Source organism: Dendrobates tinctorius, unplaced genomic scaffold, assembly GCF_039654945.1.
Source record: "Dendrobates tinctorius isolate UK_male_01 unplaced genomic scaffold, ASM3965494v1 ptg000008l, whole genome shotgun sequence".
In the NCBI taxonomy this organism is placed as follows: domain Eukaryota; kingdom Metazoa; phylum Chordata; class Amphibia; order Anura; family Dendrobatidae; genus Dendrobates; species Dendrobates tinctorius.
In genome coordinates this window covers 62,469,579-62,541,667 of record NW_027361676.1, presented here as the reverse complement: position 1 = coordinate 62,541,667, position 72,089 = coordinate 62,469,579, and positions in this window count along the sequence as shown.

Genomic DNA, 72,089 nt, shown 5'->3' with positions numbered 1-72,089 from the left:
TATTTTTGAGCTGGATACCCTGTTCTTAGCCTTTACTCTCACCAACCTCAAATCCTCCTGGAGTCCCCACAGCTGTTTTACGATGTCCTCATACTCACAGAGGTGTGTGTGTATGTGGGAGCCATAGGTGGTAACTGACTCCCCTGCTCCTTTAGTGCCCCAGTCAAGGGGCACCACTGCCACACTTCCGCTAGATGCCTTCTTACCTCCGGGAGGAGGAGGTGCCATGGCTTCAGCTTCAGGGGTCTTGCAGCCCTCCAAGGACCTTGTCTTTGGACCCTGGCTTGCTCTATCCAGGGCCCGGCATGATCTTAGAGTACCTCCTGATGGTTCCCTAACCCTCCCACCCCCCGACGGATTGCACCTGGAGGTGGGAGTCAGGGGCTCAGCCCCGGGATCCAGTCCAACAACACCTCTCTTTGGCTTGGAAGGGGCAGACAAAAGTCCAGATGATAAAAAAATCTCCCTTACCAGCAACAGCTCCACACAGCACCAGCAGCATATGAGCAGACCACACCTCCAGCCAAACTCCACCTGTGACTGATGGCAGCAGACAGAACTGGAATGCATCCTCTTGCTATATGCACTGCAGTCTGTCACATACACTGCCTGCCTGCCTAGCACTGATATCTATGCATCTGGATTAGTCCTCAGAAGGACTGTCAGTTGAGATGGACATGTGTAGAATATATTGTGGTATACCTACACTAACTAAGAAACAAGGAAATCTCTCCCTAGCTCAGCAGTATCTCTCCCTACACTGTCTGATTACGGTGTAGACTGTGACGAGCATGGCGGCGCCAGGTCTGATATAGACCTGATGGCAGTGTGCGGCCAGCCAATCATTGTAAGGCCACAATCAATATGGCTGTGGTATTACAGTGTGTGGCAGACAATCCCTGTATGTTTATTGGCTGTCTAAAGAGCACCAAACATGCAGGGGACCGGAGCTCCCGCAGAGCAACCCCAGAAATACTTGGCGAGCTCCGAGCATTTTGAGCAGTGAGATGCTCGGGCAACTACCGAGTAGTGGCGAGCATGCTCGCTCATCACTAGTAAGTATATATCTAATTAGTGCAGAGGAATGTTATTTATCAAGTTGTGCTATTTACTTTGACTTTAACTTTTTCAAAAACTTTTTCAGCATTCTATGACATTCTTTTTTAAATTAAATTTAAGTTTTAATTTAAAAGATTATAGAAAATCTTTTAATCTTTATCTTTCTCTAATTACTCTATTGGACTTCACCATGTAATCATTCCATTGCCTCTACAATACTCTACAGGTCTTGAGTTTTGCAGTATATCATGCATGTGTTTGTAAAACTAGCAGGCATCTTATTCAGCCCTGCCAATAGAAGTACAATGATTGCTTATATGGGTGATATAACTGATATTTCAGTTTATCTTTTTTAATAAATTTGCAAAGATTTCTACATTTCTGTTATTTTCAGTCAAGATGAGGTGCAGAGTGTACATTAAGGAGATAAAAAATTAACTTTTTTGAATTACCAAATGGCGCAATGAAACAAAGAGTGAAAAATGTAAAGGGGTCTGAATATTTTCCGTACCAACTGTAAAATTCTTTGCTCAATGGCCAGCTAAGTCAGCGAGTAAGTGAATTACAAAAAAAAATCTATATTTTGGAGAATGCAGATTTTTGCAAAAGCTACTGTACAAGAAAAAAGTTGTTTGTAGTAATGTAAAATCCATTAATGGTATAAAAAGGTGTCTTGGATCACTAGTGCATTACCTTAATAGCAGTTATATGAGTTGCAAAAAATGTGTTGCCTGCTTCCTCCATGAGATTAAGGTTTGAACTGTATTGTTTTATTTGTGAAAAACTCTAACATTTTATTTTATGCTAACACTGTTCTTACTTCATTGGGATATGGCACTTAACTATCAATTCATGCTAAACCCCGCTGACCTCACAAAGTCAGTGGTCAGAAAAATGTTATTATCTACTTTGTTGCCCTTTCCAATTTCTCTTTTATTTTCTATTTTTGATTCTGCAGCTTTCCTTTACTGCCACTTTATTTTACTTTTTAGTCTATTGAAACAGCTCTGACAAGATTCAGTTACCTCCAGGCTTTAAAATCAAAAGGTTACAACTGCTGGACTTTTTAGTTGACCTATATGCTGCCTTTGATATAACTGATCACTCTTGGTTTGTGAACATTAAAATTCAATGATACTTCACAGACCTAGGCAATCTCTCTTTTATATATCTAAAAACTTTTATTGGTTAAACTCTATTCCCATTTTACTGTACTTAGCGTACATTGCAAATAGTGCACATTGACTAAGTTTTATTATATTCAGTGCATCTATTTATTGCTGTACGTTATCATAAGGTCTACATCAATTCATAAAGAAATGCAATATTGCTACATACTTTGCATATAGTTAAAACTACACACTGTAGCTTTTTTTACAAACAATATAGGATTTTGTTTGGACACATAATTCAAGGAATAATGATGCAATTTACTGTGTAACCTTGAGAAATTTCTCTTTGAGAACTTCTGTAGACTCCCTGTGCTCAGTGCTGCACCGTGAGACTTTTTCTGCGGTAACTTCGATGACATCACGACTAGTCACTGAAGCTGCACTCGCAGCAGCTCATTTTCCCATCGATTTCTGCCTGGACAGTTGCATCTTGGCACCGTTCAGATTGAAAATGAATTATCACAGACACAGATTACAGTGTGAGACAAAATGTTGGACAGGTGAAGGATATTGTTGTTTTATATTTTAATTTTTTTACAGGAGACCAGGACTTCAATAGAATTGGAACTACGTGAGTATTTTTGTTTATTATTTTCTGTTTTTACAGGGACCAGGGCTTCAATTAATGTGCTTAAGGTGAATATATCTGTCGGAGAAGATGTAGGGCACCAATTTTTAGCTTTTTTGTGTCAGTTTACCTGGATATCTTAATTAGCCTCTTGTTAGGTTCTCTCAAGGGTGGTGCAATGCTCTAAGTGCATCTAATGTCCGAATAATATCCATGTATGTCTTTTGTCTCCCCTTGCTGAAACTTCCTTTGTAACTTTCATATGGTGGCTTCCACCTTTCTCACATCCCCCACCCCAGCAGCAAACATGGCGGAGGAGTTGGTTTTCTCCTGTCAGATACCTGCTCCTTCACCCCAATCCCACTGCCACCCTCTGTTACCCTCCATTCCTTTGAGGTGCACTATGTGCGCATCTATTCCCCCTCCAGCCTCCAACTGGCTGTCATCTACCGCCCCCCAGGGCCAGCCACCAGCTTCTTTGACCACTTCACCACCTGGTTACTTCATTTCCTTTCCGCGGACATCCCTACTATCATCATGGGCGACTTCAACATCCCCATTGACACTTCCCTCTCAGCTGCCACTAAACTCCTATCTCTCACTTCCTCCTTCGGCCTCACTCAATGGTCTTCTACAGCCACCCACAAAGATGGCCACACACTGGACCTCATCTTCACCCGCCTCTGCTCCCTATCTAACCTCTCTAACTCACCTCTTCCTCTCTCTGACCACAACCTTCTCACATTCTCTTCCCTCTTCACTCCATGTCTACAATCCCCACCCCACAAACGCTCACACCCTCGCAGAAATCTTAAACACCTTGACCTACACTCATTCTCTGAATCCCTTCTCCCTCTCACAGATATAAGTTCCTTACACAATGCGGATGACGCTGCCGCTCTATATAACATAACAATAGCTGTAGCTTTGGAATCCGCTGCCCCACTTACACATACCAAAGCTCGCAAAATCAACAGACAGCCCTGGCACACCAGCCTGACCAAAGAGCTGAGGCGAGCTTCCAGGGCTGCTGAGCGCAGATGGAAAAGATCCCACTCCAACGAGCACTTCATCGCATTCAAACAGTCCCTCACTACTTTCAAGACCACACTCGCCACAGCTAAACAAACCTACTTCTCATCTCTCATATCCTCCCTGTCTCACAACCCTAAACAGTTATTCAACACCTTCAATTCTCTCCTCCGCCCCCCTGCACCTCCTCCCTCCCCACTCATCTCAGCTGAAGACTTTGCCTCATTTTTCAAGCAGAAGATTGATAACATCAGAGAAAGTTTTGGTCAACAACCCCCAGAACCCTTCCTCCCGACTTCCCAGCCCTCCACCTTCAAAACCAACTTCTCCACCATTACAGAAGATCGACTCTCCACTCTACTCTCAAGATCACATCTCACCACCTGTGCACTTGACCCGATCCCATCCCACTTCATACCAAACCTCACCACAGTCTTCATCCCAACCCTAACCCATCTCTTCAACCTATCACTAACAACTGGTGTTTTCCCCTCAAGCTTTAAACATACCTCCATCACACCTATCCTCAAAAAGCCCTCTCTTGACCCATCCTCTGTATCTAGCTATCGCCCTATATCACTTCTCCCCTACGCCTCCAAGCTACTGGAACAACACGTCTACCTTGAACTGTCCTCCCATCTCTCTTCTTGCTCCCTCTTCGACCGCTTACAATCTGGCTTCCGGTCACACCACTCCACTGAAACTGCCCTTACTAAGGTCACCAATGACCTCTTAACCGCCAAGAGCAAGTGACACTACTCTGTCCTCCTCCTCCTGGACCTGTCGGCTGCCTTTGACACAGTGGACCATTCCCTATTATTACAGACCCTCTCATCCCTCAGCATCACAGACTTGGCCCTATCCTGGATCTCATCATACCTAACAGACCGGACATTCAGCATCTCCCACTCACACACCACCTCCTCACCTCGCCCCCTATCTGTCGGAGTCCCACAAGGTTCAGTCCTTGGGCCCCTGCTATTCTCTATTTACACCTTTGGCCTGGGACAGCTCATAGAATCTCATGGCTTTCATAGAATCATAGAATCGTAGAGTTGGAAGGGACCTCCTGGGCCATCTGGTCCAACCCCCTGCTCAAAGCAGGATTCGCTAAATCATCCCAGTCAGATGTCTGTCCAGCCTCTGTTTGAAGACTTCCATTGAAGGAGAACTCACCACTTCTCGTGGCAGCCTGTTCCACTCATTGATCACTCTAACTGTCAAAAAGTTTTTTCTAATATCTAATCTGTGTCTCCTCCCATTCAGTTTCATCCCATTGCTTCTAGTCTTTCCTTGTGCAAATGAGAATAAAGTTGAGCCTTCTACAATGTGACAGCCCTTTAGATATTTGTAGACAGCAATTAAGTCTCCTCTCAGTCTTCTCTTTTGCAAACTAAACATTCCCAAATCCTGCAACCTTTCCTCATAAGACAGGGTTTGCAGACCGGTCACCATTCTGGTCGCTCTTTTCTGAACTTGCTCCAGTTTGTTGATGTCTTTTTTAAAATGTGGTGCCCAAAACTGGACACAATATTCCAGATGAGGTCTGACCAAAGAGGAGTAGAGGGAAATAATGACTTCACGTGATCTAGACTGTATGCTTCTGTTAATACATCCTAGAACTGCATTTGCCTTTTTTGCTGCTGCATCACACTGTTGACTCATATTCAGTCTGTGATCTATTTGTATACCCAAGTCTTTTTCACATGTGCTGTCACTTAGCCCTATTCCTCCCATTCTATATATGCTTTTTTCATTTTTATTGCCCAGATGTAGTACTTTGCATTTCTCCCTGTTAAAAACCATTCTGTTAGTTACTGCCCACTTCTCCAGTTTATTTAAATCTTTTTGAATCCTCTCTCTCTCTTCTCTAGTATTAGCTATCCCTCCTAGCTTTGTGTCATCAGCAAATTTAATCAGTTTACCCTCAATTCCTTCATCTAAATCGTTGATAAAGATGTTGAACAATACAGGGCCCAGGACAGAGCCCTGTGGTACCCCACTTGAGACATTCTTCCAACTGGATGTGCAGCCATTTACGACCACTCTTTGGGTCCGATCACTAAGCCAGCTATGAATCCACCTAACAGTTGCCTTGTCCATTCCATACTTAGTCATTTTTTCAATAAGGATTGTATGAGAGACTTTGTCAAATGCTTTGCTGAAGTCAAGATATACTATATCTACAGCATTTCCTTGATCCACCCAATCAGTGATACCGTCATAGAAGGAAATTAAGTTAGTCTGACATGACTTATTAGTTACAAACCCATGCTGACTCTGTTTGATCACTTCATTCTTATCCAGGTATTGACTTACATGTTGTTTAATAATTTGTTCAAAGATCTTTCCTGGTATAGAAGTCAGACTCACCGGCCTATAGTTGCCTGGGTCCACCTTCTTCCCCTTTTTGAAGATAGGAACAACATTTGCTCTTCTCCAGTCTTCTGGCACTTCTCCTGTTCTCCAAGAATTTTCAAAGATTATGGAGAGTGGTTCAGAAATTTCTTCTGCTATCTCCTTCAGTACTCTGGGGTGTAATTCATCTGGACCTGGAGACTTGAATTCATTTAGGTTAGCTAAGTGTTTCCTCACTATCTTTCTGTTTATAGATATCCTGGATTCTTCTATTCCCTTAATAGGACAGTGAATAACAGTTGGTGTTACATTTCCTTTCTGAGAGAAAACAGATGCAAAATAGGAATTTAAAAGTTCAGCCTTCTCAACATCCTGTCTTACCATTTCATCATTTTCATCCTGTAAAAATCCTATAGCATCTTTGACTTTTCTTTTACTTTTGACATATCCCCAAAATCCTTTATTATTGCTTTTGACATCTCTTGCAGTATCATCTCTATGCTGATGACACACAGATCTACATCTCTGGACCAGATATCACCTCCCTACTAACCAGAATCCCTCAATGTCTGTCCACTATTTCATCCTTCTTCTCCGCTAGATTTCTGAAACTCAACATGGACAAAACAGAATTCATCATCTTTCCCCCATCTCACGTGACCCCCCTACGAACCTATCAATTACAGTAAATGACTGCCCACTCTCCCCAGTCCCACAAGCTCGCTGCCTCGGAGTAATCCTTGATGCTAATCTCTCCTTCAAACCACATATCCAAGCCCTTTCCACTTCCTGCCGACTTCAACTCAAAAATATTTCACGAATCCGTTCATTCCTCACCCAAGAATCTGCAAAAACCCTAGTCCATGCCCTCATCATCTCTCGCCTTGACTACTGCAACCTCCTGCTCTGTGGCCTCCCCTCAAACACTCTCGCACCTCTCCAATCTATTCTAAACTCTGCTGCCCGACTAATCCACCTGTCCCCCAGCTATTCCCCAGCATCTCCCCTCTGTCAATCCCTTCACTGGCTTCCAATTGCCCAGAGACTCCATTACAAAACCCTAACCATGACATACAAAGCCATCCACAACCTGTCTCCTCCATACATCTGTGACCTCGTCTCCCGGTACTTTCCTGCACGCAACCTCCGATCCTCACAAGATCTCCTTCTCTACTTCCCTCTTATCTCCTCTTCCCACAATCGCATACAAGATTTCTCTTGCGCATCACCCCTACTCTGGAACTCTCTACCACAACATATCAGACTCTCACCTACCATCGAAACCTTCAAAAAGAGCCTGAAGACCCACCTCTTCCGACAAGCCTACAACCTGTAGTAACCACTGATCGACCAAACCGCTGCATGACCAGCTCTACCCTCACCTACTGTATTATCACCCATCCCTTGTAGATTGTGAGCCCTCACAGGCAGGGTCCTCTCTCCTCCTGTACCAGTTATGATTTGTATTGTTTAAGATTATTGTACTTGTTTTTATGTATACCCCTCCTTACCTGTAAAGCGCCATGGAATAAATGGCGCTATAACAATAAATAATAATAATAATAATACCTGCACAACTGCACTTTATGGATATGTCCATGTGAAGGAATTAAAGGACTTTAAGCCACAAACAATTGGGTGAGTGCTGTTTTTTAATTTCTCTTTTTTCGGTGAGTATAACTGTGCTTGTTTTAAATAAATTTGGAAAACGGTGTGTATTTTATTTCAATAGCATTTTTATTTATTTAAATACTTTTAAAAAACAGTCTGGGGACCCCTCTTTTCTTGATAACCAGCCTTGATAAAGATGACATCTGAGGAGTTGCAGCCTGTAGCTGTCAGTTTTGCCATGCTTGTTATCAAAAATAGAAAGATTCAAAGTAATTTTTTCAAAATGTATTTATTTAAAGCGCAGATGACAGATGATGAATACTCCCATCAGCCACTCCTGCTCTTCCTGTTATTAGCAGTAATAGTCACATCAGCTGATGCCTCTACGAGCAGAGGAAAACTTTTACTGCTGGTGACAGCTGCTGGCTATCAGAGGAACAGCAGCTCTCTGACCAGCGGTAATGATATTACCGCAGATAAGAGCCGCTGGTGTTTCTCGTGCTGTCATGCAGATGACAGCATGTGAAACACCCAATTTTTTTTGGGTGCTGAACCCAAATGGTAACACGGACTTCCTGGAGAAGTTTGCTATTTGACTTCCCCATCACTACTTTTTATATATTCATGAACTGGCCAATCCCCGCTATTCTTGAAAGTCGCATTTTTGTTTTATCACATGCATAAAAATTGTTTATTGAGCACTAGTGGCTGTTATTATTCTTTTTGGAGGCTGCTATTGTGTTTCTGCAATTGCCCTTTATATGGCCATTGTTGAACCTTTGAAAACCATCCAGTTTCCTGTTTAGGCCTGCTTAAAATCACATGGCACTCTCACTTATCGCTTGAGTATTGTGTGTAGCTTTTAGTATAGTTCCAGTCTTCAGCTCTTGAGAATTGCCTTACCCAGACTGGGTAAGAACTAAAAATGTCTAAGAACTACCATCTCTACAATAAGCTGGAGAAATGTGAATTCCATCAGAGATCCAATTCCTGTGTTATATTATCTCTACACAAAGGTTACAAATGGATTTTTTCAAGATCCAAGCCATCATTGACTGGCCAACCATGCACAATTTGAACGAGATACAACCATTTTTTGTCTTTTCTAATTTCTACAAATGTTTCATTAAGAATTTTACAGGTATAACTGCACCAATCACCCAGCTGGCAAAGAAATGCATACTGTTTGTTTAGTATCCTCAAGCACAAGATTCTTTTTCTTGCCTGAAGATAAAGTTCAATGCCGCTGCTAATTCATCCCAATTATGATCATGCCTTTATTGTAAAAGTGGATGCTTCAGATGGTGCAAGCAGGGGCATTCTATTACAATGAACAGTAACAAAAGATTTGATACATTCTTTTGCTTATTTTTCCCTAAGTTTGACCATATCAGAAACGAGCTATGTTGTGAGGAACAAGGAGCTCCTAGTTATCATTGCTGCTTTCAATGAATGGAGACATCATCTAGAAAACACAGCTCAACAATGGAGTCTTTTTCTTAGTCGATTCAGCATTCATATCTCACACAGACCTGGTTCCCGTAATGATAAGCTTGATGCTTTATATAGGATTTTCTCCAAAAATAAGGTTGTGGGGGATCATTATAGTGCCCATAGGGCCATAATTTTTCTGTGTTGGGTTTGTGGGATGACCATAATGTGTGGGAGGGCTGTAGTGGACATTGAACTGTATAGCATTTTTGGGACACTTACTGTGAAGGCCAAAGAAGGGTATCACAGTGGTGAGAACAGTAAAGGGCTTTAATAGGAGAAAAATTACCATGTTACTGTAGCAATGCATATTTCTCTTGGTGTAAAAAGTTGTGACATATGTCTTTTTGTGACTGTGCCTATGTGGTGTGATAGGACATTTGCTATTGGGGTCTTGTGATTTCTATGTGTTTCCCTGTATTATTTCAATAAAGAGGCACTGGGGGTAATTATTATAAGGAGGCACCCTAGGGGATTATTATCATTATACAGAAAGCACAATGAAGGCATGGGGGAGAGTGTTTATTATTGCAAAGAGGTACCGCATCTATATTATTAGAACATGTTCAAGGGAATTATTATTATAAGGACTAATGAGAACCAAATAACAAAAAAGTGTGTATATAGTGGTCAAGATCACCCAAATATATTCAAATTAAATACAAAAAAATTGTTTATTAATGAAAAAACTCATAACTGGACAACGCATGCATAAAAACATTTAAAAAAGCCAAAAAATGGATGTACAAATGTCCAATAAAGGTCCATATAGGGACTAATCAATTACCTCCTCCAGCACTTTGCTTCAAAAACTCACCAAAAACTCATTGTGGGAACTTAAACTTACACTGCAGTATTACAATTATTATTATTATTACTTTTATTTTTAAATCTTATATGGCAGTATTATTGGAAATATAGGTAATAGTAAATCTTGATTTCCTTCAAGAAGGGTAATATGAGCAATAGAGACCTCAATCAGTATGGGCCTGTGTGCCTTCAAATGATAGGGTTAAATTCCAGTCCCCGTCCTTCCCCACATATACCTGATAGGTAGCTGTTAGCAGTAGATATTAAGGTTAATTGTAGAAGAATATTAGTTTTCCCATATTTTTACATATTATCTCTGTAATTCTTTTATATCATCAACTATTCAAGGTGTTAAACTTACTACAAACAAACATCTTTGTGCCGTTTTTTAAGGGTCTAATTTTATTTTCTTCTCAATACAGAAAACCGCAAGAAGTTGGCAACATTTTCCAAGTTAAACTTTTGGAGTTGTTTGCTTTATTTCTATGAAGTATGATCATTTTGTGTAAGGCAGTCACAGTTTGTGTGCACAAAATAAATAATTTTAATTGCCTGGTTGTATCCTAATGTTACAGAAAAGTTTTAGCAAATAAACTTAGTATGTTTTATACCCAGAAGCAGACATTGTGGAGTCCTGTGAAGCAGTCCAATTTATAGAGTAGAGCGATCACAGCAATGTGTAACAGCCTCCGGAAAATATTTGTATCTCCATAACAATCATTTTCATGCTAGGAAATTCAAGGACACAGTATTTTCTGGGAACTTCTATTAAATGTGGAACATGTACAGAAAAAATTAATATGGATGTTGCAAATACACAGTCAAATAGGTTTGACAGATCTACTTAACCTAGGTTTCCTTGTACTTCCATGTTTTGAACCAATGTTTAATCCACTTAATCCACTATTGAAACAAATAGGCATACTGAGAGGGTAGAAGGAAAGTTCTGCTCCAGCTGCTATTAAAATCTTCTTTAATGAAAAACCATTAAAACATACAATGGTGAAGACTCTCCATATAACCACACCACAACAGAGATGACAGGCTACGCGTTTCGACCAGACGGTCTTTGTCAAAGCCATGTTTGAAATTTGCCTTAGATTAGACATATATATGTAGCTTAACGAATAAAACATCATATAAAAATCACATGATCACATGAGCCAATCCAATTGAACACATGTAATTAAATACAAAATCGACATAAAAAAAGGGGAAATTCAACAATAGTGCAACAATAGATCATGTCTCTTATTGAGACCGTTTGGATGTCTAGTATTTAAATGGTATATCCAAAATGCTTCCCAAGTAAGGAGACATCGCGTGATGTCTCCCCCACGGGATGACAGGTTTACTTTTTCTATTCCCTGAACTTTAAGGTGTGATGTATTGCGGGCATGGCAATCAATAAAATGTTTGGAAACTGCTGAGACATTCCGTATAAAAGTATTTGTATTGCTAATATCATTTAAATGTTCCCTTATTCTTATTTTTAGCTGCCTCGAGGTGCAACCAACATAGGATAAATCACATTGTTCACAATTAATTTTATACACTATGCTGCTAGAATTGCAATTGATATAATTTTTTATTTTAAAACATGAAGTATGATCATTATTAGTGAATTCCTGAGAAATTTGGGCATATTTGCATATTTTACAAATGTTAGCACCACATTTGTAAAAGCCCTTCACCGTTAACCAGTTTTCTTTAGGCTTGTGATGTGTTAGTGAAAACATGCTGGGGGATAATATACTCCCTAAAGACGGTGCTTTTCTTGACACCACATTAATTCCTGTTGATAAAATTTTAACCAATTCATTATCCTGGTGCAGAATGGGTAGAAACTTGTGAACAATATTTTTTATAGATGTGAATTGTGGGCTATACTGGAAACATATATAGGGTTTTTTTCCCATAGTTAATGCCTTTTTTTTCCCTTCTGTGCTTGATGCCAGCAAGTCATTTCGATCTTTGGTTTGCACTATTTTTTGTGCTGTAGTTAGGGTCCATTTTGGATAATTGCGATTTGTCAATTTATTGGTAACATGTGCAAATTCCTCTTGCAAGGATTCTTCTGAGCTGCAATTGCATTTAACTCTGGTGTATTCACCAACAGGGTGAATTTCCCCTTTTTTTTTTTTTTTTATGTCGATTTTGTATTTAATTACATGTGTCCAATTGGATTGGCTCATGTGATCATGTGATTTTTATATGATGTTTTATTCGTTAAGCTACATATATATGTCTAATCTAAGGCAAATTTCAAACATGGCTTTGACAAAGACCGTATGGTCGAAACGCGTAGCCTGTCATCTCTGTTGTGGTGTGGTTATATGGAGAGTCTTCACCATTGTATGTTTTAATGGTTTTTCATTAAAGAAGATTTTAATAGCAGCTGGAGCAGAACTTTCCTTCTATGGTCTATGACGTTGGTCCGCACGGAGCTCCGAGTTTCTGCGCTTGATCTCTGGTGAGCTGGCTATTTCTTTCTATTTCTATACTGAGAGGGTGTTGCAGGTGCATGTCTATAGTGGGAGTCAGAAGTGATAGCTAAAGAGCTATCACTAGACAGAGAGCATTTGGCTGATAGTCAATATTCAGCATTTTTAAGTATATCCCAGTAAAAAGTTCAAATCATATTGTGCTCTTTTATCCCCAGTCCTTCTCTTATTAGCTCCCAAATTTGTGCTCTAAATGTACTCTAAACAACCTTTGATTTACCTTTAGGAAGAAGAAGCTGTTTTTTATTCAAAACTTTATAGCACAATAGGTAAATTTTTCAGTCCCACTCAAAACTTTGTGTCTTTACTTAAAGGGATTGCCCAATGAGCAAAGTACATTTTAATCAATATATCTTGGAATATTAATAAGTTTCATCATTGGCTATGTTTAGAAAAATATCCCTGTGATGAGATAATTGTAAAATTGTGCCCCTGCTTGAGTTCGAGAGACTGCAAAAGACATTCAGTGTTCACCTCACCCATGTGTGTAAGATTACCTGTTAACCATATTCCGAGATATGGGATCTTTGTACAATCCCAATTAAAGGGGTATCTGTCTCTTAGTTGCTGCTTAACGAGTACTGGAATAAAAAGTGACAAAACATTAGTTTTCTTTATGTTAAGCTTGTATTATGAAACTGATCCAAACAGGTCTATAATGTCCCAAGTCTGTTTCAGAGAGGCAACAGGGTCTGTCAATGTGAGGATGATGTCATCCGCATATAAATTTATTTTATGCTCTGAATCTCCCAGCCGGACACCCTTTATCTTATCTGAGTCCCTTATCATTTGAGCCAGTGGCTCCAAACTCAGAATGAAAATGATCGGGGACAGGGGGCAACCCTGCCTTGTCCCATTTGTTATAAAGAATTTTTCAGACATGGTATTATTAACCAGTACAGAGGCAGACGGCTGAGAATAAAGAGCTCGAATTCCCCTTATCATCTCCCCTCCAAAACCCAGCCTTTCAAGTACGGCGAAGGCATAAGCCCAATTGACACGGTCGAAAGCCTTCTCGGCATCTAGGACTATAAATAGACTCGGAATTTTTTTCTTATTGCATAGATGTAAATGGTGCAAAACGCTTCTAGAGCTGTCAGAGGTTTGTCTATTTTTTGGAAAACCCACCTGATCGGGATGTATAAGGCAAGGAATAACATTCTGCACCCTCTCCGCTAATATTTTTGCATAAATTTTAATATCTGCATTTAAAAGGGATATAGGTCTGTAGTTTTCAATTTTTGTGGAGTCTTTGTCCAGCTTAGGAATTACCACTATTGTGGCCCTCAACATGTCTGTACTGCATACTCCTCTTGATTTTATGAAATTTAGAGTATTTGTTAGATATGGGACAAGGTCTTTTTGAAATGTTTTATAATATTCTATGGGGAAACCGTCAGGGCCTGGAGCTTTGTTTCTTTTCAAATTATTGATCACAAAAGAGACTTCACCCTCTGAGAAGGGTGTGTCAAGGAGTTCCCTCTGATTTGGAGAAAGAGATCCTAGTTTTACATTATCTTGGATGGGTAGAATAGTTCTGTATAAAATGTTCTGCCTCCCAAAGGTATTGTTTTTCTATAGAAAAGTACCTTTACCTCTCTCAATGCAGTCTATACAGAAACTCACCACTCAAATGAATAAATTTATATGGAACAACCAAAAATCTAGGGTGAGGAAACATACCCTGCTCAAATCCAAAGAAAATGGTGGGATAGCCCTCCCAGACCTGGAGGCATATTACTTCGCTACTATGGCTGAGCTTACAAAAATGTGGTTTACAGGGCAGACCGGGATGGGTTGGTCAGAAATTGAGAGAAATCTGATGCCTAACAAAGAGCCACTACTATACATATCTTATTTTCTCTTGCACAAGAAAGAGATTCCAAATATAGAGAACCCAATACTTAGGGCTTCAATAATTTGCTGGACACATCTGTGCAAGAGGAAATTTAATGCCTACCCTCACTCGACTAAAAAGTTGAGAATTCCTTTTTTGTCGCCTGTCAGAATCTCTTTGAGACCATTTTTTGACAGCTGGACAAAATTCTCCATCATGTTTGTTGATGATTTACTTGATAATAATAAAATCATACCTTTTCAACTGGTTAAAACCAAGTATGGAGTCCCCAACACTGAATACATGACATATCTCCTGCTCAAAGAGGAGTATAATAATTATAAGAGAAATTTCTGTGGAGTGGTCATGATTAACCATACAATATATATAATTTTTTAACTAACACACCTCCCAGCCATAAAAGTTTTCTAAAACCCTTATACACCATTCTAACTAATAAATATACCTTTTCCAATAAGGGATGTTTTGAAAAGTGGGAAACCACTCTACAGAAACAAATACAAATTCCCCAATGGACAACATCATTTAAAATAGCGTCTAAAGCCACAAAATGTATTAATATTCTTGAGACTCATTATAAGCTGGTCCATAGATACTATCTCACTCCAAACAGACTCAGACACTTTGGGGGAGGGGGGTCTGGCCTATGCTGGCGCGGATGTGGATCACCAGCTGACTTGCTTCATGTTTTTTGGGGATGTCCTATCTTAAAAGTATATTGGCTCAAGGTCTTTAAATTAATCTCGATTATATGTAACTGTCATGTCCACCCACACCCAGCTTTAGCCTTGTTACTCATTGGAATCTATAAGTTTAAAAAAGAAAAATTTTTAGTCGCTCATATTCTAATGTCTGCTGTGTATCTAATAGCGAAAGGTTGGAACAATATGCAACCACCTGGTGTTGTTACATTGATTATGTTGGTCAACAAACAGTACACATATGAAAAAATTCATTATATCAATAATCTATCAATAAAACTATTTGGAGATAGATGGAATAAATGGATAGAACTTAAATCTAATATAGAAGATGTTTTTATATCCTGAACCCTCTTTTTCATTCATATCTTGCTCAAGAACTTCATAGTTCCAGATGCCTGCCGGTGTTCCTACATTTGCCTGTTTGGTTGACTTTTATTTTTTTTTTTTACTTTTTTTTTCTTGTTTACATTCATCCCAAGTGTCCCTGTTTTGGTACATGAAGGAAAGTAGTATTATACTGTATTGTATTGATATACAATGTTCAAAATGCCATATGGCCATATGGAAATGACCCACATTATATGAATGTATGTTTTTATATTTCTGTTTATCTTGAAAATTCTAATAAAAACATTGTTTAAGAAATTGTGCCCCTGCTATGCAATTTTTTATTTGCTATGTATGGCCATGTAAAGCTACTTCTTGGTTGCTTATAGACCGCTTACGGCCAGGGAAGAAGGCATAAGGGAATATACTGGAGTCCCGGCAAAGATTGTTAGCTGTTTGTTTGTTTGAGAAAATACATTTCATGTCCCGTTTGTTTTATCACAGCAGTAAGATTTTCTCCCACATTACCAGTCCTCTGGACCCATCATATATCAAGTCAGTAACACAAAACCTAATTCAGCTACCGAGGTTCAAATATCACTGAATTGACTGGACAGTGGGCTACGGGTGCAGACAGGTGAGTGGTGAGATGAGTATTGTTATGATTTTTTTAAATTATTTGCCAACCCTATATAATTTATCAAAATGACAACCACATTTGACTGCCATATTGCTGAATTCACGCAGACTAGTTAACAAAAAAACTTTCATTTTTGAGAATATGAATTTTTGTAAATTTCGAGGAGAATTCAATTCAACCCAAATATATTAACCCCTTCCTGACATGAGACGTACTATCCCGTCCACGGTACCCGGGCCCGTATGACCGGGGACGGGATAGTACGTCTACCGCGATCAGCGGCGCCCACGTGGTGAGCGCCGCTGATCGCGGCCGGGTGTCAGCTGATTATCACAGCTGACACCCTGCACAATGTGTCAGGGGCGGTCACGGACCGCCCCCGACACATTAACCCCTTGCACACCGCGATCAAACGCGATCGCGGTGTACCGGGAGTTAAAGGGAAGCATCGGCAGGGAGGGGGCTCCCTCCGTGCTTCCCTGAGCCCCCCACGGCAGCGCAATGTGCAGCGCTGCTGCGGGGGGCTCCTATCCTCCAGGCCCCCGAATCCAAGATGGCGACGGGGGCCTTCGGGGGCCTGGGGAAGCTGGCTTCCTCAGTGCCTGCAAAGCGCAGTCATGAGGAAGCCTTGTGCACTGCCTGTGACAGATTGCTGATCTGTCACAGTGATCTGTGATGTGACAGATCAGCGATCTGTCACAGGACAGTGATGTCCCACCTGGGACTATGTAATAAAGTAAAAAAAAATTAAAAAAAAGTGTAAAAATAAATTAAAAAAAATCGCCAAATAAATTAGTAAAAAAAAAAAAAATATTCCCCAATAAATTCATTTTTTTAAAATAATAAAAAAAAAAAACAATAAATGTACACATATTAGGTATCGCCGCGTCCGTAACGACCTGCCCTATAAAACTTTCCCATTAGTTAACCCCTTTAGCGAACCCCTTAAAAAATAAAAATAAAAAACGAAGCAAAAAATAATGATTTATTATCATACCGCCAAACAAAAAGTGCAATAACGCGAGATCAAAAAGACGCATATAAATATCCATGGTACCGGTGAAAACGTCATCTTGTCCCGCAAAAAACAAGCCGCCACACAGCATCATCAGCAAAAAAATAAAAAAGTTATAACTCGCAGAATAAAGCGATGCAAAAATAATTATTTTTTATATAAAATAGTTTTCATTGCATAAAACCGACAAAAACATAAAAAAACGACCTAAATGAGGTATCACTGTAACCGTACTGACCCGAAGAATAAAAGCGCTTTATCAATTTTACCGCACGCGGAACGGTGTAAACGCACCCCCCCAAAAGAAATTCATGAAACGCTGGTTTTTGTTCATTCTGCGTCCCAAAAATCGGAATAAAAAGCGATCAAAAAATTTCACGTGCCCGAAAATGGTACCAATAAAAACGGCAACTCGTCCCGCAAAAAATAAGACCTCACATGACTCGGTGGGTCAAAATACGGAAAAATTATAGCTCTCAATATGTGGTGATGCAAAAACTATTTTTACAATAAAAAGCGTCTTTTAGCGTGCGACAGCCGCCAAACATAAAAACCGCCATAAATAGTAAATCAAACCCCCCGTTATCACCCCTTTAGTTAGGGAAAAATAATAAAATAAAAAAAATGTATTTATTTCCATTTTTCCATTAGGGTTAGGGCTAGGGTTAGGGCTAGGGGTGTGTTGGGGTAGGGTTAGGTTAGGGTTAGGGTTAGGGTTAGGGCTAGGGTTAGGGCTAGGGTTAGGGTTAGGGCTAGGGCTAGGGCTAGGGTTAGGGCTAGGGTTAGGGCTAGGGTTAGGGGCGTGTTGGGGTTCGGGTTGGAGTTAGAATTGGGGGTTTCCACTGTTTGGGCACATCAGGGGCTCTCCAAATGCAACATGGCGTCTGATCGCAATTCCAGCCAATTCTGAGTTGAAAAAGTCAAATGGTGCTCCTTCCCTTCCAAGCTCTGCTATGCGCCCAAACAGTGTTTTACCCCCTCATGTAGGGTATCAGCCTACTCAGGACAAATTGCAAAACAATTTTTGGGGTCCAATTTCTCCTGTTACCCTTAGGAAAATAAAAAATTGGGGGCAAAAATATCATTTTTGTGGAAAAAAAATGATTTTTTTATTTTCACGTCCGAGTGTTATAAACTTCTGTGAAGCACTTGGGGGTTCAAAGTGCTCACCACACATCTAGATAAGTTCCGTGGGGGGTCTAGTGTCCAAAATGGGGTCACTTGTGGGGAGTTTCAATAGTTTAGGTACATCAGGGGCTCTCCAAACGCACATGACACCCGCAGACCATTCCATCAAAGTCTGCGTTCCAAAACGTCACTGCTTCCCTTCCGAGCCCCGACGTGTGTCCATACAGTAGTTTTCTCCCACATATGGGGTGTCAGCGTACTCAGGACAAATTGGACAACAACTTTTGGGGTCCAATTTCTCCTGGTACCCTTGGGAAAATAAAAAAAATGGTGACTAAAAGATCATGTTTGTGGAAAAAATACGAATTTTTTATTTTCACGCCCGGGCGTTGTAAACTTCTGTGAAGCACTGGGGGGGTCAAAGTGCTCACCACACATCTAGATAAGTTCCTTGGGGGGTCTAGTTTTCAAAATGGTGTCATTTGTGGGGGGTTTCCACTGTTTAGGTACATTAGGGGCTCTCCAAAGGCAACATGACACCCGCAGACCATTCCATCAAAGTCTGCATTCCAAAACGTCACTACTTCCCTTCCGAGCCCTGACGTGTGCCCATACAGTAGTTTTCTCCCACATATGGGGTAGCAGCGTACTCAGGACAAATTGGAAAACAACTTTTGGGGTCCAATTTCTCCTGGTACCCTTGGGAAAATAAAAAAAATGGTGACTAAAAGATCATGTTTGTGGAAAAAATACGAATTTTTTATTTTCACGCCCGGGCGTTGTAAACTTCTGTGAAGCACTGGGGGGGTCAAAGTGCTCACCACACATCTAGATAAGTTCCTTGGGGGGTCTAGTTTACAAAATGGTGTCATTTGTGGGGGGTTTCCACTGTTTAGGTACATTAGGGGCTCTCCAAAGGCAACATGACACCCGCAGACCATTCCATCAAAGTCTGCATTCCAAAACGTCACTACTTCCCTTCCGAGCCCTGACGTGTGCCCATACAGTAGTTTTCTCCCACATATGGGGTAGCAGCGTACTCAGGACAAATTGGAAAACAACTTTTGGGGTCCAATTTCTCCTGGTACCCTTGGGAAAATAAAAAAATGGTGACTAAAAGATCATGTTTGTGGAAAAAATACGAATTTTTTATTTTCACGCCCGGGCGTTGTAAACTTCTGTGAAGCACTGGGGGGGTCAAAGTGCTCACCACACATCTAGATAAGTTCCTTGGGGGGTCTAGTTTACAAAATGGTGTCATTTGTGGGGGGTTTCCACTGTTTAGGTACATTAGGGGCTCTCCAAAGGCAATATCACACCCGCAGACCATTCCATCAAAGTCTGCATACCAAAACGTCACTACTTCCCTTCCGAGCCCCGACGTGTGCCCATACAGTAGTTTTCTCCCACATATGGGGTATCAGCATACTCAGGACAAATTGGACAACAACTTTTGGGGTCCAATTTCTCCTGGTACCCTTGGGAAAATAAAAAAATGGTGACTAAAAGATCATGTTTGTGGAAAAAATACGAATTTTTTATTTTCACGCCCGGGCGTTGTAAACTTCTGTGAAGCACTGGGGGGGTCAAAGTGCTCACCACACATCTAGATAAGTTCCTTAGGGGGTCTAGTTTCCAAAATGGTGTCATTTGTGGGGGGTTCCACTGTTTTGGTACATCAGGAGTTTTCCAAACGCGACATGGTGTCCGATCTCAATTCCAGCCAAAAACGTCAAATGGCGCTGCTTCCCTTCCGAGCTCTGCCATGCCCCCAAATAGTGGTTTACCCCCACATGTGGGGTATCAGCGTACTCAGGACAAATTGCACAATAACTTTTAGGGTCCTGTTACCCTTGGAAAAATAAGAATTGAGGGTGAAAAGATCATTTTTGTGGAAAAATTATGATTTTTTAATTGTATGGCTTTATGTTATAAACTTCTGTGAAGCCCATGGGGGTTCAAAGTGCTCACCACACATCTAGATAAGTTCCGTGGGGGGTCTAGTGTCCAAAATGGGGTCACTTGTGGGGAGTTTCAATAGTTTAGGTACATCAGGGGCTCTCCAAACGCACATGACACCCGCAGACCATTCCATCAAAGTCTGCGTTCCAAAACGTCACTGCTTCCCTTCCGAGCCCCGACGTGTGTCCATACAGTAGTTTTCTCCCACATATGGGGTGTCAGCGTACTCAGGACAAATTGGACAACAACTTTTGGGGTCCAATTTCTCCTGGTACCCTTGGGAAAATAAAAAAAATGGTGACTAAAAGATCATGTTTGTGGAAAAAATACGAATTTTTTATTTTCACGCCCGGGCGTTGTAAACTTCTGTGAAGCACTGGGGGGGTCAAAGTGCTCACCACACATCTAGATAAGTTCCTTGGGGGGTCTAGTTTTCAAAATGGTGTCATTTGTGGGGGGTTTCCACTGTTTAGGTACATTAGGGGCTCTCCAAAGGCAACATGACACCCGCAGACCATTCCATCAAAGTCTGCATTCCAAAACGTCACTACTTCCCTTCCGAGCCCTGACGTGTGCCCATACAGTAGTTTTCTCCCACATATGGGGTAGCAGCGTACTCAGGACAAATTGGAAAACAACTTTTGGGGTCCAATTTCTCCTGGTACCCTTGGGAAAATAAAAAAAATGGTGACTAAAAGATCATGTTTGTGGAAAAAATACGAATTTTTTATTTTCACGCCCGGGCGTTGTAAACTTCTGTGAAGCACTGGGGGGGTCAAAGTGCTCACCACACATCTAGATAAGTTCCTTGGGGGGTCTAGTTTACAAAATGGTGTCATTTGTGGGGGGTTTCCACTGTTTAGGTACATTAGGGGCTCTCCAAAGGCAACATGACACCCGCAGACCATTCCATCAAAGTCTGCATTCCAAAACGTCACTACTTCCCTTCCGAGCCCTGACGTGTGCCCATACAGTAGTTTTCTCCCACATATGGGGTAGCAGCGTACTCAGGACAAATTGGAAAACAACTTTTGGGGTCCAATTTCTCCTGGTACCCTTGGGAAAATAAAAAAATGGTGACTAAAAGATCATGTTTGTGGAAAAAATACGAATTTTTTATTTTCACGCCCGGGCGTTGTAAACTTCTGTGAAGCACTGGGGGGGTCAAAGTGCTCACCACACATCTAGATAAGTTCCTTGGGGGGTCTAGTTTACAAAATGGTGTCATTTGTGGGGGGTTTCCACTGTTTAGGTACATTAGGGGCTCTCCAAAGGCAATATCACACCCGCAGACCATTCCATCAAAGTCTGCATACCAAAACGTCACTACTTCCCTTCCGAGCCCCGACGTGTGCCCATACAGTAGTTTTCTCCCACATATGGGGTATCAGCATACTCAGGACAAATTGGACAACAACTTTTGGGGTCCAATTTCTCCTGGTACCCTTGGGAAAATAAAAAAATGGTGACTAAAAGATCATGTTTGTGGAAAAAATACGAATTTTTTATTTTCACGCCCGGGCGTTGTAAACTTCTGTGAAGCACTGGGGGGGTCAAAGTGCTCACCACACATCTAGATAAGTTCCTTAGGGGGTCTAGTTTCCAAAATGGTGTCATTTGTGGGGGGTTCCACTGTTTTGGTACATCAGGAGTTTTCCAAACGCGACATGGTGTCCGATCTCAATTCCAGCCAAAAACGTCAAATGGCGCTGCTTCCCTTCCGAGCTCTGCCATGCCCCCAAATAGTGGTTTACCCCCACATGTGGGGTATCAGCGTACTCAGGACAAATTGCACAATAACTTTTAGGGTCCTGTTACCCTTGGAAAAATAAGAATTGAGGGTGAAAAGATCATTTTTGTGGAAAAATTATGATTTTTTAATTGTATGGCTTTATGTTATAAACTTCTGTGAAGCCCATGGGGGTTCAAAGTTCTCACCACACATCTAGATAAGTTCCTTAGGGTGTCTAGTTTCCAAAATGGTGTCATTTGTGGGGGGTTTCCACTGTTTTGGTACATCAGGGGTTTTCCAAACGCGACATGGTGTCCGATCTCAATTCCAGCCAAAAACGTCAAATGGCGCTGCTTCCCTTCCGAGCTCTGCCATGCGCCCAAATAGTGGTTTACCCCCACATGTGGGGTATCAGCGTACTCAGGACAAATTGCACAATAACTTTTAGGGTCCTGTTACCCTTGGAAAAATAAGAATTGAGGGTGAAAAGATCATTTTTGTTGAAAAAATATGATTTTTAATTGTATGGCTTTATGTTATAAACTTCTGTGAAGCCCATGGGGGTTCAAAGTTCTCACCACACATCTAGATAAGTTCCTTAGGGGGTCTAGTTTCCAAAATGGTGTCATTTGTGGGGGGTTTCCACTGTTTTGGTACATCAGGGGTTTTCCAAACGCGACATGGTGTCCGATCTCAATTCCAGCCAAAAACGTCAAATGGCGCTGCTTCCCTTCCGAGCTCTGCCATGCGCCCAAATAGTGGTTTACCCCCACATGTGGGGTATCAGCGTACTCAGGACAAATTGCACAATAACTTTTAGGGTCCTGTTACCCTTGGAGAAATAAGAATTGAGGGTGAAAAGATCATTTTTGTTGAAAAAATATGATTTTTTAATTGTATGGCTTTATGTTATAAACTTCTGTGAAGCCCATGGGGGTTCAAAGTTCTCACCACACATCTAGATAAGTTCCTTAGGGGGTCTAGTTTCCAAAATGGTGTCATTTGTGGGGGGTTTCCACTGTTTTGGTACATCAGGGGTTTTCCAAACGCGACATGGTGTCCGATCTCAATTCCAGCCAAAAACGTCAAATGGCGCTGCTTCCCTTCCGAGCTCTGCCATGCGCCCAAATAGTGGTTTACCCCCACATGTGGGGTATCAGCGTACTCAGGTCAAATTGCACAATAACTTTTAGGGTCCTGTTACCCTTGGGAAAATAAAAATTGGGGTGAAAAGATCATTTTTGTGGAAAAAATATGATTTTTTAATTGTACCGCTGTACGTTATAAACTTCTGTAAAGCCCTTGTGGGTTCAAAGTTCTCACCACATATCTAGATAAGTTCCTTGGGGGGTCTAGTTTCCAAAATGGGGTCACTTGTAGGGGGTTTCCACTGTTTAGGTACATCAGGGACTCTCCAAACGTGACATGGCGTCCAATCTGAATTCCAGCCAATTTTGCATTGAAAAAGTCAAACGGCGCTCCTTCCATTCTGAGCTCTGCCATGCGCCGAAACAGTCGTTCCCCCCCACATATCAGGTATCTGCGTACTCAGGACAAATTGCACAATAACTTTTGCAGTTCAATTTCTCCTGTTACCCTTGGTAAAATAAAAAAAATTGAACCTGAAGTATTTTTTTTATGAAAAAAAGTTAGATGTTCATTTTTTTTTAAATATTCAAAAAAATTCCTGTGACGCACCTAAAGGGTTAATAAACTTCTTGAATGTGGTTTTGAGCACCTTAAGGGGTGCAGTTTTTAGAATGGTGTCACTTTTGTGTATTTTCTATCATATAGACCCCTCAAAGTGGCTTCAAATGTGATGTGGTCCTAAAAATAAAATGGTGTTGTAAAAATGAGAAATCGCTGGTCAACTTTTAACCCTTATAACTTCCTAACAAAAAAAAATTTTGGTTCCAAAATTGTGCTGATGTAAAGTAAACATGTGGGAAATGTTAGTTATCAAGTTTTTTGTGTGCCTTATCTCTGTGATTTAAGGGCATAAAAATTCAAAGTTGGAAAATTGCGAAATTTTCAAAATTTTCGCCAAATTTCCGTTTTTCTCACAAATAAACGCAAGTTATTTGAATGAAATTTTACCACTAACATGAAGTACAATATGTCACGAGAAAACAATGTCAGAATCACCGGGATCCATGGAAGCGTTCGAGAGTTATGACCTCATAAAGGTACAGTGGTCAGAATTGTAAAAATTGGCCCGGTCATGAACGTGCAAACCACCCTTGGGGGTGAAGGGGTTAATTGATCTATGATTAACAAAATTTAATATGATTTTTAAAAGGGAAAAATATTGCATTTTGTTTCAAATCTTAAATTTTCCAAAAGAAATAATATTTTACAATTGCTCTAATCAGCTTTGAGCAGAAAATGAATTCATATCAGAAATATAATCGATAGGCTCCACATGGAGCACGTAGCTGCAATGCATCTTTCTTCACAAAAAGGACACAAGCATCCATCTATTGTGCACAATATTCTCTAAATGTGATTTGCCCACCTATGTATTAATAGTATTGATTTTGCTGAAGTGAAAGAAGGTGATATTGAAACCTTTCATTACAGACTACTGTCACAATAGTACAATGCAGAGAAATGTGTTTAAGGCTAGTTTCACACTTGCTTTTTTTTGCAGTGCGTTTTTCCCGCAAAAAAACGCATTGAAAAAACGCATACAAATGCATACAAACGCTGCGTTTTTTTCAAGCATTTTTATGCGCATGCAGGAAAAAAACGCAACGTTTTTGTGCGTTTGTATGCGTTTTTGTGCGTTTGCGTTTTTTTACAGGTTTTGGAAAAACCCCACAAAAAAGAAAAAACAACCATTCAACAACACACAAGACCAATGGGACTTCATTGTGGGTGTGGTATGTTAATATATAGACCCTGTCTACAGTATTCTTCACATTTGCTTGATTCTTCTCGTGACCATGGATCTGCGCTGGAAGAGTTTTCACTTCAACTTGGATTTGGACATCGCGATGGCTCAGGCGTATGCAGTTGCTTGCCATGAACAAAGGAAGAGAGAGAGGCAGCGAAGACGGCGGCGTATGTGGATACATCCGATTGTTGAACTCCTGGAGAGCCGTGGGGCATACCACACCCTCTACAGCGAGCTCCAGTCAAACCCGGAGAAATTTACAGATTATATCCGGATGTCCCACGAAAGTTTCATGGATTTGCTTGCTCGTGTCCAACAATCCATCCGGAGACAGGACACACAGCTCCGTCGTGCGATTCCTCCTGAGGAACGGCTACTGGTGACATTACGGTATGTTTTAAAAACCAAGGGGTGCGGTCTGATGTTTTTTTTTTAAATTTAGTATTCAAAACCTTGGGTAATTAGTTTTCGTGAATGTACTAATATTTTATTTTATAGTTTTTTAAAATAATATACATAAATATTAATTTTACTTCTTTGTCTGTTCACAGATTCCTGGCGACTGGAGAAACCCTATCTTCACTACACTTCCAGTACCGTATTGGAATCTCTACCTTGTCTGGAATTGTTGCTGACACCTGCCGGGCTCTCTGGAATGTTCTTTGTCCAGAATTTATGCCCCTGCCCACCGCTGAAAAGTGGATGGAAATTGCTGACAAATTCTGGACAGTATGCAATTTTCCCAACTGTTTGGGAGCTGTTGATGGTAAACACATACGGATCATCAAACCCCAAAGAACGGGATCTGAGTACTATAATTACAAAAAGTACTTTTCAATAGTACTCATGGAGATTGCGGATGCCGGATGTATGTTTGTAGCAGTGGACATTGGAGCATTTGGCCGTGGTAATGACTCACAGGCTTTTAAAAACTCAGACATGGGCCGGAGGTTGTATGGCAACCAATTTAATTTCCCTATGCCACGGCCTCTTACTCACACCGAAGCTCCGCCACTGCCCTTTGTAATGGTTGGCGATGAGGCTTTTCAAATGTGCGGAAACTTACTGAAACCCTACTCCAGCCGGGACTTGGACCACACCAAAAAAATATTTAATTACAGGCTGACCAGGGCCAGAAGAACTGTCGAGTGTGCTTTTGGGATTCTTGTCTCCAGATGGCGAATTCTGGGCACGGCCATTAATCTTAAACTTGAAACAGTCGATGAGGTGGTGAAGGCCTGTGTGGTTCTACATAACTTTGTGATGGCTAAAGAGCACCCGACCTTTGAACTGGACGATGATGCTCCTAACCCATTGCCTGAATTCACTCAGCACACTCTCAGGTCATCCGTTGAAGTTGGCCAAATGAGGGACCAATTTGCGGCCTACTTTATTTCTGATGTAGGACGGGTGCACTGGCAAGATGAAATGGTGTAATGTTTTTGTTTGTTTATGGTAATAAAAAACCTTATTTGATACCATTACTGAGTGCACTATATTTTTTAAACTCCAATTAAATAAAAAACTTCCCATGTATAACTTAATTTTTTGATGTTCACACACCTGGGCAGGTAAATACACATATGAGTTAAAATGCAGCATTGCTAGTCTGCGTGAAATATATTGGAACGAGCAAAGCTGCAGGCCATGAATCAGGAAACCAATTTTTTTCAAGAGAAAATTGTGCAACTAGTTGAAAAAAAAGTATGTGATTTTCTCAAAACACAACCCTCAAAACCCAACCCCAATGAAAGTCCATGGGGAATACAAGTCAGCATTGAGTGGATGATTCCAACTTACAAGTTATTACACTAGGCCTTGGAATGACTATACTAGGCCGTGGTATTTCAAATATGAGTATAGTAGGCCTTGGGCCTACTAGTATAGTCATATGTGAAATACCACGGCCTAGTATAGTCATACCAAGGCCTACTCGATTTTTGCCAACTAGGATCTTGTTTCACGAAAAGCAAACTGGTGAAACTTGACAAGTTTCAACAGTTTGTTTTTCATGAAACCAGATTCTAGTTGGTAAAACTAGAGTTATTACACTAGGCCTTGTAATGACTACACTAGGCCGTGGTATTTCAAATATGAGTATAGTAGGCCTTGGGGCTAGTAGTATAGTAATATGTGAAATACCACGGCCTAGTATAGTCATACCAAGGCCTACTGTAATAACTCGATTTTTAACAACTAGCATCTTGTTTCACAAAAAACAAACTGGTGAAACTAGAAAGAAACTTATTTTTAAGACAAGTTTCAACAGTTTGTTTTTCATGAAACCAGATCCAAGTTGGTAAAACTCGAGTTATTACACTAGGCCTTGGTATGACTATACTAGTCCGTGTTATTTCACATATGACTATACTAGGCCTTGGGTTGGTTTTTAACATGTATTTACCCATCAGTGTGTGTGAGCGGCGCAAACAACATTAATGAAACTTTGTAATGGTGAACCACAAATGTAAATTTATTTTTAATCACAAAAATAAACCAAAAAATTATTTTTTCCGGCGTTTGGGGGCAGATGGTTTCAATTTGGGGGTGTGCAGGGAATATGCAACACTTGCAGTTGAAGACGGTGTTTGAGGGGAAGGGGCAACAAAACTTGTGGGGGAAGGTAGTCCAGTTAAGGAACACTTGGAGGAGAGGAAATCTGTTCAGGTACATTAGTTGTAATGGCATGTCGCCGTAGACTTGTGTGCCTGGACCGACTTTGGCCCAATGCCCGCCTTGATAGATTTCGCCTTGAACTAGGGGCAAATATTGAGTGTAGGTCCCCCGTCTGCTGGTGTGGCTGCTGCTGCTGAGGTGGCTGCTGCTGCTGCTGAGGTGGCGGCTGCTGCTGAGGTGGCTGCTGCTGCTGCTGAGGTGGCTGCTGCTGCTGCTGAGGTGGTTGCTGCTGCTGAGGTGGCTGCTGCTGCTGCTGAGGTGGCTGCTGCTGCTGAGGTGGCTGCTGCTGAGGTGGCTGCTGCTGCTCTTCGTTGGCAGTGCTCGTCCTTGCAGGAGGACTGGAGGCGGCAGTGATGGTCCAGGTTTGCAGAGTGGTGGTGGCAGGGCTACTACATGTTGTTGTAGCGGCAGGGCTGTTCCATGTTTGCCTAGTGGTGGCTGAGCTCCACGCATGCATGGGAGTGGCGGTGGTGCTCCAGACAGGAGCAGCGCTTGCCATGGTGGTGTCGGTGAAGTGACCAGCTGCACTCAGACTTGTGGTGGTGTAACGGTGGGTGTCCTGGCTTTGAATAGAGGTGTCCGGGCAGTGGTATGCAGCACAAGTCGGTAGTGAGGTGAAGCGAGTCAATGGTGGCACAGGTGGAAATGACACCACTGACTGCTGACCGTACCGATTATGCTGCATAGCCTGCAAGAAAGCATTGTTGCAGGCCTGCAGCACATTCAGCTGTTGCTCAGGACTAAGGTGTTCCGCCATGCCCTTTTCAATTTTACTAAAAAAATGGTGTGCTGGTCTGTTGAGGTCGGCCTCCAGACGGTCAAGGCGCTGTTCTACAGAATTGAAGCGGTGTTCAAAGTGGTTAAAACCACGTTCCATGAGTGCAAAACCGCTTTCAACTCTGTCGGACAGTGACTTGAGGCTGGAATTAAAGGTCTCGCTCAAATGCATAAACTCAGGCAAGACATTCCTGTCCAAGGCCCTCTGCCGCTAGCGGGTAGTGCCCGCATAACCAGTGGCAGAGACCTGGGACAGGGGAACACCTGATGGCCCAGCTTCCTGGTCACCAGCTGTGTGTGTGGCTGACCTGCAAGGTGCTTCCTGGCTGTCGGATGGCTGGGACGGGTCAGAGGACGTCCGAGGAAGGACCGCTCCAGGGCCAGGTTGCAGGGTGCTGCTCCAGGTGCTGTGGAAGAAAGGAAAATCATTACTACCATGCCTTTACAAGAAGCATCAGCTGTGGATTAGAAAAACACAGATTAATAAAAATAAAAACCCAAAATTTATAATACTTACGATCTCGTGGCAAGGACCGGTCTTAGGAACTGCAACGCGTGATAGTGACGGTATCTAGTTCTGGTCCTTGACGCAGATCCACTGCGAACCTGGCCCTCAGCACGAACATCACTGTTGAAGCGGTCCTTGATCGAACGCCAAAGTGTTCGGACTTTGTCCACTGTTGTTAAAAAAAAAACAGTGCCGTCAAGGACAACAGTCACTGCGGCACAATATAGCAATACAATACTCAAAGCAGTCACTGTAGACCCCGATGACACTGTTGGGTTTCCTGCTAGAATACACCTAGCATGAAACCCAACAGTGCCGTCAAGGACAACAGTCACTGCGGCACAATGTAGCAATACAATACTCAAAGCAGTCACTGTAGACCCCGATGACACTGTTGGGTTTCCTGCTAGAATACATCTAGCACGAAACCCAACAGTGCCGTCAAGGACAACAGTCACTGCGGCACAATGTAGCAATACAATACTCAAAGCAGTCACTGTAGACCCCGATGACACTGTTGGGTTTCCTGCTAGAATACACCTAGCACGAAACCCAACAGTGCCGTCAAGGACAACAGTCACTGCGGCACAATACAGAGCAGGGAAATACTCACTAAACGCCTTTTTGGAGGATGCTGTGGCGCTGTCCCAGCCATCCATCAACGCTGCGGCCACCTCATTCCATAGCCGCCGGGTCACCACAATGTCCTTGTGCAGCCGGTCACAGCTGTCCCACAACAGCGAACGCTCCTGGACCAGGCTGATGAGCTGCTCATTATCCAGGTAGACGTCTTCATCCCGTTGTGGAACCTAGACAAAACACATTCATTAGAATAATCAAATTTAAATTGAATAAAAAGTTACAAAAAAAGAAACATAAAAAAGAGTAAAAATAGAAGATAAAAAATAAAGAACATTACAAATCATTTGATACATACATTCCGTATCACCACCGGGACTTGGCTTCGCTGCTCCTGCTCTTCGCCCTCACTAGTCCCGTCCGCAGAAGAAGATGATGATGACGATGTCTTAAAAAAGTTGAAAAAAACGTAAGAGATTTGGAGAAGCAGCAGATATACTTACCAGATGCACGAAAATAATCACCTCACGGTCTGCTTGCGCCAATTCCTGCCGCGATGGGGAATACTCGGATTCTGAAGACATACTGCATGTAAAAATAATAAAAATCATTAGTACATACATAATTTAAAAGGACAGGCATATAATGTAATATACTCACATTCTTCGCTGATAGAAGATGGGTTCCTTGTTGACTGTCTGCTCTCCAATCTGTCAGTGTAGTAGTGGCAGAGTTTTGGCAGGCACCTCCTTTATATAGACTTTTTTTTTTTGACTTTAGAAGATTATAACTAGTACAACAAGTGGACACCACCAAAAAAACGCAGCGCTAAAAAAAAGCATACATGCGCATGCCAGTGCGCACGTATGCGCATCCATAGGCTATAATGGCCATTTTTAGCGCAAAACGTGCGCATACGTGCGCATGCGCTTTTTTGCAGGGCCAAAAAATGCAACATGCTGCGTCTGTAAAATACAAACGCACACCCCAAAAAAACGCAGCGCATGAAAATCGCATACGTGCGCATGCCAGCGCGCAGGTATGCGCACCCATGTTAAATATAGGGGAAAAAACGCATGCGCACGTATGCGTTTTTTTACAGCGCAAAAAAACGCAAATGTGAAACCAGCCTTAGATTTGTTTAACTTAGTATGTCTGTTTTTTTATTCTTTTAATTATTATTTTTTATATATAATTACAATAGAAAATAGTAATTTCAGATATGCATTATTATGAATAATTAAAAACAAAGCTTCCTTTCCTTGGGCACTTCTTTTCCTGTTAATGTTGTAGAAGAACAAAGTGCTTCAAGTCACTGATTGTGTTTCAAAGGCACTATCATCCGAAAAAAAATCAATATTGTTCTAGAGATTAAAGGTGAAATCCTGCTTAGAATTAAATCTGGTAAAAAACATCATATAGTCCTCATTCAATTAAAAGTATCATGCTTAAGTACTGTTAAACTGGATAAAGAATAAGCTTAGAAACATTCTCCTTGAATGAGTAATTTAATTTTACAAAAAAAATGACCATTTATTCTTATTACCTTTAAAAGTTTAGATATAATATCCATTGCTAACTAGGGAATTCAATGGGAAAATATTGCAAACTTAAAGGTTCTTACTATGTATTTGAAACAAAATAATTTGCATGATGTAGATTGTGCTTTTTCTAGTGTCACACTTAGGATTCCATTAACCAAGCAAACAAAAGAATACATTTCAGCCAACTTAGTGAAGTTTATGCAACAGTAAGACAATACAGTTAGATTCCTGTATAATAAGTCAGGTAAGAATTTCTATTAATTATTTTAAATGTAAATGATAATGTACTCAGGAAAGAAATCAGTAATACTACAGAATGTGATTTCAACAGTGATATCTCCAATTTTTATATATACAATTAATGATGTTCCCCAAAGAAGCAAAATTCAACAGATATGGTTTTTTTTCTTCCTGAAAAACTGCTACTGGACAACCCTGCTTAATCAATTCAGGTCACCATACAAAATATAAATCTATATATAAAAATGAATGTGTGTGTGTGTATCACCAACCAATCACGAAGCATCAGTTTTCCTTGCAACCAATCACTAAGAATCTTTCATTTCACCAGAGCTGTTTAAAAGAAGCTGAGCTGTGATTGGTTGCTATGAGCAACAGTTTCCCCACTCCAGAAAACACCTCAGCAAACACTGACAAGGTGAGAGAAAATCTAGCATCCCTGGGAACATAAACTCCCAGCCATTCTCTACCCTCAAAAAGGAGCAGAGAGAATGACAGAAATGAATACCCCCTCCCTGCCCATATACACATCACACATCCTCCATCCATAGGCACATCTTTCCTCTTAAAGGCATCATTGGTATGGAAGTCAGGGCAATTCCACTCAGCATTCTGGTTCTGACACCAGGCTCTCTTAAAGGGATGCCAGGTATGGAAGTCAGGGCAATTGCCTTCAAATGCTCTGGTACTGACCCCAGGCTCTCTTAAAGGGATCTCCGGTATGGAAGTTAGGGTAAATCCCTCAGCACTCTGATTCTCACCTCAGGCTTCTATTAAAGGGATTCCTGGTATGGAAGTTAGGGCCATTCCACTCAGTGCTCTGGTTCTGACCCCAGGCTGATGGGATGATGTGGGATATTAGGGGGAGTAGTCCAATGGCTCTGGCTGATGGGATAATGTGGGATATAAGGGGTAGTAGTCCGGTGGCTCTGGCTGACAGGATGATGTAGGATATTAGGGGTAGTAGTCCAGCAGCTGTGACGGGATGATGTGGGATGTTAGGGGTAGTAGTCCAGTGGCTTTGACGGGATGATGTGGGATATTAGTAGTCCGATGGATCTGGCTGATGGGACGATGTGGGATATTAGGGGTAGTAGTCCGGAGGCTTTGGCTGACAGTATGATGTGGGATTTTAGGGGTAGTAGTCTTGCGGCTGTGATGGGATGATGTGGGATATTAGGGGTAGTTGTCCGGTGGCTATGGCTGACAGGATGATGTGGGATATTAGAAGTCCGGTGGCTCTGGCAGATGGGATGATGTGGGATATTAGGGGTAGTAGTCCGGTAGCTCTGGCTGACGGGATGATGTGGGATATTATAGTGAATGTGGTTATGCGGCGTGAGCGGGGCCATACACTCAGCTTTATATTTATAGATATAATCATTATAATCTGTTATAACTAACCGTAGTTAGTTGCTATGCCCGGGGAGCGCCGGGCTCTTCAGCTAGTAATGTATATTTGTCTCCCATAGCAGTCAGAAATTCAGCAAGTCAGCAGGTCATGAGATACTGTTATGTTATGTGACTGCTGTAGCCAATCAGAGGCTGCTGATCTGCTGCAGCTTAAAGGCCCCGTCACACACAGCGATCTCGCTAGCGAGATTGCTGATTTTGTGACACATCAGCGATGTCGCCAGCAAGATAGCTGTGTGTGACGGGGATCAGCGACCGGCCCCCCTACCGGTTATCGTTGATCATGCAGCATCGGCCAGGGCCATTTTTCGATCACTGGTCTCCCACTGGCCAGCGCGCATCGCTGCGTGTGGCAGCGAGAGACCAGCGATCAGCAATGCTGGACGCTGGTTTCTAATGTAAACATCGGGTATCCAGGAGCCGCTGCTCATGGATACCCGCTGTTTACCTTGGAATTCAGCGTACAAGCTGGTTTCCAAGGTAAACAGCGGGTATCCAGGAGCTGCGACTCCTGGATACCTGACGTTTGCATTAGAAACCAGCATCCAGCGTCGCTGGTCCTGATCGCTGGGGCTGTCTTTGTGACAGCTCACCAGTGATCAGCCTAGCGATGTCCCAGCAATCCCATCATGTCGGATCGTTGTTGCGATCGCTGGGACATCGTTATGTGTAATGGGGGCTTAACAATATACTGTTAGAGCAGACATCCACTCTAGCAAAGTGGTTAAGGCTGCAGCCAGATCACATTACATAATATTGTCACTTGAATCACCAGGTAGAGTAGTGCTGACGTCACTGGAAACAAATTTAATAATTGGTGCTGGAGGAGTGTGTTGTAGTCCCGGTAGATAGAAAGGAATATTCACCGCACCCTCAAAGTCAATATATTCAAGATATTCAGGACCAATAACGTCTGTAAAGCGCTGTGGAATTAATGGCGCTATGTAAATGAGTAAAATAAATAAATAAATACTTTATTGATTAGTATACATCAAAGAAGCATGAACCAGTTGTAATAGAATGTCACTGGAATGTCAGAGTGGCAGGCGGTGAGTGTACATTCTTTTTATTCTCTTTGGAATCCTATATTAATTAAATAAGGTTTGTCCAATTTTAGACCTTTTCAATTAATTAAACACCAGGGCTTTCAAGGCTGTGTGTTGCATAATACTTTAAAATTTGACCATAGTTTCAAATTTTAATTCATAAATAAATATAGTACAGACGAAAATAAGAATCTTTGTAATATATTAGAGAAATCTACTTCTTTTTCTGACAGGACTGATCATATTCAAAATTCCCAATTCTGGGGTAAAATCTGCATTCGGTGAAGACAGATTGTTACATTACTGAGATAGGAGATGACAGTTGCACCTGCTAAAATTCTATACAGACGGAGGAAATTTAGGAGGATCTCCTCTCTCCTTCCATCTCCATAGAATCTTATCAGTAACAACTGTCGTTTACTATTTCCTGAATGTAACAAACTATCTTCATTGAATGCAGATTTTACTAGTAAATTGAGAGTTTTGAAAGTTAAAGATCAGTCCTAATGGACAAACAAGCATATTTCTCTAATAACATATATTACAAACTTGCTTATTTTCTTGTGTACTATTGATTTATGAAACTAAAATTAAAACAACTGTTTTTCTTGAATCTCAATCAAAACAGTATTCAGTAAGGCACTAAGCTCCTTTTAGTGGTGACTACAGGTACAAAAAATGTTTGAAGTAATCTCTGTATGGCGCTTCAGAAAATGTTACTGTAATGTAAATTAATACAATAAAACATGAGAGAGAAAGATTAAATATTTAGTGGCTAGTGGTGATAGCCAAGGAAACAGACTGAAGGAGATATGAGGGAGTAGGGTCACTGTTGCAGGTTGTAGAGCAAGAAGATGCAAAAAGCCTGTTAATTTTTTCTACCATGACCAGTTCAAAGACTGATTGTGAGCTAGATGCAGTGCAGGAAAGAGGACAATGCATCATATTAGGGGATTGGGAGAAAATTTCCTGTCAGATATGGTCATTATTTCTTTGAAATAATTGGCCAGATCATCAGCACTGAGGTCGGTGTTGAGGGCCTGCACTCCTGGATTGAGGAGAGAATCAAAAGAGTCAGAGTCGTTTAGGATTAGAATATGAAAATCAGAACAATTTTTCTACAAATTAGATTAGCATGCACACTAAAAGCAGTTTTAATCTGTCATTTCAGTTGAGGGCAGCAAGGTCTTGTTATTCTACAAGCTTACTATGAAAAGGGAGATATACTTTAGAGCTCAATTTAAATTCTTATTACCTGATTTGGCAAAATATGGCTTCTAATATACAGATTGTTCACATACACATTTAAGTAAATATGAAAAGGTTTAATTTACTGTCAAAAATTTATTTAATATTATCCACTAAATTATTTACTACTGTTAATTTGAGAGGTAAATTACTGTTAAATAGCTACACAATAATAGTGTAGCGCAAATCATATTTTTGAATAAAGCTCTACACTGTTCTTAGTTTTCCTTTTTATTTTATGTATAGTTTCCTATTACCTACAATAAAATTGCATTTTTGACTTTTTCACTTTTGTTATTTATTTGGTGCTCTTATGCTTCAAAATCCCAGTAAAAAAGTACAAAACTTTTAGTCTTAAATGTGAAGTCTCCATGACAACCCATGGTATTACATTGATATTTTGATTGCCTTTCATGCTCAACATTATTTTTCCCGTATTGTATTAAGTATTGCTTCCACTAGTAGAGCAATTTATATAGATATGTCTGATGAAGCATCTTATGTTAGTTGATAAGTGACTAGCTGAGCAGAAGGCTGAGGTCCATCTATATATCTCCCACAGATTAAGAATTTGGAATTGTGCTTGAAGAGGCACATCAATATCTTAAAGCTCTTGAAAACATGCACCTTTTTGATAGTTATAAATAAAAGGGCAAAAATAAAAAGAGAAATAATTTTGTGATTGACTCAAAAGATAAGCATTGATTCTAATAACTCAGCAAGGAAGGAAGGAATGAAAGTTTCTTAGGCAAAATTCACACATTTGCTTTTGCTCAGAGGAGTTTGAAAAGATCCTGCTAAATGTAAAGGCAAACATTCACATCTGGATTACTGCTGGTTCATTTTGATATCATGACAGATTAGAAAGAGACTGCTCTGGGGCCGGGGTGCTAATGAATGCTCCGGCATTACAGTACTGGGCTCCCAGGTGGCATAGGAGGCTTTGATACTCCTCACAACAATTTCAGTACTTGGAATTGTCAAAAGGTTGGCGTTTAGGCATTTTATTTTTGTGAGATATCTGTATACAAGTTATATATAGAGTATCTTATGAGACCCCAGAATATGCTACACATATATAAGGGTTCAATTATCCTGTGCATGTTCAACAACTTAAAGAGAAGCTATCATCAGCATTTTATACACCAAGCTAATGACATATGTATGTATAAGCACTTTAATGTTAAGGAAATCCTTATCTTTCATGTAGAACTCCATGGGAAATCAATTGCTTATGAGTTGCAAGTGCAATGGGAGGACATTGCACTTACAGCACTTCTACCTTTCTCACTGCTTCCCAAAAACTGCCTGTCACTGAAACATGATAGACCTACAGGGAGGAGGCAGGCAGCAGGCAGGAAATAGGGAGGAAGCAGAGCTGTAGGTGACGTGCCTAACTCACAGCACTTGCAACTGATTAGCTACAATTTCAAATATGAATTTCCCTAGGTGTATGTTAACATATTAAGTATTCACTGCAAACATTTGAGCACAAAAATCTGTTTCCTGGAAAGAAAAATGTTGTGTTTTTCCTGCATTTTTTTCATGTAATTTCTTTTCTTTCATTTCAATTGGTTAAAAATACTGCAAAAACACTAAAAGAATTGGCCTGCTGCAGATCAGAAACTGCTTCAAATCTGCAAGAAAAAAATAAGCAACATGTTACTATAATTTAATAAAGCTCATTCACTTTGGTAGTACAGTAAAGTGCTGTGTTAATCGCGGCAAAAGCAAGTTGGAGAAAACTTTGGCAAAAAGCTGCAAAAGCACAACATGCAAGCATACCTTAAAACTGCTAAACAGATTTCAACAAGAAAGTTAATAATTTTAATGAGCGCTAAAGCACATTGGCATATATGTCATTAGTTTGCAGTATAAAATCTCAATGACAGGTTCTTTAACTATGTGGCAGCTCTTCGGAGACGTAGTACACAGTTCCCAACCCCTTGAACCTCAAGATCCCCTGCTTCCCATACATCTTTTCAGTGCTCTCCACAATCTACTGTTTTTTACTGTTCTGCATCAGAAGCCATGTGTGATGGATCAAGTGTGGCAGTGAACAGAGGTAAAACAGTTTAAAGGGGTTGTCCACCACTGGACAATACCTTCTTAATATGTCTCCCAAAAATAAAAAAAGAACATGTTCTCTTCCTGGGCCAGCATCATTATTTCAATGTTGGTGTGGCCTCTTCTGGTGGTCATGTGACATTATTACAGTACGTCATGTGAGCACTGCAGCCAATCAGCTGCAGATTTATCACTTCTGACAAGAAGATTGCAGCTAAAGAACGTCGACTGTGACATAGCAATGTCACCGGAACAACTGGACACGGAGCACTGACATCAGTGGAATGACAGCAGTTGGGGAGGTGAGCATGTACTCTTTATTTTAAGGCCTCTTCAAGATTGTCTACAGTGGACCCCATCACGCCCTTACAAGAACTGAGCAGGACATTGTGAGAATCATGTGGGAATAGTGGATGAGGGCAGGTATATCTCGCCCAGATTCCTTTCCTATGTGGCCTAGTCTGGTCAGTATCGCACCTGCTTACTAATGAATAATGGGAGGTGGATATAAAAGGATGCCAGGTGGTTGTGTGAGTGTCTCAGCCTGGGAACACAGAGAGTCTATCTGTGTGAGAGACACATGTGAGTGGAAGCAGTGCCCACTGTAACTGTGGTTTGGCTGGATGGGAGAAGCCCGCCAGTTGGTAGTTAGGTGGTACCTTGTTTAGTTAGTGCCAGACAGGCAAGGATTTGTTTTATGTTTTATTTCTTTATGCATTGCTTTCACCATTAATAAACCTGACCCAGTGTCAGTTATACCCGAATCCCAGCTCTGCGCCTGAGTTTCATGCTGAACGCACGTGACCTTTGACCCCAGCAAAGGCGATCCCGGAGTGTTTTATCACATTGTGGTGGAGAACGTGGGCATCACGTTGCAAGCATGAGCATGGAGGACGTGGTGAAAGCGCTGGTACAGTCCACCGCCATCCAGCAAGAAGCTAATCGGGTGATGATGGCCCAGCTGAAGGAGTTGGTGGACATGACAGCTACCGATCGTTCGCTTCTCCAGCAGGTGGCGCAGCGCCTGGCAAACCTACATGAGGTTAACCTGGAAGCCGAGTCGAGAGTGATTCACGTGAGTCGGTTCTGGCAGAAGATGACGTCAAGGCATACCTGACCACGTTTGAACGGACGGCGGTGCGAGAAAAATGGCCGAAGGCACGATGGGCCGGCCTGATTGCCCCGTTTCTTTCCGGTGAGGCCCAAAAGGCTTATCATGACTTAGAGCCTGAAGCTGCGCAGGACTTTGACAAATTGAAAGCCGAGATCTTGGCCCGACTGGGAGTGACGACCGCTGTCCGTGCACAGAGAGTGCATCAATGGACTTATCAGCCGGATAAACCACCGCGGTCACAGATGTTCGACCTGATCCACGTGACGAAGAAGTGGCTACAACCCGAGGTGCTGACAGCGCCAGAGATAATCCAGAGAGTCGTCATGGACAAGTACCTGAGAGCTCTACCGCCAGCTCTGAGGAAGTGGGTAAGACATGGAAATCCTACGACGGCAGATCAACTGGTGGATCTGGTTGAACGTTACTCCGTGGCGGAAGGAACATGTATTTAGCAAATGCATGATGACAAATGAAATATTTAAAAAAAAATTGCTAATGTGCTACTTGTTTCATTGGCATGGTAACCTTTAGATATCTTACACTTACACTGATTGAGATATTGCAACTGCCTGCACTCTACCACATATAAGAGTTAGGACTGGCAGAACACACCAAATAATAAGAAGGTAGTAATAAGGTGCGTTCACAGCCCAGGGTCCACCGTGCAGAGATGTTACCTGCTGCTCAGTAAAGGTGGATGCTATATGGCAGTATAATAGAAGAACACACGAGGTTTAACGTCACCCGGTGTGTACAGAGGCAGACTCTGTTGCTTCACAGAACCGCACTACCATGGAAAATAAATGCCTGATAAAGCTCACAGAGCTCAGCAAAGTAAGCGCTAGTGTACAGTCACAGAACTCTGCCACAAAAACACAGGGTTAGATTCCCTCTAGACCCAGTAGGCACTCTGCGATGCACCTGCGAAAACCACTAACAGACGCTGGCTACCATGGAGAGCAGACCAAGTACACAGTGGCGCACAGCCAAAGCCACTACTTGGTGCTGATGCTAGTCCCTGACTCTGCCTCCTACCAGCCTAGGCACTAACTGGCAAGGCTGAACAACACATGCTTACCAAGGGTGGGGGTTTCACAATGAGTCATTCACCAGAGACATTCATTCGTGCATACAACACTCACTCCACATGGTCTACACTAGCGCACGGCCGTGCGGCCATGCAATCCTTTTATAACCAAAGCCTTCCAGGACCTTTCTGATGGCCCAATCTGAGCTGCTTGAGGACCTGAGCATGTGAACTCGGACAAACAATGAGCGGTCATCTCACGGGCTTGCTCAGATGGAGAAAAGCAGGACTTTGCCTCCGCTCCCACGCCGCAGCCTCTCTCCACCCGATGGCCACGGCGGTCACCTCTGATGGGCTCGTGGCTGACGCCATCCCTGCATGCAATGCGCATGTGCCATAGGCCGCGCCTCCCTGCTGCTTCTTGTGCTCCGGCTGTGCCCTGACCCGGAAGCACCTTCGGACCAATGGCAGACCAGACGGGGCTATATCAGGCCGCTTCCCCTGAGGGAGGTTCCTGATCGTTGTGTTACCTTGCACACTGGGCCCTGCTTCCTCCTGTGCTCTCTACAGTCTCTCGGTGCCGTCCTCAGTGTTTCCTGCAGCAGCCTCGCAGCCTCTCTTCCATGTTCGCTAACAGTTATTCTCAGTTCTGCTCCAGTGTTCCTGTTTACTCCAGTGCTGCCTCCGGTGTTCCTGATCCATCCTGCTCCAGTCCTGCCGTCCTACTCCAGTCCTGCCTCCGGTGTTCCTGTTCCATTCTGTTCCAGTCCTGCCGTCCAACTCCAGTCCTGCCTCTGGTGTTCCTGTTTCATCCTGTTCCAGTCCTGCCGTCCTACTCCAGTCCTGCCTCCGATGTTCCTGTGCCATCCTCTTCCAGTCCTGCTGTCCTACTCTAGTCCTGCCTCCGGTGTTCCAGTTCCATCCTGCTCCAGTCCTTCCGTCCTCCTTTATTCCTGTCTCCTGTGTTCCAACTCTGTCCTGTCATTTACACTTCAGTAACTCCACGTTCCAGTCTATAGTCTTACTCCATTCCTGTCTCCTGTGTGCCAGCCCTGTTCTGTCATCTACACTTCAGTCCCACTGTCCTACTCCTCTCCATCCTGAGCCGCCCCTCTCGGTACCGGCTACCGTGGTACTCGAACCCCTGGGCCTGCTCTTAACGGTCCCTGTATAGGGGTCGGTTTACAAAATGCATAGCATTAGCCTGAGAAAGACGCTGGGACCGACGTCTCTGCTGAGCAAGAACCTCTGTGGCTGAAGAAGAATAGGAGACCACAGAGGACATGGCTTGAGATTCCCCCGTGCCATGGCGGGAACTTGACACCTAACAATAAGTAAATTAAATCTTTTATGTTACCTCTTTGTTTCCTGTTTTTGTTTTGAAGATTAAAACCCCAATTTTTTAAATGGATTGCAAAACATATGCAAGTTTTAGATATTTCCAATACCTTTTAATCTTTAACCTTGCCCCTAACAAAAAAGTGTAATATCTAGATTTTTTACAGAATGAAAGGAAAATATTCATAAAACAATTGCTTCAATGGAGAGCTACTGTATATCTAGTGTACTTTGCACTATATGCGATTTTCCTATATTAGCATCTCGTTTCACCACATGCAATGTCTTTTTCTCCCTGGAAAGCCACTCAGTGTTTAGTTCACAGATAATTAGGACAATTTGTATGACTTCAGTGTTTACATTAAGTACTAAACACCAAGATTTGCTATCTAGTTTAAATCAATTGAAATCACCAAGACTTGAAGATACATTAATTTGCTGTTTTACGCAAATCGTTTCTACATTCAGTATAGATCAAGAACAGGAACCAAATTGTGCATGTGAAAGAACAAAACTCTTTGAAGGGATGAAGCATCTTTGAAATATCACGTTAGAGTAAATGTGGGTAGAAACAAACTAGAAACAAAACTAGACAAAAATGATTGCTCATTTTGAGACTCTTGACAGAAGATTAAAAGTTTATCTATGTTTAAGGATTGATTAGGATTTTACATCTCTTAACTAAAAACATTTTAGGTATAATTCAGTCCAGTTATAGCTTGGACAACCTGATGTCATGCTCAGGGTAGTGGTTTCCATAAAATTCCCATTCTGAAAGTCATCATGATACTTATAGGATGGACATTAACAGCAATTTAATTCTGTCAAGTGTACTCTAGATGGTGGCCTGCTATTTTTTATCACAGTTCTTGGGTTTGACTGGTGTGTTTCCACCAAGTATTTCCTTATGTACAATTGGGTTCCAGCTCAAGATTTGGAGCAAAATGATTTTTTTTAATCTATAACTTCACTGATTGCTTTTCTATTTACCATCATTCTCAATAGTTCTGCAAAAATTTGAATTTTCTGAACATTATTTGGTTTGAATTTGCCAGGCAGTCCTTAGTTTATTACAGGGTTTATTTACAGGGTCCTTAGTTTATTAAATAGGGTTGGACTTGAATTGAATAATTACTATTTTCTTTACCATCATTCTCATTTTTTATGAAAATTAGGATTTTCCGTCCATTGCCTGATGTGATTGGGCCCCTGAGGAAGACTAGGCTCAAATGGCTGTAGTCCAGCATTTTATTTATGATCTTCCTAATCTACATTAAATATTTTCAACAGCATCCAAACACCATCGCAACAAGGGAGTTCTACTGACAACTCCAAGTCCGGGCAGATCTTTTTACAACTCTATGCTAAGGACCTGTGCTGGATTGGGCCACACCCAAGATTGGGAGCAAAATACTGTTGTAATATAAATTGTCATCACTACCAGTGGTGAACGAACATGTTCGGTGATACTCAGATATCACTCAATTTCTGTGTGCTCGGATGAGCTCGGCACTCATTGAGCATTGGTTGCAGCTAGGATTGAATGCTAAAATCTCCTCCCCACGTGTTAGATGCCTGTTATACAGCCAATAAACATGCAGGGATTGCCTGCCAGTCAATGTAATGGTAGTGGCATTGTTGTAATTAGCGAACCACATTCGTCTCACCGACACTATTGCACAGCTCGGGGAAAGATGTGATTGGAGAGAGAGTAGTTGTCCAGGTCTATGTGTGCCCAGTTTCATTAATCAAAGTAATCTAGTTGTGCTGCTGGTGCTGATACTGAATCATCAAACAAAAAGTCGTTCTAAGGGATAATCATGTTTTTTCCTGTTTCTATGCAATACATTCTGCATTTAGCCAAGGGACAACTGCTGTAGCAAAGAGTGGCTGAATACAACCTCTAGGCAGGGCTTAAAACTTTACAGTCCATTGTTAAATATAACTGCTGGAACATGCTTTGTATAAAATTAAGGTGGTTTGACATTTTTAAAAACCACTTGACCTGCTACAGGTGATCAAATTTTTTGTTCCAAAAATTGACTAAATCATTCATACAGTTTAATGTGCTTTGTGTGAAATTACTGTGATTTGAAAATACTGTTAATTACACCATGTCTGGACGTGCATTGGAGCAGGCTATGCATAAGGACATACTGGGTCTTACCGCCATAATAGAGCGGAGATGTGCATGGACCATCGCCACAGTGGCAATGCACCAGCAGAGCAGATGGCCCAGGGTCACCAGACCGTGCCTGTTCCACCAGCACAAAACCACAGCAACAATGGCCGCCACACAGCACCACACCAAATGTAAGAAGCAAAGAAACTCACCTCCATTAAGCTCTTCAGTGAGAGCAGAAATGGACCAGACCCAATGCTTTGCTGTCTCCTGCTAATTAAAATCACCTGGGCAAAATGGGAGGAGTGCTGGTCCAAGAAAGGGGGCAGAACATGCATTACACCTCCAAAAATCATAAGTTGTTCTAATGCCGATCTGATGACAACGGTCTAGATTCTGTTCGGACCCCACTTAGTCCGGCCACAGATACAACTGAAAAATAAATTGGGGCATCGCTGTAGATGCTTTCATCCTCTTGAATATGCGAATCTTTAAAGCAGACATCAGATGCCCATGGAATAAAATGTATGAACAACTCTGCAGACTCTCCCATCTGTGGTTCTGCTCAGTCAGTTGGGCGGTTGGAGAGTTGTGATGCTGGGGGAAACAAGGGTGATTCAGGGACTGTTCTGTGTAGGAGGTTAGGGTGGAAGAAGAAGAGGAGAGGTCACTTGATGCCGGGCTCTCAGAGCACCAGGTCTACACCTGTCACTCATCCAGCTGTTACTGATCAATTTTTAAGTAATAAATGCTGCTCCAAGCCCTGTCCCAGGCCATGTCCCATGCATCCATGATGCTCAATTATAATACTTGTACTCTTGGTCAATTGATGCCACTTTTCCTGGTGTCTGACCCTAATTTGAGCTGCTTTGACTGCTTTTTGGCCCGCCTGAAGGTGTTGTGTGTGTATGTATCTTTGCCTCTTTGAACCATTTGATGAACATGATCAGCGAAAATCGGGCTGAACTGAACCTTGAAAGTTTCGCTCATCTCTAGATTCTGCCCAGCCTCATCTCATCTGCTTAGCGAGGATTTGGTAACAATGAGGAAGAGAAACAAGAGCTGGTTGCTAGCGCAACAGAGGGTATTACCCAAACAAGGTTCATCCTGTCTTTCCTCTATGGATGGGCTGAGGAGAAAGAGAGAGAGTAGGAGGATATGGAGACATCATCATGGTGGAGACAGGGAAGTGTTGGCTGTAGGGAACTTGGCACATATGGCTGACTTTATGTACTGCTGCCTTTCCTGTGAATCTCATGTGACATTCATTTTTGGGAAAAAAAGAGTACTGTTTTTCACCCCGCTAGACCCATGCTACAAAGAGATACTTGCATCTCTTGTTCCTGAGGCAGAGAGGTCTACTAAAATGGTGCTATAGCATAAGGCTAATGTGGAAAATATGTTGAAAAAAATCCCATCAGACAATGCTAATGACACAGGGCTAGCTTCCTTGCCAAACAAAGGAGGAGAGGTGAGGGAGACACACACCAGGTACAGCAGTGGCAGGGGTACATGGTCAAAGGCCTGGGCCAATTTCATGACACCCTCCCAGCATCAAGGCCCTGATAACCCGGTATTTTTGACAAAGAGGGACATAATTATAAAGATGGTCAAGCAATACCTGGCTGACAAAACCAGCATACTCCCTAATTCCACTGTGACTTTCAATTATGGAGTCTCAAAGTTGGATACCTGGCATACCTTGAATGTCATAAAAGACAGGCACTTTCTCCTGTCAGCAGAAAATGCTGACAGGCTCACTCTGGTAAAAATGAACACAGGATGGATTAGCCCTGACTGTTCCACACCACCAGATGACAGCAGCACATAAACTGTTTTTAATCTTCCATATTTGAATGAGGCCCTCCAGTTTTTGCCATCAATGGTGTATGAATGACCCTCAGATTTTATTTGGCTTTGCACTGTGTGCAGAGCCTTTATGAGTGTAGAAGTATCACAACTACAATTACTTAATTTTTTATGAGTGTAATGTTAAGTAAGATATGATTTTGCTGGGACATTCCAGAATCTTCCATTCCTCTACACTACAGATGAGAAATCTGCCTGCCACAGCTGCAAACCCCCCTTATTCACCAACAGCTCTGTGTCTGCTTCTGTAATAGGACACCGGACACTTCCTCTGCAAGCATTTCTCTCCTCCCCACAGCTAAGGAATGTTGATTAGCTAAGGGAATGAATGTCTTTGTTTGAAGCTATAAGGCGAATGCAAGTATTGGGAAATATGTCTGCAGTGTGTATCCTAGAAGTGTGTATCTTAAAAGTGTGAGATGATATGAAAATATGAATTAATCCAGAATGATGCATACAGACTTTGCCCTCTCATCTGCCACCATCGCACTCTAACCAGCATGTCTATCTATTCTCCCTACAGGTACGTCACTCAGCTTTCCACAAAGACTTCTTACCTCTGCACATAGCATTCACTTGGTACGTCACTCAGCTTTCCACAAAGACTTCTTACCTCTGCACATAGCATTCACTTGGTACGTCACTCAGCTTTCCACAAAGACTTCTTACCTCTGCACATAGCATTCACTTGGTACCTTACTCAGCTTTCCACAAAGACTTCTTACCTCTGCACATAGCATTCACTTGGTACGTCACTCAGCTTTCCACAAAGACTTCTTACCTCTGCACATAGCATTCACTTGGTATGCCACTCAGCTTTCCACAAAGACTTCTTACCTCTGCACATAGCATTCACTTGGTACGTCACTCAGCTTTCCACAAAGACTTTTTACCTCTGCACATAGCATTCACTTGGTATGTCTCTCAACTAACCCCCTGCTTTACCCCAGTATTATTTATGACCTTGTTTACTTTGGCTTGATCATATGCATTTGGTCCACTCTTAATTATCTGACCAAGAGGAGCACAGACCACTCCTCTCAGCTTCACACCTGAATGCACTTTGTAGCACATATATTGCATAGCACAAGTCTGCCAAGACTTTAGTCTGCAGTGTGTATCCTAGAAGTGTGTATCTTAAAAGTGTGAGATGATATGAAAATATGAATTAATCCAGAATTGGAACAGAAGGGAACAGAAGGTAACTGGAAAGAATCACTGTAAACAATGTTTCTGTTTGTTTCCACTCTATCCCCTATAATCCTTCACTTTCTGATAACCCCACTAATCTCTACACCTAGTAAGGAACTGTTTATCTCTTCTTCAATCCTTCCAATCCATCTCGCCTCTTCCTCAGATCTGCTCCTCAACATACAATCCTCTGTCTCCAAACACAGACAGCCCCCTCATGCCCTCTCCTGCTCCCACTTGCTAACACTCTCTCTGCTCCTCCTCACTGCCGGCGATATCTCTCCAAATCCTGGTCTCCTCACCACATTCCCACAGTCATTTCTACCTCCCATCCACACCCAATCACAACTTTCTGTAACCACTCCAACCTTATACACATTCGCCCAGCCGTAGCTTCCCAAGTCCCACTAACAGGTGCTCTGTGGAACGCTCGCTCTGTCTGCAACAAACTTTCTTTCATCCATGATCTTTTTGTTACTAACAAACTTTCCTTCCTTGCCATCACCGAAACCTGGCTCACCTCCTCTGACACAGCCTCTCCTGCTGCACTCTCATATGGTGGATTCCACCTTTCCCACACCCCCCAGCGGAAAGCATAGTGGAGGAGTTGGCTTTCTCCTGTCAGATAACTGCTCCTTCACCCCAATCCCACTGCCGCCCTCTGTTACCCTCCCTTCCTTCAAGGTGCACTCTGTGCGCATCTACTCCCCCTCCAACCTCCAACTAGCTGTCATATTTACTGCCCCCCAGGGTCAGCCACCACCTTCTTTGACCACTTCACCATCTGGCTACTCCATTTCCTTTCCACTGACATCCCCACTAACATCTTGGGCGACATCAACATCCCCATTGACACTTCCCTCTCAGCTGCCACTAAACTTCTATCTCTCACTTCCTCCTTCAGCCTCACTCTATGGTCTTCTGCAGCCACTCACAAAGATGGCCACACACTAGACCTCATCTTCACCCGCCTCTGCTCCCTATCTAGCCTCTCTAACTCACCTCTTCCTCTCTCTGACCACAACCTACTTACATTCTCTTCCCTCTCCTCCTTAGGTCCACAATCCCCACCTCAAAAACTCGCACACCCTCGCAGAAATCTTCAACACCTCGATCTACACTCACTGTCTGAATCCCTCCTCCCTCTTACAGACATAAGTTCCCTACACAATGCGGATGCCGCTGCCGCTCTATATAACACCACAATAGCTGTAGCTTTGGTATCAGTTGCCCCTCTCAAACATACCAAAACTCGCAAAATCAACAGACAGCCCTGGCACACCAGTCTGACCAAAGAACTGAGGCGGGCTTCCAGGGCTGCTGAGCGGAGATGGAAAAAATCCCACTCCAATGAGGACTTCATCACATTCAAACAGTCCCTCACTACTTTCAAGGCCACACTCGCTGCAGCAAAACAAACCTACTTCTCATCTCTCATATCCTCCCTGTCTCACAACCCTAAACAGTTATTCAACACCTTCAATTCTCTCCTCCGCCCCCAGCACCTCCTCCCTCTCCACTCATCTCAGCTGAAGACTTTGCCTCATTTTTCAAGGAGAAGATTGATAACATCAGAGACAGTTTTGGTCAACAACACCCAGTGCCCTTCCTCCTACCTGCCCTGCCCTCCTCCCCCAAAACCAACTTCTCCACCATTACAGAAGATCGACTCTCCACTCTACTCTCAAGATCACATCTCACTACCTGTGCACTTATCCTGATCCCATCCCACTTCATCCCAAACCTCACCACAGTCTTCATCCCAACCCTAACCCATCTCTTCAACCTATCACTAACAACTGGTGTTTTCCCCTCAAGCTTTAAATATGCCTCAATCACACCTATCCTCAAAAAGCCCTCTCTTGACACATTCTCTGTATCTAGCTATCACGCTATATCACTTCTCCCCTATGCCTCAAAACTACTGGAACAACACGTCCATCTTGAACTATCCTCCCACCTCTCTTCTTACTCCCTCCTTGACCAATTGCAATCCGGCTTCTGGCCTCACCACTCCACTGAAACTGCCCTAACTAAGGTCACCACTACTCTGTCCTCCTCCTCCTGGACCTGTCCTCTGCCTTTCACACAGTGGACCATTCCCTATTACTACAGACCCTCTCATCTCTTGGTATCACAGACTTGGCCCTATCTTGGATTGCATCATACCTAGCAGACTGGACATTCAGCGTCTCCCATTCACACACTACCTCCTCACCGCGCCCCCTATCCGTCGGAGTCCACCAAGGTTCAGTCCTAGGGCCCCTGCTCTTCTCCGTTTACACCTTCTGCCTCGGACAGCTCATTGAATCTCATGGCTTTCAGTATCATCTCTATGCTGATGACACACAGATATACATCTCTGGACCAGATATCACTTCCATATTAAACAGAATCCCTCAATGTCTGTCTGCTATTTCATCCTTCTTCTCCGCTAGATTTCTAAAACTTAATATGGACAAAACAGAATTAATCATCTTTTGCCCATCTCACGTGACCCCCCCAACAGACCTATCCATTAAAGTAAATGGCTGCCCACTCTCTCCAGTCCCACAAGCTCGCTGCCTCGGGGTTATCCTTGACACTGATCTCTCCTTCAAACCACATATCCAAGCCCTTTCTGCTTCCTGCCGACTTCAGCTCAAAAATATTTCACGGATCCGTACATTCCTCAACCAAGAATCTGCAAAAACCCTAGTCCATGCCCTCATCATCTCCTGCCTTGACAACTGCAACCTCCTGCTCTGTGGCCTCCCCTCTAACACTCTCACACCCCTCCAATCTATTCTTAACTCTGCTGCCCGACTAATCCACCTGTCCCCCCGCTATTCCCCTGCCTCTCCCCTCTGTCAATCCCTGCACTGGCTCCCCATTACCCAAAGACTCCAGTTCAAAACCCTAACCATGACATACAAAGCCATCCACAACCTGAGTCCTCCGTATATCTGTGGAGAGGAGGATGAATGAACTCATGGAGATCAACATCCGACACTGCGGAGACACCATCACGTGTTTCTCAACGCAGTGATTCTAGAGCACTGCCCCCATCCCTTATGGGAAATATGCAAAACATGCAAAACAGAAGCTGCGGAGACACCATCACGTGTTTCTCAACGCAAGCAATGACCAGCCAGGTCTTTGTCCGGGAAGGAACAACCACGGGAAGGGCAGTCTCCAATGAAGGAAACCACCTATGCCAAAACATGGTATCCATCCACATACAGCTGTTTCGGGGTATTGCCCCTCATCAGTGTGGAGTAGGAAACTGGCTGGTAGGAGCAATGCCTAGTAAAAAGACTATGGAGAGGAGGATGAATGAACTCATGGAGATCAACATCCGACACTGTGGAGACACCATCACGTGTTTCTCAACGCAGTGATTCTAGAGCACTGCCCCCATCCCTTATGGGAAATATGCAAAACATAAGCTGCGGAGACTCCATCACGTGTTTCTCAACGCAAGCAATGACTAGCCAGGTCTTTCACCGGGAAGGAACAACCACGGGAAGGGCAGTCTCCAATGAAGGAAACCACCTATGCCAAAACATGGTATCCATCCACATACAGCTGTTTCGGGGTATTGCCCCTCATCAGTGTGGAGTAGGAAACTGGCTGGTAGGAGCAATGCCTAGTAAAAAGACTATGGAGAGGAGGATGAATGAACTCATGGAGATCAACATCCGACACTGCGGAGACACCATCACGTGTTTCTCAACGCAGTGATTCTAGAGCACTGCCCCCATCCCTTATGGGAAATATGAGTTCATTCATCCTCCTCTCCATAGTCTTTTTACTAGGCATTGCTCCTACCAGCCAGTTTCCTACTCCACACTGATGAGGGGCAATACCCCGAAACAGCTGTATGTGGATGTGGCGCTGATCCAGATTCACTACGGTGGCTCTTGCGAAGTTCTAACCCCAGTAGAAACGGAGAACTGGATTGCTCCGTTACGTTGCAATGTCACTACTGCATGTTTGGTTTTTAATTATTGTATTCGACAAACTAAAAAGAATGATACTATGTGCAAGTTTATCCGAGGTATTCTCTATGAGATAGAGTTATTATAAGTTTTGTAGCTAGATTATAACTCCAAGAGTAGGGGGCTGACCTTCTCCAGACTGCCCCTTTCGTGAGGTCACACAACCAAAGCTTTAAGGCATCCCCTTCCAAAAATCATTCAGACGACCTAAGAGACCTCATGCTAAGAGGTTCACAGATGAGTGGAGACGTTTGGCTGCTGCCCCTCCCCCTCCCCACATGGTAGCCTACAGACCATCTAAGCAACTGTAAGTTTAATTTCTGCTGTTAATCCCTTTTATTTTATATTTACATTGCACATATCAAATGTCTCAATTTTATAACAACCTTTCATCTGTGTAATCACTGCCCACCTTTTGGGAATACATGATAAATGTATTAGTTTGTCTTCCTGCTCTAGAAATGAACACATGCCTTTAAGATAATTACGCTACTGATTGGGTTGGCTTTGAACCCCTCTATTAAGTATATAACTTAAGCAGAGAAACCTGGAGCTGGTGGCGGCGTGGTGTGTTTTGATTGGTTGGGCTAGCTGGCAGTGACGGAAGGGTTTTATATGTTGATTGGGTGGCTGCGGCCAAAGCATTAATAATTCCCTCACTGTAGCAGTCTAATCGCCCGTGCACAACAAGCAGCCCGTCCGGTGACTAATTATCCTAGGTGTAGTTCCCTGACTGACCTGAGGATAAGGGGGCGCCGGAGAGCTGCGAATTCCAAAGTGGAACTGGAAAGTGGGAAATCCATAAATCCCAGCACTTCATGGAAGATTGTTAGCAGTGGTGAGACATCCAAAATAACCCCCCTGCGATAAATTGTTAGGGCAAGACTAGCTTGCTGTTTTTTGTCACATGGTGCCAGCTGTGGGATAACTAAGTTAAGCCCCCCTGCACCTGTGATAACTGTGTGTCGGCAGTGCGTCGCATCCCTCCGTCCGTGACATACCGGTGTCAGCGGTGGGTCTGTGACAATGAGGCCCTCCAGTTGGTACCTTTAAAGGTGTATGGATGACCCTCCTTAGAATTTTTTTATGGCTTTGCACTGTGTGCACAGCCTTTATGAGTGTACAAATACCACAACTATACTTTCTTAATATTTGAATGAGGCACTTCAGTTGTTGCTTGTGAAGAATATTGGAGATATAGTTTCATGTCAATCAGTTGTATCCTATCTGGCGTAGTATTAGAAAACTCCTTCAGTGTGAAGCTATATGAGAACAGCTAGCTCAGCGGGGGGGTCAAGCTTCAAAGGATGTGAGTGACAGATCTCACACTTTGACCAGCTCAGAGCACAACAAAGGCTTGCTTGCAAGATAGAGACCTGCTGAAGCTGAAGACACCTTGTAGAACATTCTAGAAACATAATTCCATAACTTTACATCCTAGCCATACATCACGTATATTTTCAAGATCCCCAGAACATGTTGAACACCCGCCTGTGTCTCAACCTGCTCTATCACCCAGGAGTATGGAGTTACATAGAACAGCTAGTAGAAACCCCTCATCAAAGCTCAGACAAAATGCGCATCTGACTTGGTGCAGGCTGTTGTGGGGTCTCTTTGCTGGTCAGTACACTGCAGATTTTTCTTATGCATTTGCACTTTACCATTCACAGCATCTTTATATGCCATACCTCCTTTGTTTTGGCTAGCTCCTGATAATAATCATGACTCTCCATTCTGTTAAATGGTTTATACATTTATTTATTTATTCTCTACCCTTGTGGCAATTATACTACTGTAATAATGAATTTGTAGTCCATGATTTTAAGATATATATGGAATAAATACTCCAGCAGGTGACCTTATTATTCTTCTATTTTGTACATTTGACATCACATACATTTACCTACATTGTATCCCTTTACATGATGTACTTTAATATTCTCTATGCTTTTTTTACCATATTGTTATTACTATTAATTAATTTATTGATTGGAGAAGATTTGCATATTACTTTGTCTTTACTCAGTACCATTTATTTATCTATTTGGATCATGTATGTTGTTATGGTGATTTACGATCATTAATTTGTGCATATACTTACCTTGCACTCCCTGTAGCATTTTCCACCTGTTAATAATAAAAATAAAAATATACCTGCTATTACATCAGTTGTGAATCGTATTTATAGGTTCAATCAGCTTGTAGAAACCAGATAATAAAGCTGTGTTTTGTCTTAATGCGTAGCAGGGGATCGGCCAGATCTGATGGCGCCAAAACCTCCTCCCTAGGACCATCTATTAATGATGTCTGACCCTTTTTAGGTTTTGGAGTTTTTAGCTGCAGAGGCAAGGGAAGGGGATTTAGGTTCAGCCCAGAGGGCAGGAGGGGAGTGACCCAACGGATAAATGCTAGTTTAAGGCCATGTGGTCTCTTTCTCTGGTATGCTTGCTAGTTATTTTGAAAGTGAGGCCATGTAGAGTAACGTGAGAGAGACCAAGGAGACAACAACTGGCAGCCCATGACCCCTGCAGACTAGCACACAAACGGTCAAACATTAACCTGGTAATTGACATTTATGCTGCTTATATATTTTGTCCTACCACTCTCTGTATTTGCATATCTGACTATTATATATGTTTAACCATTGTGTATATAGTGTATTACTTAGAGTGCCCTTAAGACAATTAAATATATAATTCAACCTTGTGCTGTCTTTTATCTCGAACCACAAATCCACAGGTCTGTTTGTCAGTTTAACTTCCCATGATACCGAGGCTGGTTTCTGGCCTGATTTAATCCCGTTAATGGACCCAGATTATATCCAACAAGCAACTGGTGGTACACCTACTGAGCTAGCAGCTCTGTTTCACTGGTGCTAGTGAAAGGAGCCTCTCAGCCTGTTAGGGTTGTGAACGAGTGTGGCGCCATGTCAGTGACTGTGTGAGCCACATACTCTCACTTTCCATGCCTCCCTGGGCCTGTGCGGATGGGGGCATCTGTGTAAAACTGTAACAAGCTGACCTTATGTGTCCCCAGGGGGTGTGTAATGTCACGTTGGTGAAAGTGGGGAAACCACATTGCATCATCCATCTGACATAAAACTGATGTCAGAAAGGATGGCAAGGTACGGGTTCATCACAGTGCCTTTAAGTGTGCATGCATGGCCCTCTTTGTAATTTTAGGCAGACTTTGCACTGTGTGAAGAGCTTTCATGAGTGTAGAAGTACCACAACTACACTTTGTTCACAATATCTGAATGAGATAATACAGTTGGTGCCTTCAAAAATGTATGGATGATCCTGCTTGTAATTTTTGTCATGCTTTGATCTTAGTGCATAGCTTTTATGAGTCTCTATATGACAATTTGAACAGAATGTGTATGACATCCTCCTTTATGTCTAATATAGGGTGTATCTGAGTCCCTCTTCCAATTAATTTTTGGCAGTTCTTCCCTCCTTCATAAATTACACTTAAATTTTAATAAAAAATTATATTTTGGTTTACTTAATGTAATATTTGGTTAATATGTTTCAAATTGTGACTTATATAAATCATTATAAAGTAAATAATGTTTCTTATCATTTTTTTCTTGTTTCTCCTCAATTTTGAATGTTTTTATTGTTAATCCTTAAAATGGACTAATAGTGTGACACCATTGTTCTCAGCAGCGACATTGGAATCAGAGATGCTTCCAGTGATCTTCCCCACACTGTTCTCCTTCCATTCAGCACTTTTTCTTTCCTTTTCAACATTTTCACTGCCCCCCAGACCTCCTTGTAGGGTCTGCCAGAAAAATGCTTTCCCATTGACTCCCATTATACTCATTGCTTGAAACAAACATTTGAGCATTGGAAATTGTTTGGTTCGATTAACGAGCATACAAGCATTTTAGTGCTTGCTCATGAATAATCACTACCTGACTAGGTCAAAAAAGGTATTCAAACCAGGAAGTCAATCCTGATTTGACATAACTCATGAACTGCTCACATACAAAGTTGATAAGACAATGACACCTATATGGATGGTCACCATCAAATCCCATGCCATAAGTTCAGAATTTATAAAATGAATTTCCAGTTAGGTTTGGCATTGACCAAAGATCAAGGCAGGTCAATTTTGCCACAGTGCAGGAAATGTTAGTTGTTCTTCTGTATGTACAGACAGTGGCAGAATGTTCTGGCTGTTCACAAAAAAAGGATGGTAGGATGGTTTTTGAACCAGCTTTTATTCTTAAAAATTATGGATACCATCTCTTTTCCAATTATCAAGTATGCTAATGTTAGACATTACTAAGGTTGTTTTTTCACTTAAAAAACTTAAATTGTAGGTAGATAAAGTCTAGGAGGCCTCAGAGTGTCTTACAAATTACTATGAGCAGCAGGGAAGATTCATAGTTACCACCTTGCTTTGCAGTGCTGGAGGAATATAGATTTTGAGGCCCTAATTGGGTAAGGGATTGTGATGTAATGTCTGTAAGGCACTCTAGAATATGTTACAGCTATCACAGCCACCATAAAAAATATTTAAGAAATAATTACATGTTGACTTCCATCATATAGTCACATGACAATTAAATTCATTCTGAAGAACAGAAAAGTGAAAATAAGTTATTATTGCCCAAGAGGCTAATTATTCATCCACTAAGCTACACTGCTCAAAAAAATAAAGGGAACACTTAAACAGCAGAATATAACTCCAAGTAAATCAAACTTCTGTGGAACCAAACTGTCCACTTAGGAAGCAACACTGATTGACAATCAATTTCACATGCTGTTGTGCAAATAGAATAGACAACAGATGGAAATTATTGGCAATTATCAAGACACCCTCAATAAAGGAGTGGTTCTGCAGGTGGGGACCACAAACCATATATCAGTACCAATGCTTTCTGGCTGATGTTTTGGTCACTTTTGAATGTTGGTTGTGCTTTCACACTCATGGCAGCATGAGACAGACTCTACAACCCACACAAGTGGCTCAGGTAGTGCAGCTCATCCAAGATGGCACATCAATGCGAGCTGTGACAAGAATGTTTGCCGTGTCTGTCAGTGTAGAGTCCAGAGGCTAGAGGTGCTACCAGGAGACAGGCCAGTACACCAGGAGACATGGAGGGGGCCATAGGAGGGCAACAACCCAGCAGCAGGACCGCTACCTCCACCTTTGTTCAAGGAGGAACAGGAGGAGCACTGCCAGAGCCCTGTAAAATGACCTCCAGCAGGCCACAAATGTGCATGTGTCTGCACAAATGGTTAGAAACCAACTCCATGAGGATGGTCTGAGTGCCTGACGTCCACAGATGGGGGTTGTTTATACCCCTGAAGACAACAATTGCGCTATGTAAACAGTGTTATGTGGCTTTACATGTAATGTGAATAGTGATGTGCATCTTATATAATGTGCTATGGTAATGTACAGCATATAAGTAGTGTAAAGTGTTGATGTATAATGTGAGAAGTGCATAGTGCAGGGTAAGCACAGGATTAGATTAGGGATAAGTACTTTTTATATATTAAGAGGTTTAGAACACAGGATAAGAATAATAGGCTTAGTCTAAAGGATAGGACATAGTTAATAATAGAACTAGCCAAGTGGGTGGGAACAAGTATTAATAAGAGGTGGGAACTTTCTGATAGTGAGATAGTGACAAGTCCAAGTTCAAGTTCAAGGTCAGTGGGACGCCATGCTGGAACACGAGTGTACTATAATAATAATCTTTATTTTTATATAGCGCTAACATATTCTGCAGCGCTTCACAGTTTGCACACATTATCATTGCTGTCCCCGATGGGGCTCACAATCCAAATTCCCTATCAGTATGTCTTTGGAATTTGGGAGGAAATCGGAGTACCCGTAGAAAACCCACGCAAACACGGGGAGAACATACAAACTCCTTGCAGATGTTGTCCTTGGTGGGATTCGAACTCAGGACTACAGCGTACTCTCCTGTCATGCCGAGAGCCCAAGGTCTGACATAGGTACTGCTGGGCACAACAATACTACACAATAGTGTATACATTGCAGCTGTACACAGGTTAACATTTGCTTTCCAAATGCATTTGTGAGCTGACAGCCCGTAACTCACTAGTCACTAGAACTGCTTTTTCTTCTTTGAACCATACTGGGCTGGAACAGAGCAAACCACTGCATAACTATTACACCCCAATATTGTTTTGACTATGTTCTCATCCAGTTGTATATCAATCAAAATTTGTCCACTTTTTTAATTCCACCACACTTAAATAAAGAATATTCATTTGATGCCCAATATATTCCACAACAATTTTATGACTGAGCTTTGAATATGTTTAGAAGAATAAAATACTTGAACCTACTAATCTAATTCATCTATTATATCATTCTATGGAAGGAAATTCACATATGATATACATTATGCAGTGAAAACACACAACAGCGTGTTTTAGGGATAGTTGATAAAGTACCATTGTCATTTGCACTATATTTGTGCATTTACAAGCCTGCAGATTCATTTATTGTGGCTTACTCTAATTACAAATGTTGAACGTTGAGTTTTCTCTATAGCAACTGTAGCAGAGAGCATATTAATGAAGCAATTTGGAAATATATTTCTCCTTGGAGATAAGTAAATCATTCATTGGCAAATCTGAACAATTAAACTCCTGGGTCTATGTGTGTGTAGGACATCTTGCTTGCTATATAAATGATAACTTTCAATACTTTTTTAAACATAGATTACCAAAGACTAATCTAGATTTATGGGTATATTATAAAAAGGCTTCTCAAATGCTTTATGTTTAATATAAACATACAGAGAGAAGAGTTTGACTCCCATATGCATGGCACTTCTGCAAGTATAATTTACATTGACAAAAATAAATATTTTAATGCTATTAACTTTCCTATTTCATAAAGGGGAATGTTTTTGAAGGCCATGTTTAACATCTACCTGCTCCATGCTGTATTATTACATAATAGCTAAGTTACTATTACATCATAAAGCAGGTGCTCATGATTTGAACAAGTTCTGGAGCTGAGCCTGCTACAAAAAAGGCAAATGACAGCTATGTTACACAACTAGCCTCTTCTGTGCAGTGAGCGCTTTCGGTGATGCTAACAGTCTCAAATGCCTCAGCCTATCAACGACAGCAACTGACAGCATCCATTCTGGGTGCCCATCACTTCTACCTCCATTTGATATGTTAGCAGGGTGCTGATGCTTTGCCATTGCAGCTGGGGGTCTGCTGAAGGCCACCTTGGCTGCCAGGGCTCTAATTCTGTGTATGACCTAACATGGTAATTATTTCAGTTGTCACCACCTAAGTATACCTGACAGTTACCATCATTCTCTAATGAATGTGCAACTTTTTTGTCTTATTTGGAATTTGTTTTTAGATGTAATCATCCACTTTTTACATATGTATATATTTTAATCCTGTTATGATCAATACAGTTTTTTTTGATACTTTACATACAATATGTAGTCATTTTGTAGTTTTGATATTGTTGTTGCTTAGGACTGCAACAAAATAATTTTTTGGTACATTGTCCCATTGGCTTGCTCCCAAATTTTGCAGATTTATATTAAATATGTTTTATGATGACATTTTGCATCTGTTGAATTTAGCTAATAATTTGAACTGTAACCAGATGGCTATTGCAATGTAGGATAAATTTAGGTCAAAAGACAAAATGTTTATTTAGCTATGCATTTAATTAAAATTAGCTCTTTGTAACTGCATAAAAGGAATATGATTGTATTAAACGTAACATTTAAAGTCTTATCATGCACTAACTTCATCTAAAAGTCATGAAAAATAAATTTAATTTATTTTTTTATATTTACTGTAATATTCACAATAAAATTTTGCAGCCAAGTAAATTTATTAAAACATAGATCTTTCAGTTGAAATATTTGTCTTTCTAGAAAACAGCAGATGCAAGGTTCCAGCTGGGCTAATGAAGTGGAATTGTGGAAATTTTCTCAAGAGAGGTTTGTTAGCAAATTCCAAGTGTAAAGAAGATAAAGTGACACTGAATAAACACAATGGGCTGTGCTAAAGTTAAAAGGAGGAGTTAAAAAAGATTTAAATGAGATAAAATAAAACAAAAAATTTAAACTGCAATAAATTTCAATTCAAGAGATAGTATATTTTCTTTGAAGAGAACACCCACTTGTATCTTAATTAAATCTTCTTCATAAGTAAATTTTCTCGGAGACTCAAACCACTTAAGGGCCTTCGACACACAGCGATATCGCTAGCGATATCACTAAAGCGTCACCGATTTTGTTACGCAGCAGCGATATCGGTAGCGATATCGCTACATGTGACACTTACCTCTGATCGCACCCCCCCGCTGGCTATCGTTGATCACGAGCGATCATCCTGGTCCATTTCTCATTGTCGGCTTCCTGCTGGCGTCGACGAGCGACTCCATGGACATGGGAGGAAGTCATCATCAGAGCTGCCGTCTGACAGGTAAGTAACGACTGCCGACCGCTGCTGCATCGCTGGTGAGATCTGCCTGTTTGGCTCCTCACTAGCGACCATTTAGCAATGCACCAGTGATCTTGACCAGGACGTTCTTATATTTAACTTGAAGCAGAGATGAGAAAGCTAAGCCAACACCAGGCTCTCTATGAATATAAAACCAATAGAAATCCTCTAATTCAATTAAATAAGGATCCCTTCAACATTGAATACTATCAACTAGAGATGAGCGACTTTGCCTTTTTCTGGTCGAGTCAGGTTGCATGAAACCCGACTTTCGCAAAAGTCGGGTCGAACGAAATCGGCCGATTATCGTGAAAAGTCGAAGGCCGACTGAAACACGAAAACCAATGCAAGTCAATGGGGAAGCAAAGTCGGCAGGGAGTGGAGGACAGGAAACACACCTACAGTGCCCTTTTGAATGCCAAAAACATCAATTCTGATTACTGAAGCTTTTCAACCTTAATTTACTTCATAATACGAGTTACGCACTGAAAAATGGGGGTTATTTGGCTAAATTTGTGGGGGGTAGGGCTGGCTCCAGGTTTTCATGTGCCCTGGGCCAAAGAGCGCCCCTTTGACACATACCACAACTCATGATGCTCCGATACCGCAGAGAAATAGCGGCATAGTACAATGAAAAATACTTCACTTTTTACATCTCATGACTGATATCCATTTTTAATAGCTCCAAAAACGGACAGTATATTACTCCATACAGTATTATGGCCACCGCATAGTGCGCTATACAGAGTAATGAGGCCCATATATTTCTCCATACAGAATCATTGGTCCCATATAATGTTTGAAACAGTATATGATGAGCTCCACATAATGCTACAGTATATGTTGGTCCCGAAGGATGAAGCTCCACTGTTTTATGGGCCCAAATAATGCTCCATACATAATGGGCCCCATTTCTTATGCTCTAGTGTATAATGTGCCCTGTAAATGCTGCTCCAGTGTCTGATGTCCACCTTTGGAATGCTCCAGTGTATAGTGGGCCCCATATATCATTCTCCAGAGTATAGAGCTCCCCAAAAATTGCTGTCCCAACATTGAAAACAATTAAACAAGTCTCCTCGCTATGGAATCCCTGTACTAGTCTGGACTCCTCATCGTCCCCATCGTCCATCTCACTGCACTTGGCTGTTTAGGCAGAGGGTGTACAGACGTGATGTCATTGCGCTCTCTGATCAGACTATCACTGTCAAGAAACGCGGAAGACGTCATGGCGGTGGAGCAGGGAGAGGTAAGTATTTCAACTTTGCAAGTGCTGTGATCCTGAGTAAGCAGGGGGGCCCACTCGCTGGTGACAGCAGTGGCACAGGGCCCCTCTAATAGTACGGAGGTGTGTGGCGGTGTGTCTGACGGCGGGTGGTTTGGGCCCCACCGGCAGAGACACTTTTGCGTACTATGAGGGGCCCTGTGCCAGTGCCGTCGCCCATGAGTATGCCCCCACCAGCTCAAGGAATCTGCACTTTCATCTGCACCTTCCTCTTTGTCACCATGTAAGGTGGTATAGTATGTGGGAAGGGGAACATGAGTTTCCTCTGGGTCAGATTCTGGCTTTGTAGAGTGTGAGGGGAATGTAGTGGTCTGGGTCAATGTACCAGCAGAATCATCTAGCAGTGGCTGGGCATCAGTGCTCTTGTGGCGTCTCCAGGAGTATGGTTGCTACAGTGGCATTACCTTCCTCCTAGGGAGTGTGATGTCATGCTTGGGAGCAACGAAGGATCTCTCTAGCAGTTAAACCAACACACAACACATTTCCGACTCCATGCCAGCAGGGAGACCTCTGAACAAGACTGCTGAGGAGCTGCTCTCTGTGGTCGGGAGGAGGTAAGTTAGGCCATTCACTGCAGGGAAGGGGAAGTGTGTGGACGTGAGAAGGGGAGCTGGAGGATGAGCAGAGTTAAGGCTCACTCCTAGCTGGAGCGCATGGTCCGGATTCCGGTCTCCGAGTTTGTAGGGACATTGACGTTCCTGCAGCAGAATCCGGAGGAAGTAGCAGCTGTAAATGCTCTGTACCCAACTGAGGCTCAGAGGCCTCAGCATCGACGTGTGTGAGCCAGAAGGAAAAGGCTACGGCTGCCAGCCATACGAGAAAGTTCCAAAAGAGAGTCAACAGGGGGAACTTCATTGAACTCAGCACTGCGAGTACCTCAGATAAGCGCTAGAACGGAGGCCTCAATACCTATCTGCAGCAAGAGAAATCCAAATTGGCTTCCAAGCTGACCAACTCCTTCTCCATCTGTACTCTGGGTCCTGGACAGCACCTACCAAGTACAGGTAAAGGAACCGCACGACTGTGTCTGTCATCTTTCTCCTGCGCCTGGCGCACGGCTCAGCTACATCCTGCACTGCACACCATCTCCCAACTCTTTCATCTGCCCTGCGACTACGGCCCTACCTGTGCAGGTCTTCTACATCTTCGCTGCACCACAACATCTATCCCACAGAAGCGACACTGTAGCGCTGGTCAATCTAATCAGAAACCAGAGGTGGCGTCATGTATCATTCACCTATAAACGTAATTCACCCCTTTGCATGGACGCCCAGGGCCACGGAACAGGTCACCACCACCATGACACATCCCTGTGAGACACCGGCCCGGTACCGATTAACCCCACTGCCCTGGCTGGCCACCCACACTCCACGTCAGATTCATCTTGGTCTGGGGAATTCACGATTTGACTTGATAACCCAGGCATGGTATGATAGAAAGAGCTACATGGACTAATGTGAATTGTGGCCTGCTGCCTCATTCAGTTTGGGTGGGGGTGCAGGACACAAGGAAAGGGGTGCTTCCTGACAAGGAGCCAGCACTTGACCACTCAGTGCTTGCATTTTTTGAAACTTCAGAAGAGGCGGGCATATTTGATGGAGTCTGTTTCGGCAATGTTAGCCAAAACCAGTTCCTCATGATCCGCCTTTAAAAGCAGTTAACCTACTCCCAGAAAAGGTATCATTCCAGGCGTTCCGGAGCCAGACCATGACGTAGGCTCAACACCTCCTGCCTTAGCTGCTATTGTGCTTTTGCCACTATCAGCAGATGCACCACTACCATCATCACCAGCTGGCCCCCCCCGCGCCCATGTTCGCATTCTCTTCCACCAAACTACAAAATTTTGCACAAAATAGTCACAAAATAACATCAGATATATGGCACTGTATCAGAAATGTACAGCTCTATTCAGTCAAAGGATAATTGTCAATCTCCATATATATTCCATCAGTCACACAGAGACGCTCACAGGCTCAGTATGGATTAGACAAGAATATAAAAAGTAGACAAAGTGTACAGCATCATCAGATAACAGGTATATATAGCATAGTTTAAACATTAACAATGTACGTCTATATATCAGGATTAGTGTTGAGCCACCAGGCTAGTGTTTTGGTTCATCACACAGGAGGCATTCATCGAATATTCGTCGAACCCCATTGAAAACAATGGCAGGCAAACACAAACACATGCAAACACATAGAAAACAGTTACAAAACACCTTAAAAGGTGTCCCAAAGCAGAGAAAATGCTCTGAAGACAAAAATTACATATTTAGAAAAGAGGTGGAGGAGTAAAAGGAGGAGGTGGAGGAAACACAGATATAGGCTTGTCATTCCCTTATGAAGTCAAGAAAGGCTGGAATAAAAATGTAAAATACCAACCAAAAAAAAAAAATTCTGAAATCGAACACGATCATATACCGTCGGACTTCCCACCAATAAATTATGCCAACTGGCGATCGGGCGGCGTTATTCCCACGAACCTCCAAACAGCGTCCATGAAGGCAAAGTGTTTGCTTTCCAGGGGCAGTATTATTGCAAAGCTGAACCTTAAAGGAATGTCCAAAATGGCACCACCTGGAGTGGAGCCTGCGGCTTAATTGGACTCCACCCGGGAAACCACAACCATGCCACCTCAAGAAAAGATGCACATATTGACAGCTTTGTCGATTGTGTGTGTGGTGTGGTATGTCCGTTTGTAGTTGTGCTAGCAATTTGTCAGCGTTATTCCGTTAACGAATGAGACTCCGGCATGCCCCCGTGGTACGCGTCAAGCTTACTAGAGGGATACGCGAGGCTCTGGCACTATCATGGTCTATCATGGCGTTACATGTCCGGGGCTGCATGCGCGCTATACAGCTTTTGTCGCTTACAGGTGCAGATAACCAACAGAACACTGTTAGTGATGAGGATCTGTGATTCCAATTATTCCCCGCGAACGATGATTTCCTAGTAAGTGCAGGTCACCCGCAATTCCTGAATTAAGCCTAACCGGCATTCCTGAAAAAATGCAAAAAATTACGTGTCCAAACCACAGTTGCTGTAGCTTGCTTAACAGCTCGGCAGCCGTTCTCAGGCCCAGTATGGATTTGACAAGATTCTAGAAAGTTGATAAAGGGTACAGTTTCACCGGGTAACACGTATATATGTAGCATAGTTTACACATTAAAAACCTATGTTTATATATCAGGAGGCAGGCTCAGATGGTCTCAGGCCCAGTATGGATTAGACGTGATTGGACAAAGGTAAGAAAGGGTACCGTATCACTGGATAACAGGTATGTATAGCATAGTTTACACATTAAAAACGTAGGTCTATATATCAGGAGGCAGGCTTAGATGGTCTCAGGCCCAGTATGGATTAGACGTGATTGGGCAAAGGTGAGAAAGGGTAACATATCACCGGATAACAGGTATGTATAGCATAGTTTACACATTAAAAACCTATGTCTATAGATCAGGAGGCAGGCTCAAACTGTCTCAGGCCCAGTATGGATTTGACCAGCTTGTACAAAGTTGAGAAAGGGTACATTATCACTGGATAGCAGGTATATATAGCGTAGTTTAAATATTTAAAATCTCCATGTTCTCAGTATGGATTAGACAACAATCTGAAAAGTAGAAAAAAGGAAATGTGTTTGAAGCGTACACCAGTATACACTTTTGGTGGTATTTTTAAATCTTCCTACATATTTCTGTCTCAGTAAGACAGTCCAGACTCTCCACAATAGGAAATGAGATGCATACAATTACTGACATAAATTCTAGTGATTGCAGAAATCTAGGAATTCCTATTCACGGGATAAACTTCCGTCACAATTCTCAGAGGCGACGCAGACCCTCAATTAATTAGTGTGTGGAGACAGCGAAAACCTTTCTTTGTGAAGAAAGTGTTGCTGCATCGCAGTACCGTTGATCCCATCACCATTACTCATATCCATATAATTTTGATCACAGGGAGAGATGTAAACATGGTGCTCACTGCCTATCATGCTCTGTCACGTAACTTTGGAGTGCAAAAGACAGAAGCCACAGGCCGTAGGGGATTCATTTGGATTGGCATGAGAGGGCACATTTAAAAATGTGCGCTGGAATGTCACACGTCTGTGGGTAGGAAAACTGTGAAAGCTGATGAGAAATTACCACTGCATCTCATTGTGAGTCGACGTCCATAAGAAATGGAAGCCATTGATCATCTGAAGCTAGATCCCGGCCAGTGGGACAGGGCATAGCTACGTCTTAACCATCATCTTCTATCAGTCCACCAAATTTGTAGTGGCAGTCCCAGTGAAGGATTTGACAGCCCAGACTACACAGCGGAGGAGCAGGGAGAGGTAAACATTGCAAATGCTGGGGCCCTGCCCAAGCAAGGGGGGCCCACTCGTGGGTGTCGGTACTGGCACTGGGCCCCTCATAGTATGGCGGTGTGTCTGATGGCGGGTGTGCACCCCCACCATCAGAGACACTTGATTGCACTATGAGGGACCCTGTGCCAGTGCCCGCGCCCAAGAGTCGGCCCACCCACCTGTCCAGGGCAACGGCACTCGCACGGTTGCGTGCGCTAGGTGGTGACCCTGGCCATGGGGGGAGGAGGCAGTCCAGTTAGGGAGGTTTACAAAATGGCATATGTTGATGTGGGACATTCACATGCTGCTAAAGGCGAAATTGGTCAAGTCCCAGGAAGAGGCGGACCAAAGAAAGCCATTTTTCTGTCAACCTATGTGTCATCAGGGTAAGGTGTGACAAAATCCTTGGATACCCATGCATGGTTCATTTTAATGAAGGTTAGATAATCCACATTTTTGGTCAACAGACGGGTCCTTTTTTCTGTCAGGATTGATCCAGCAGCACTGAAGCCTCTTTCCGATAGCACACTTGCAGCTGGGCAAGTGAGCTCCTGTAAGGCATATTGTGCCAATTCAGGCCAGGTGTCCAGTTTAGCTGCCCTATAGTCAAATGGGAATGACCTGTGAGGGAGAACATCGATATGGGAGGAAAAGTAGTTTGTAACCATAGTTGACAAGTGCTGTCTCCTGTAACTTTCAATTGATGCAGTATTACCAGTCGTGTGAGCGGGACTTGAAGAATCAGTCCACAACATGGTCATGAAACCCCTGTCTCCAACGCATCTTCTGATGTGTGCACCACCAACACCTCTTCCAAGTTGCCCCCGGCCCCTACGGCTCGTGTGTAGAGTTGAGCGAAACGGGTCGAAAAAATTCAAAAGTCGCCGACTTTTGGCAAAGTCGGGTTTCATGAAACGAAACCCGACCCTAGGATGAGGTCGGGCACGAGGTCGGCGACTTACGCGCCAAAGTCGCGTTTCAAAAGTTTGTTTTGCGCTCTTTTTCAGCCAATCAGGATTCACGGACACTGTGGGCAACGTGATGACATAGGCACGGGTCACCACCATCTTTCAGAAGGGCATGCAAGTGATTGGCTTGCTTTGGTGGGCGTCACAGGGGGTATAAAAGGGCGTGCACGCCGACCGCCATCTTACTTCTGCCGATCTTAGTATAGGGAGAGGTTGCTGCTGATTCTGTAGGGAGAGCGTTAGGCAGGGAAGAAGACAAAAAAACTGCTTCTGCTGCTAGCGATTTGGCCTGCACAACACACCAGTCACTGTGTGTGCACTGCAAGGGGAGGCTATATAGTGGTGTATCAGTGGTGTTGGTTGTTGGGCTGCCTTTTAAGGCTTCCTGACAGGCTGGCATTGCTGTTTACCCACTGCTCCGCAAACTGCTTTTTTAAAAGCAATCCCAATTTTTTTTTTTGTCCTGCTGAGAAGAAAAAAAAACTGCTTCTGCTGCTAGCAATTTGGCCTGCACAACACACCAGTCACTGTGTGTGCAGTGCAAGGGGAGGCTATATAGTGGTGTATCAGTGGTGTTGGTTGTTGGGCTGCCTTCTAAGGCTTCCTGACAGGCTGGCATTGCTGTTTACCCACTGCTCCGCAAACTGCTTTTTTAAAAGCAATCCAATCTCCCTTATCCTCTAGTCACTTTTGTCACAGCTGTGCCATCGAGCCTGTCACATAGCGCTCAGATATTCATTGGGCCTCACACAATCCAAAAGTGTCCAGTGTCCAAAAGTTTGTGCAGATATTCACAATCTCCCTTATCCTCTAGTCACTTTTGTCACAGCAGTGCCATCGAGCCTGTCACATAGCGCTCAGATATCAGCGGGCCTCACACAATCCAAAAGTGTCCAGTGTCCAAAAGTGTGTGCAGAAATTCAAAATCTCCCTTATCCTCTAGTCACTTTTGTCACAGCTGTGCCATCGAGCCTGTCACATAGCGCTCAGATATCAGTGGGCCTCACACAATCCAAAAGTGTCCAGTGTCCAAAAGTGTGTGCAGAAATTCAAAATCTCCCTTATCCTCTAGTCACTTTTGTCACAGCAGTGCCATCGAGCCTGTCACATAGCGCTCAGATATTCATTGGGCCTCACACAATCCAAAAGTGTCCAGTGTCCAAAAGTGTGTGCAGATATTCAAAATCTCCCTTATCCTCTAGTCACTTTTGTCACAGCAGTGCCATCGAGCCTGTCACATAGCGCTCAGATATCAGTGGGCCTCACACAATCCAAAAGTGTCCAGTGTCCAAAAGTGTGTGCAGATATTCAAAATCTCCCTTATCCTCTCGTCACTTTTGTCACAGCAGTGCCATCGAGCCTGTCACATAGCGCTCAGATATCAGTGGGCCTCACACAATCCAAAAGTGTCCAGTGTCCAAAAGTGTGTGCAGAAATTCAAAATCTCCCCTGTCCTATAGACACCTTGTACCTTGTTTTACATTACTATATAGTTTGTTGGATTTTGTCTACATTTCTACCAAAAATGAGGAAGGCTGGTGGAAGAGGCCGTGGAATTGGGCGGGGGTTGGCAGCTGGTAATGATGGTGTTGGTGGTGGATCTGATGGTAGTGGCAAGAGCAAAATAGGACCGAATGCAGGAGGTGCTGACCCTGCGTCATCGTCTGGCTACATAAGGCCTCGAACGCTTAGTTTTCTAGGAGTTGGCAAACCGCTTTTAAAGCCAGAGCATCAGGAAAAAGTTTTGTCTTACATTGCTGACTCAGCCTCCAGCTCTATCGCCTCCTCTTCTTCAGTTGTAAAAAGTAAAAGCACTGAGTCGTCATTGGAGGCTCATGTTCATGAACCACACCTTTCCTTGTGTCCTTCACCCCAACCAAGATTGAAGGATGACGCAGGCCATACTACTGATTACTCCATGGAGCTGTTTTCACATACCATGCCTGGATTATCAAGTGAAATGGTGAATTACCCAGGCCAAGATGAATCTGACATGGAGTGCACTGATGCACAGCCGCTGATGGATGATTCTGCTGGTACATTCACTCAGAGCACTACATTGTCCTCGCAGTGTACAGAGCCAGATTCTGACCCTGATGAGACTCAGGTGCCCCTTCCCGCACACTATACCACCATACACGGTGACACAGAGGAAGGTGCACATGACATAGAAGAGGAGGTGATGGATGACCCAGTTGTTGACCCAGATTGGCATCCATTGGGGGAAGAGGGTGCTGCTTCCAATAGCTCAGATGAGGAGCATCCACAGCAGACATCGACATCGCAACAGCTGTTATCTGGCAGGCCCGGAGCACTCCAAAGACAGGTTCCAAACATCAAAAGAGTTGCTGGACAGCTTGTCCAGAGGGTCAAAAGATCACAGCGTGCTAGGCCGCAAAATGTCTGCCAAAGTAGGAAGAGTGCAGTGTGGCACTTTTTTGAACAAAATCCTCATGATCAGGCCAAGGTTATCTGTAAGAAGTGCGCAAAGACCTTTAGCCGAGGGAAAAATCTGAAAAATTTGAATACCAGTTGCATGCTTAGACATTTAACCAGCATGCACTTGCAAGCGTGGACACAACACCAAACCTCAAGTGCCACATGTGCAACTGATCACAACGAAGGTAGTCAGCAACGCTACATTGTTTCCCCCACTGTAAGCCCACCGGTTAGCACAGCAGCAAATGTTGAGGTGTCGTTGCAAGACCACAGCAGTCAGGGAATCCCACTGTTATATCAACGAAAGACTGATTCTAGGCCATCAGAAAGAACACCAACTCCATCACCATCATCAACCCTCTCTCAGTCTGCCCTGTCCACCGCTACTTCCACCATATGCAGCTCTCAAGTCCAGCTCACCCTCCCAGACACTATGAGTAGGTCAAGAAAGTACTCAGTCTCTCATCCGCGTACACTGGGTTTGAACGCCCACAATGCCAAACTAATCTCGTTTGAGATGATGCCCTTTCAGTTGGTGGAAAGCACAGCTTTCCGCGAACTCATGGCCTATGCAGTACCACGCTATGACCTACCCAGTCGCCACTTCTTCTCTCGCAAAGCCATCCCAGCCCTCCACCATCATGTGAAAGACCGCATTGTCCATGCACTCAAGCAGTCAGTGAGCGGAAAGGTGCACCTCACAACTGATGCATGGTCCAGTCGGCATGGCCAGGGCCGTTACGTGTCCATCACTGCGCACTGGGTTAATGTGGTGGATGCAGGGTCCACAGGGGACAGCGGTGGTGGGACAGTGCTGCCTAGCCCACGGTATAGGAAACAGTTGGCTGTAGGCGTTCGACCCTCCTCCTCCTCCACCTCCTCCAGAAGCGAAAGCTCGTCCACAGAGCGCAGTCGTACGAGCACTCAATCTGCAGCTGCCACTGTTGCACACGATGTGTCCCCCTATCGAGCAGCTAGTGGAAAGCGTCAGCAGGCTGTGTTGCAGATGATGTGTTTGGGCGACAGACACACCGCCAAGGTGCTGGCCGAGTACTTGAAGCGACAAACTGAGTCATGGCTGGGCAGTGTACATCTTGAGGCAGGCAAGGTAGTTAGTGATAACGGCCATAATTTTGTGGCAGCCATAGCCCTTTCAAAACTCAGCCACATACCTTGCTTGGCTCACACCTTGAACCTGGTGGTGCAGTGCTTCCTCAAAAATTATCCGGAGTTAACAGCCCTGCTCCAGAAGGTGCGAAGACTGTGCGCGCACATCCGCCGGTCGCCTGTACACTCCGTTCGTATGCAGAAGCTGCAGCGATTGCTCCACCTTCCCAACCACCGCCTCATTATCGACATTGCAACAAGGTGGAACTCCACCCTGCACATGGTGGAGCGGCTGTGCGAGCAGAGGCAGGCCATAATGCATTTGTGGGAGGATACACGGCCAGGCACTTTGAGAGAAGACATGGAGTTGACAGGTGTGCAGTGGTCGAAGCTGAAAGACCTTTGTAAAGTCCTTCAGTGTTTTGAGGAATGCACACGGCTGGTAAGCGCAGACGACGCCATCCTAAGCATGAGCATCCCACTTATGCGTCTGCTCATGCAAACTTTGACGCACCTTAAGGAGCAGGTGTCTGCAGCCAATGTTGATGAGGAGGAAGAGGAGGAGGGAATCCTTGATGACATTCAGCCATTGTCTGCTCAGGGACCTCTCCTGGACGAGGTGGAGGAAAAAGAGGAGGAGGATGATGGGGATGATTACTTAGGGGAGTAGGATGCATCTCGTGGGGCAAGTGAAAATGTTGGCGTGGCAAGGTCTGGTACAGGGTTTGTGCGTGACTGGAGGGATGTGGATTTGCCAGAAAGTGCTCCTCCACCCAGCACTCGCAGTGCATCATTGACACCGGGAACATTGGCCCACATGTCAGATTATGCCTTGCGGATCCTAAAAAGGGACCCCCGCATTGCCAAAATGATGAATGATGATGACTACTGGTTGGCCAGCATCCTGGATCCACGCTATAAAGGCAAATTACAAAACATCATGCCACAGGAGAACCTTGACCTAATATTGGCTAATAAACAAGCAACTCCGGTAAATCGGTTGCTTGAGGCATTCCCAGCACACAGCAGCGGTGATGGTTCTCACACGAGCCGTACGGGCCAGGGGCAGCTTGGCAGAGGTGTTCGTGGTGCACACAGCAGAAGTGGCGTTGGAGACAGGGGTTTCATGACAATGTTGTGGACTGATTTTTCAAATACCGCTCACACAACTGGTAATACTGCATCGATGGAAAGTGACAGGAGACAGCAGTTGTCAACTATGGTAACAAACTACTTTTCCTCCCATATCGATGTTCTCCCACACAGGTCATTCCCCTTTGACTATTGGGCTGCTTACCTGGACACCTGGCCTGAATTGGCACAATATGCCTTACAGGAGCTCGCTTGCCCAGCTGCAAGTGTGCTATCGGAAAGAGTCTTCAGTGCAGCTGGATCAATCCTGACAGAAAAAAGGACCCGTCTGTCAACCCAAAATGTGGATGATCTAACCTTCATTAAAATGAACCACGCATGGGTTCCAAGGATTTTGTCCCACCTTCCACTGATGACACATAGGGTGACAGAAAAATGGCTTGCTTTCGTCCACCTCTTCCTGGTACTTCACCTATTTCGCCTTTTGCATCAGCTGAATGTCCAACATCAACATATGCCACTTTCTAAAACTCCCTAACTGTGCTGCCTCCCCCCCATGGCCGGGGTAACCACCTACCGCACGACACCGTGCGAGTGCCGTTGCCCTGGACAGGTGGGTAGGCCGACTCTTGGGCGCGGGCACTGGCACAGGGTCCCTCATAGTGCAATCAAGTGTCTCTGACGGTGGTGGTGCACACCCGCCGTCAGACACACCGCTGTACTATGAGGGGCCCAGTGCCAGTACCGACGCCCACGAGTGGGCCCCCCTTGCTTGGGCAGGGCCCCAGCATTTGCAATCTTTACCTCTCCCTGCTCCTCCGCTGTGTAATCTGGGCCGTCAAATCCATACTGTGCCTGACACCGTCTGAGCCTGCCTCCTGAGACATATATTTTGAATGTGTACGCTATCCATACATGTTATCCAGGGATACGGTACCCTTTCTAACCTTTGTGCAATCACGTGCAATCCATACTGGGCCTAACACCGTCTGAGCCTGCTCCATGCTGTATAGACATATATTTTGAATGTGTACGCTATCCATACATGTTATCCAGGGATACGGTACCCTTTCTAACCTTTGTGCAATCACGTGCAATCCATACTGGGCCTAACACCGTCTGAGCCTGCCTCATGCTGTATAGACATATATTTTGAATGTGTACGCTATCCATACATGTTATCCAGGGATACGGTACCCTTTCTAACCTTTGTGCAATCACGTGCAATCCATACTGGGCCTAACACCGTCTGAGCCTGCCTCATGCTGTATAGACATATATTTTGAATGTGTACGCTATCCATACATGTTATCCAGGGATACGGTACCCTTTCTAACCTTTGTGCAATCACGTGCAATCCATACTGGGCCTAACACCGTCTGAGCCTGCCTCATGCTGTATAGACATATATTTTGAATGTGTACGCTATCCATACATGTTATCCGGGGATACGGTACCCTTTCTAACCTTTGTGCAATCACGTGCAATCCATACTGGGCCTAACACCGTCTGAGCCTGCCTCCTGAGACATATATTTTGAATGTGTACGCTATCCATACATGTTATCCAGGGATACGGTACCCTTTCTAACCTTTGTGCAATCACGTGCAATCCATACTGGGCCTAACACCGTCTGAGCCTGCCTCATGCTGTATAGACATATATTTTGAATGTGTACGCTATCCATACATGTTATCCGGGGATACGGTACCCTTTCTAACCTTTGTGCAATCACGTGCAATCCATACTGGGCCTAACACCGTCTGAGCCTGCCTCCTGAGACATATATTTTGAATGTGTACGCTATCCATACATGTTATCCAGGGATACGGTACCCTTTCTAACCTTTGTGCAATCACGTGCAATCCATACTGGGCCTAACACCGTCTGAGCCTGCCTCCTAAGACATATATTTTGAATGTGTACGCTATCCATACATGTTATCCAGGGATACGGTACCCTTTCTAACCTTTGTGCAATCACGTGCAATCCATACTGGGCCTAACACCGTCTGAGCCTGCCTCATGCTGTATAGACATATATTTTGAATGTGTACGCTATCCATACATGTTATCCGGGGATACGGTACCCTTTCTAACCTTTGTGCAATCACGTGCAATCCATACTGGGCCTAACACCGTCTGAGCCTGCCTCCTGAGACATATATTTTGAATGTGTACGCTATCCATACATGTTATCTGGGGATACGGTACCTTTTCTCACCTTTGTGCAATCACGTGTAATCCATTCTGGGCGTGAGAATGGCTGGCGAGCTGTTAAGCAAGCTACAGCACCTGTCCAGACAAGTACAGGGATTCCCTAGTGAGGAGACTTATTTGATTGTTTTCAATGTTGGGACAGCAATTTTTGGGGAGCACTATACTCTGGAGAATGATAGATGGGGCCCACCATACACTGGAACATTCCAAAGGTGGACATCAGACACTGGAGCAGCATTTACAGGGCCCATTATACACTAGAGCATTAGAAATGGGGCCCATTATGTTTGGAGCATTATTTGGGCCCATAAGACAGTGGAGCTTCATCCATGGTGACCAACATATACTGTAGCATTACGTGGAGCTCATCATATACTGTTTCAAACATTATATGGGACCAATGATTCTGTATGGAGAAATAGATGGGCCTCGTCATGAGATGTAAAAAGTGAGGTATTTTTCATTGTACTATACCGCTATTTCTCTGCTGTATCGGAGCATGATGAGTTGTGGTATGTGTTAAAGGGGCGCTCTTTCGCCCAGGGCACATGAAAA